The 70,010-nt window shown below is 43.0% G+C and overlaps 5 protein-coding genes across 11 annotated transcripts; 3 read left to right on the forward strand and 2 right to left on the reverse strand.

Moving 5' to 3' along the window:
- Positions 1-2,704: 2,704 nt before the first annotated feature.
- abt1 (activator of basal transcription 1) lies at positions 2,705-4,979 on the forward strand. Of its 4 annotated transcripts, none has more exons than XM_012826183.3 (4): positions 2,705-2,843; positions 3,303-3,677; positions 3,799-3,974; positions 4,210-4,979. In XM_012826183.3, the coding sequence occupies exons 2-4, from the start codon at positions 3,329-3,331 to the stop codon at positions 4,582-4,584; spliced, it is 900 nt and encodes a 299-aa protein (XP_012681637.1). In that variant the 5' UTR covers positions 2,705-2,843; positions 3,303-3,328; the 3' UTR covers positions 4,585-4,979. The 4 variants fall into 4 exon arrangements, with proteins under 4 accessions (XP_012681637.1, XP_031422012.1, XP_031422010.1 ...); XM_031566152.2 differs by lacking the exon at positions 2,705-2,843 and adding an exon at positions 2,933-3,028; XM_031566150.2 differs by lacking the exon at positions 2,705-2,843 and adding an exon at positions 2,949-3,198.
- comta (catechol-O-methyltransferase a) lies at positions 4,919-12,516 on the reverse strand. 2 transcript variants are annotated; one of them, XM_031566154.2, is made up of 6 exons: positions 12,129-12,516; positions 7,867-8,038; positions 7,427-7,544; positions 6,454-6,647; positions 6,036-6,167; positions 4,919-5,911 (listed from the first exon to the last, which is right to left on the reverse strand). In XM_031566154.2, the coding sequence occupies exons 2-6, from the start codon at positions 8,035-8,037 to the stop codon at positions 5,732-5,734; spliced, it is 795 nt and encodes a 264-aa protein (XP_031422014.1). In that variant the 5' UTR covers position 8,038; positions 12,129-12,516; the 3' UTR covers positions 4,919-5,731. The 2 variants fall into 2 exon arrangements, with proteins under 2 accessions (XP_031422014.1, XP_012681638.1); XM_012826184.3 differs by having other exon boundaries at positions 12,122-12,510.
- Positions 12,517-14,789: 2,273 nt separating this feature from the next.
- Positions 14,790-41,041, forward strand: cdk16 (cyclin-dependent kinase 16). 3 transcript variants are annotated; one of them, XM_031566155.2, is made up of 18 exons: positions 14,791-15,209; positions 20,131-20,308; positions 22,757-22,951; positions 24,051-24,184; positions 25,830-25,955; positions 27,113-27,169; positions 27,302-27,416; positions 27,902-27,996; positions 28,368-28,430; positions 28,598-28,721; positions 29,328-29,448; positions 29,776-29,873; positions 30,630-30,735; positions 31,091-31,133; positions 31,428-31,518; positions 32,752-32,829; positions 33,940-33,978; positions 37,645-41,041. In XM_031566155.2, exons 2-18 carry the CDS (start codon positions 20,191-20,193, stop codon positions 37,680-37,682), a joined length of 1,641 nt encoding a protein of 546 aa, XP_031422015.1. In that variant the 5' UTR covers positions 14,791-15,209; positions 20,131-20,190; the 3' UTR covers positions 37,683-41,041. The 3 variants fall into 3 exon arrangements, with proteins under 3 accessions (XP_031422016.1, XP_031422015.1, XP_012681587.1); XM_031566156.2 differs by lacking the exon at positions 22,757-22,951 and having other exon boundaries at positions 14,790-15,209; XM_012826133.3 differs by lacking the exon at positions 33,940-33,978 and having other exon boundaries at positions 14,793-15,209.
- A 10,550-nt stretch (positions 41,042-51,591) lies between these two features.
- tsr2 (TSR2 ribosome maturation factor) lies at positions 51,592-53,760 on the forward strand. The gene is made up of 5 exons (XM_012826135.3): positions 51,592-51,724; positions 52,036-52,126; positions 52,241-52,332; positions 52,506-52,673; positions 53,126-53,760. Exons 1-5 carry the CDS (start codon positions 51,644-51,646, stop codon positions 53,249-53,251), a joined length of 558 nt encoding a protein of 185 aa, XP_012681589.2. The 5' UTR covers positions 51,592-51,643; the 3' UTR covers positions 53,252-53,760.
- A 420-nt stretch (positions 53,761-54,180) lies between these two features.
- srpk3 (SRSF protein kinase 3) lies at positions 54,181-65,777 on the reverse strand. Its single transcript, XM_031566157.2, has 14 exons — positions 65,536-65,777; positions 64,915-65,023; positions 64,473-64,560; positions 64,094-64,181; positions 63,861-63,967; positions 63,309-63,474; positions 62,358-62,383; positions 58,006-58,237; positions 57,450-57,689; positions 57,238-57,335; positions 56,775-56,882; positions 56,363-56,432; positions 56,015-56,107; positions 54,181-55,228 (listed from the first exon to the last, which is right to left on the reverse strand). Exons 1-14 carry the CDS (start codon positions 65,633-65,635, stop codon positions 55,044-55,046), a joined length of 1,710 nt encoding a protein of 569 aa, XP_031422017.1. The 5' UTR covers positions 65,636-65,777; the 3' UTR covers positions 54,181-55,043.
- Between the last annotated feature and the right edge of the window lie 4,233 nt (positions 65,778-70,010).

Genomic DNA, 70,010 nt, shown 5'->3' on the forward strand with positions numbered 1-70,010 from the left:
GTGCCTGACACTGATGCTTGCTCCTTAATCAAGCACTGAGCTTATTTTTACCCAGATGATGTTCCAGATGTATGGGCCGCGCTGTAAAATAATGATTACACATGGGATATATGCTGTTTATTGTGCCAGTGCTCATAGAGTGTTTATTTCATAAATGCTTCAGGGTAGGGTGACCAGGTGTCCTATTGTACTGCTCAGTATTTCAACCATTTCAACCCTTTGTCCAGCACCCCACATAGTGAGATAATGTCCCGCATTTTTATTGGTCATTTGTTTTTTTAATTGTCAGAAATAAGAACACATGGATGCATTCTTTTACCCACCTCGCACATGAGCCACTTGTGCCAATGCGACATCTATTTAAAAGTGTCACATCAAAAGCATCAACCTGGCTCATATAAATGCAACATAGCCAAGCTTTTTTTAAAGCTGGCTTTCCTCCGGTGGCTAAGATGAGAGCAGTGAAGGCGGTCATCAAGTGGCTGTGACAGCCCTCCATCAAACTGTGCAGATGTGGGGGCGGTAAACTCCTCTGCTACATCACAAAAACCTACACAGGTGTTTGCGAGCCGAAATGCAGACTACAAATGTTTCTTATTGTGTTAGATAGATATTATATCAAAGTTTTAGATTACCTCTCAGCATTGGTAACATGTCCCATTGTCCCATATAAACGTTCTACTCGTCCCACATTTGGTCTATTTGCATGTGGTCACCCTACTCCAGGGGTGCATACAATTTCTTTTTTAAATTTTTTTGTAATATCTTAAGTTTCTTCATGGTGTCTTTTCCAAATTAGGAACCCTTACTGGTAATTTTTATGGAGTCCTTCACAGCTACAACTGGCAACAAATCTGGTATAGGGCCATCATACTGATATGGTTTTAAAAAGAACCATCACAGTTTTTTTCTAAGGGAAGATCCCTCATGGGTTATAGATTGCACATTTTCTCTCAGATGGTAGTAGCGCGACCGCCGTGAACTCCTTGAATCACTTTGTGCCACTACCGTTATGGGGGTCATTCATCATCATGATATACTCCACTGCTCAGCAATAAAACAAAGGGTTTCCTGCAATAGTGCTCATCACAAATCAGTGACTCATGCACAACTCTTACAGGCTAGTATACTTTACCAGTAGATAAAAAACGGGTACAAAATCTCTCCAAATTGATTTGGCCATGTGTTTTTATTATTGTACACATCTTAAGGTTTAGGTCACTAATGGCTTTGTGTAACTACTACTCTGTTATTTCTCTGTCTGTAGGCCACTTTTGTCCCTAGTGACTACTCATTGTCATCAGATGTGTTGCAGGGAAATGCGTTTCAGCTGAGTAGATCTACACATGCCTGAGGGGACCACGAGGAGAATCAGCTCCCTGGATTCTCATATCCCCTCCCAGAGAATGCCCCTTAAAAAGGGTTCTTCACTTGTTGCCATCGAAGAACATTTCAAAGTTCTCCCCAAGCCTCATAATTTACCTTAAAGGCTATACCTTTCATGGAGGTGTTTTATGTGGCACTCCTATTGGAGGCTTTAAAATATCTGACTTAAAAACTCCTGATAAGCTGTTTCATGTAGGTATTACATGGTATTACATGAACCATACAAATAATGGTTCTTCTATGGTGAAAAGCTAAAGAACCTTTTAGATGTAAAAGTATATGCATCATGCCATGACAATGACAATGACTAGAGTTTTCCATTTCACATTCATACACAGTATACCCATAAACATTCAACAGTTCTGAACTTGTTAGACCTTTAACTCACATACCTTATGGGACCTAACATTTCAACAAGCTAAAGCCCATTTTTCATCATAAACTAGTTCAGGTGAGGAATTGCAAACCATCTTCTGAATGAAAACTGGCTTATTGGTTACCGTGGCAGCCCATGAGGCCATTCTAAAGGTAGCAGTCAGCAGGGCTCATCTATCAAAGGAAGTGCAGAGCTTCGCTCTCTCAGTCTGGGCGTCTGGGCAAGTCTGATAGGGTGGCACCTAAACAACATAATCCACTGAGTATTCTTCATGGCCCCATCATCATCCTGCAAAGCAAACGCAGGAAAGTATGCCCTCTGACTCTGCGATAAGATCTATTTCCCCTGCTGCTTATGAATAAAGAAATCACCTCTCAACAGGATGACGTACAGTAATTGAGATTCAGGTGTGAAAGAGCGGAGTGTGTGTGTGTGTGTGTGTGTGTGTGTGTGTGTGTGTGTGAGCGAGAGAGAGTGACTGTGTGTGTGTATGTGTGTCTGAGTAAAAGAGAGAGAGAGTGTTTGTGTGATGAGACCTGCTTTTTTCATATGTGCACGTCTTACATTTTCCTCCATTTCTTTTGCCTATAAAGCATGCTGTTACACATGCACACATGCACACACAAAGAGAGGGGGTGGGGGCGCATTTCTGGAGTAAATATGTCTGAACCCTGGTGGTTGGATTCTGAGGTTGTATCGCCACCCTGTGTTAAACCAGGTTAACAGCAAGCGATTTAATAGGGGTAATGCACAAAATGTATCGAGGTTTGTGATTTGAATAATTTCCTCTCGAATTCCCATACGATACACAACCTTTCCCTCAAAAATCTAAAGCCTCATAATCCTGGGCGTTATTTGTCATGCATGAGAGAATACAAAATAGCAATAAACAACAGGTTTATAATGGAACGTTCTGGAGGTCTTGAACGCACCCCCGAATTATCTGCGCATGTGCATTATGGTCAAGCCAACAACACGTGTTCAACCATAGACTGCATAATTTACTTGGAGTGCATAGATTGAGAAAACCACTGCAAAGTACTGCAGTCATCAGATTAAATTTGTTAAATTAACAGTAAAGGTATGTAAAGCGTCTGATATTACCCGAGACACGGGGTTTGACCTGTATAATGAGGAGAGACACTGTCAGCCTAACCTAGTCTTTGCTTGAGCTAGCATCATTAGCTAGTTTGTTGTGTAGTTTGCTGGCTAACGCTATCTACCTATTTGACTAGCTAACAGGAATTTCAAACACATTCCACTCCAGTGGGTTGTCTACTATTCTGCTGCCTAGCCACAGCAGTGTTTGCTTGACATTATTCTCTCTTTGTGGTGGTAATTGGCAGGCACAGTGAAACCGTTTACTACTAGATAATAGTTGTCATCGTACTTGCTAATAGTCAGCATGAGTCCATTTTATGTGGATTGTTGCATGAGTAAGAGCACCATGTCGGTTAAATTAAAGTGTTTTAACAATTAATATGTGAAGTATAGCTGTGTCATGCTTACACTAACTTTAGCCTATCTCTCCACTCTTCAGGTAATCACCGTTCGCGTCTCTCCAAAATGACAACAGAGCATGAGCGTGGTGTCGTAGTGACCCAAGATACGACCTGTGAGGACGACAGAATGGCAGTGCATAATACTGAGCCTTTAGAGGGTGTTGGTCAGAGTGAGAGTGCTGCAGAGGACCACGACGAAGACCAGGATGAGGAGAATGGTTCAGAGGGGAGCCAGGAGCAAGATGCCAGTATAGCCAATTCGGTTGAAGAGGAAGATGGACAAGACCCTAAAAAGAAAACTTTGCCAGGAATAGTATATATAGGTCATATACCTCCTAGGCTAAGACCCAGATATCTTAGGACCATGCTTGGTGCTTACGGTGAAATCGGGAGAGTTTTCCTTAATCCTGAAAGTAAGAACTCACTCACACTAGAACCAAGAACAAACAGAGAGAAGTTAAGTGTGTAAATGCATGTACATCGATCAATAGCGATGTGGTTCTTTCTTTGACCATTTCTAGTTTCTGCCCTCAGGTCGATTGGTCCGCAGGAAGAAAAAGAAAACCGGAAGCAATGCCAGCCATTTTACTGAGGGCTGGGTGGAGTTCAGAGATAAGCGCATAGCCAAAAGGGTGGCCGTCACCCTGAATAACACACCCATTGGAAACCGAAAGAAAAGTCGTTTTGCTGCTGACCTCTGGGCCATAAAGGTACATATTTATTTAATAGACAATCTTGCAAAAATGCCTAAATTAATTTAAAGGACAAGGAGACACCGAATCTTACTTGAGTGTGTGCTCATTTTTTGTTGATATTTTGAATGTACATATATAGGGTTTATAATAATCTGAAATGCATTTCTTTTTCACTTCTCCTTCTCACTTATTAGTGCTATCCTTATTGTGACTATCAAACCTCACCTGCTGTCCTCTTACTGTGCCCCAGTATCTACACAGGTTTAACTGGTGCCACCTGAGCGAGCGGCTGGCTTACGAACAGACTGTGTACCACCAGCGCATGAGGACGGAAATTGCTCAGGCCAAGAAGGAGACCAACTTCTACTTGGCCAGTGTGGAGAAGAGCCAGAACCTGGACAAGATCCGGAAAAAGAAGGAGAAGAAGGGCGAGAAGATGGAGGAGAAGTCGTGGGACTTCAAACAGCGGCGCACCGAGGTAGAGATTCAGATGGGCAAGAACAAGGGCCTGTCAAAGAAGAACCTACAGAAGGCTCAGGAGAAAGCCAAGGTCATCCAGCAGAAGGCCCAGTCCAACACCTCTCTGCTGGCCAAGATCTTCAACAGTGGAAGAGCACAGGACTGATGGACTTCAGGAGTCATACATCAATATTTGGATAAACTGGGTATACATAGACTTTACCAGGATCAGATGTGTGGCACTGGTATTGTGCTTCCTCTGGTCTTTCAGACTAAATGGATCTGCCCAGAAACCTTTGGAATATTTTTTTTCCATAACTCACCTGACAATGAGTGCTATCCAGGTCACTTACAAATGAACTAAAGGTGTGTGTTTGTTTTACTAACAGGACAGGCAATTAAATATCATCCAAAGAGGTGAATTAAATGGTAGAGTTTTATAACTATGCATGCAAAGGAAATCACACACAGGTGCAAACTGTTAAGTACACATTTGAAAATTGACATGAAACTCAAGATTTTTATTTTCCCATTAAAAAATGAAATAATATGGCATACAAATCCTGTGGGCACGTAACACTTTTTAAATTCTCAAGTCAACTCAGTTGGAAATTATTTTTTTATATTATATTTATACTCCCTTTGCCTTGGCAGTCAATAATCACTGTACTTGCTCTCAGAATCACAATGTAACTGTTGTCAGGAGAGGGCAAAATAACGACGAGAACTAGGACTGAGCTAAAATACACAGTGGCAACAGTCATTAAAAAAGTGGTGAGTACGCTTAACATGGAAACATTGTCAGACATTCTGTTCTAGTTGGATGTTTTAAGCACTCAGTATTCTTCACCATTCACTTGCAATGCAACATGATTTAAAGGGAGACTGTCAGTATTAAATTCATCACCAGTTTGCTGTGTGGTAATTATAAGTCCTTCCTTCTTATAACCCTCTTTAAGCAAGTGTTGAGGGCAAAGCATCTACGAATTAGATTCTCCCGTTAAAGGAGAGGGCCACTATTCTGGCAAAGAGTTGTTGACGTTTAAGAAAAACATCCAATCAAATTATGCCCCTCCCTTCCTTTTGATTGGCTGGAACAGTGTATGGCCTGGTCTGAGCTACTTTCTATGTTTAACAGCACTTGGACTGAGTTCAAACACCAGAGTTGTTTTAAACATATATGGTACGGACAGCTAGAGGAATGTGAGGAGCTGTTTGTTAAAGTTGACAAAAACTACCAGAATAGAATCGTACCCTTAAAAGATTTTTCTGATATGCTCTTCCTTTGGCTAACCACAGCTGCCTCCTCGGTTTTAACCCAAGAAAATAGATTTCTCCAGGCCATCCTCCACTTTAGTATACTCAAGGTGGGACTTGAAGTATTTACTGTCATATTTAGGGCTACTTCGAACGTAGGCAAGGTACTCTGGGGTCCCCGGACAGATGACATTGTCTGCGAGCAGGACAGAACCTTTTTGGAGCAGACCGCATTCCTGGTCGAACAAAAAAAAGAGGACAATGTTAGTCTCATTGCGGTAAAATCTGTTGGCATTTTGAAAGGTGGAGGATATCACATCAAAGAGCTGGAGTACTCCTGTAATTCAGAAAGCTTCTTGCCTCAAGTAATTTGGTGTCAGGAAGATACCGGTCTTTCCAGTGGTCCAGGAAAACCAAATCAAATGTTGTTATTCCAAATTGGTCCCTCATTTTGGGGATCAGGTCTCCTGAGGGGCCTTCCACCAACAGCACCTGTTGCATTGGAGTAGAGTTAGTGACCATGGTAACATTAGATACATAGACAAACATGACTACTAATGACATCTTTAAAATGGGTTTGACATTTTAAGGTTTTACATAGATATAGTGCCTTTGTGCTTTGCAATAATTCATAATTAAAAACTGAAATAAATTGAAAAATTATACAACAAACATTTGCAAAATGCAAAACTTGTATGTGCCAGACAACAAACCACCTTTGGACAAATACAAGAACCTTTTTTCTTTCACTTTTCATAAATTCTGCCATCTCCCTTACCTTGTCCTGTAGCCCGGCAAACTCTATGACCTGACGAGCCACCTTTGCGAAATCTGGGTTGAATTCCACAGTGATGAGTTTGGTCCCAGGCGGCAGTAGGCGGGCAATGCGCACTGTGGAGTACCCACAGTAGGTGCCAAGCTCCAGCGCTGAGCCAGGACTGACTTCACACACCACGGAGTCCAAGATGGTCCCTACACACACACAAAGACACACACAGTTGGAGTGTGTAGAGTGCTTCAATGACAACAAAAAGGCTGTGAACATCAACAGGACTAATCTCCATATCAAAACCCCATTAGGCACTTGCCCTTGTCTCCCTTTATCGCTAATGGGCAGCTTTTGCGGCACATGACGACAATGTGCTTTTAATACATTCTCTCCTTGCGTGACTGATGCTGGGTAGTAAATAGGTCCCCGTGTTACTGCATTAATAGTTCCACGTAAACATCAACCTCACATTTTCAAAACAGAAACATGAAGAATATCTGTTTAGCCATGGTAGATGGTGCAGAAAGTCGTGATTAATTTTTTTTAACCAAGGTATGTGTCATTCATTTAAATTACTCTGAAACTTAATTGGCCATTTAAATCTATATTTAAAAGACTTGTCTCACTGTGATGTGTGTTCAACTGGCACTTTGTGCAGCCATGCAGAAGTCCCAGTGACCTATCGTTCAGCTGCAAACCTTCACTTCATATTCAGGGCAATGCTGTTTGATATGACTGAAGGCGGTTCTCTCTGGAGTGAGAAGCCCAGCCCTGATTGTGCCAGGAGAAAGACTGAAACGTCAAATAGGAGAGCAAATAGGAGGAGAGGCTTGCTTAACCTACCTCAACCTAATGTAATGGGGGTGTAACTGAGCCCTGTGTTTCATTTGACTGGTGTAATGTCTAAAACAAACTACGTCTAAACTGTACTTTAATGTGACTGTATTGTATTACGTTTTGGACTTCGAGTCTCCTTTCCTACCTTTCTCATCCCCCACGTTCATAGCCCACTCACTGCTCCGGCAGAAATTATCGATGGTGGAGATGACGCTCTGGGGATCCCCTCTGATAGCCTTCTTCTGCACTGCTTTGAGGAGCCGCTGTGAGATAAACAGGTGGACACGCAATATATTTAAAAGGGTGTGTTTGTGGGTCTGGTGCAATATTTAGATTTAGCCTGTGATGCACACAGGTCACAGCTCCCTGCTTGATTTAATGAGATCAATCAGTTTCTGCATGAATCAAAACTTTTTGAAACCTGAAAAAAGATAAGACAGAGGTTCCTCATTTTGGAAACAATGCACAGCGACTGTACTACACTAATAATCTTCATGCTGCTGAAATCCTAAAAGTAATGGTATTTGGCCTAGTCGTGCAGATTAACCCATTAACAAATAGGTCAAAAACAATCTACAAGGTCACCTGAGGTCGCGTCGAGCTTGTGACGAAGTCCAGGAAACGCTCGACAATGACATCATGCCACAGCAGTGCGGCCCAGGCGTTGTGCTGCACAGCTGCGGGGATGAGCCAGAAGAAGAGAGCGTAGAGGACAGCTGCTCCCACCACACACGCCAACAGGACGCCCAGCAGCATGCTACAGGCAGTGGGGAAAAGGGGAGAGATCACACACTGGTTCATGCATCGATCTCAGATCATGGCCCTGGAAGCACGAGGGCTGGCCAAGCTTTTATGTTTTTTCTATATTAATTGTCAAGAGCGGAAACTCCAGTTCAGAAAGCCAAGGGCCTCCCCAGTTTGCTTAGATTTGTTAATTAGTAATGTCCTGGGGGAAAAGTAATAGGTAACATAAGTTGGTTCATTGCCATGCATGGGTAGGGCAGGAACCTTTGCGACTTGGCACCTCTTCAGTCAGTAAGGTGGAACTAATAATACTTGTATAATATATATAGTAAATAATGTATGATGATATGAGTGAACTCCTCACAACAGAACCAGTGGAAGCACTGTTAAAGAATAAGGTCAACAACTGTGATCTTTTTCAATGGGTTGTACAGTGGAGAAAATAAGTCTTTGAAGTTTGCCCACTTGCAAAGAAATGCATGATCTATAATTGTAATGGTAGGTCTATTTCAACAGTGAGAGACAGAATATCAACAAAAACTTCCAGAAAACTGCTTTTTATAACCGTTATGAATTGATTTGCATTTGATGGTGGGAAATAAGTATTTGATCCCCTACCAAACAGCAATAATTCTGGCTCCCACAGACCAGTTATGTGCCCACGAGGCACACAGATAAGTCCTCATTAGGCCTAACAAGTTACACCTGATCTCAACTGGTGACGTGTATAAAAGAAACCTGTTCAAAGAATCATACTTCACACCTTCAACCTCACCACCATGGGCAAGACCAAAGAGTTATCCAAGAACATCAGAGATAAGATTGTAGACCTGCACAAGGCTGGAATGGGCTACAAAACATCGGCCAGCAGCTTGGTGAGAAGCAGACAACTGTTGGTGCGATTATTCGCAAATGGAAGCAACACCAAACAACTGTCAATCGTCCCTCGGTCTGGGGCTCCACGCAAGATCTTGCCTCGTGCAGTATCAGTGATCATCCGAAAGGTGCGGGATAACCCCAGAACTACAGAGGGGGAGCTTGTGAATGATCTCAAGGCAGCTAGGACCACAGTCACCAAGAAAACCATTGGCAACACACTACGCCGAAATGGTTTGAAGTCCTGCAGCGCTAGCAAGGGCCCCCTGCTCAAGAAGGCACATGAACAGGGCCGTCTGAAGTTTGCCAATGAACACTTCATTGATTGTAAGGAGGATTAGGAGAACGTGATGTGGTCAGATGAGACAAAAATCGAGCTCTCGACTCGCCCATTTAGAGGGGGAGGAATGCTGAATCTGACCCCAAGAACACCATCCCCACAATCAAGCATGGAGGTGGAAACATCATGCTTTAGGGCTGTTTCTCTGCCAAGAGTACAGGACGACTCCACCGCATCGAGGGGACTATGGATGGGGCCAATCACCCTGGAATCTTGGGCGAGAACCTCCTTCCCTCAGCCAGGACATTGAAAATGCAGCCAAGCAACCTTAAGGATTTGGAGAGGATTTGCAAAGAGGAGTGGACCAAAATCCCTTCTGAGATGTCTGTAAACCTGGTGACCAACTACAAGAAACGTCTGACGTCTGTGCTTGCCAACAAGGGTTACTCCACCAAGTACTAAGTCTTGTTTTGCTAGCAAATCATTTGATAACTGTTATAAAATGCAGTTTTCTGGATGTTTTTGTTGATATTCTGTCTCTCACTGTTAAAATAGACCTACCATTACAATTATAGATCACGCATTTCTTTGCAAGTGGGCAAACTTGCGAAATCGGCAAATACTTATTTTCCCCACTGTATGTACTCTTATCTCCATTCTATTCCACCCTATACTAATGCATTACCATACATGGGCAGAAAACTTCAAATTGTGGTGTAAACTATTCACTAGTGTAGATCGGTGTAGATCAACTACTGGCCATATTAATATACAGTCTCTTGTCTTTGTGTGGAGTTTAGGATGGTTCTAGTTTCAGAGACAACTGTTTCACAATTATAAAAAATTTGGAATTGTTTAGTTTTTGTCTTCATAGTAATGAACGATTTATCTGCAAAATGCAGAGTACAAGTGTATGTAATGACTTAAGGTCTTCCCTCTACTCGTTACTCATAGATTTCAGACAGGTATGAATCCAGTCTGTTCCCTTAGTTGGTATGATGAGTAATAACCTGTGCCAAGAAACGGAGCTACCCACTCACAGGTCTGACTCATGATGGCCAGAAAGAGTGGCTGTATCCGGGCCTCAGGTAATGTCAGCCAATTTAACTGGTGTTACAATGGGAATTATAATCCCAACAAAACTTGAGCTGAGACGTTTGCTGTGGCAGGGTAAGGGAAGGACAACAGAATCAAGTAAGTAAGCAGCCTCATTCTATAACACTACTAACCAAGGCATTGACCGAGGAAAACAAATTGAACACAATGTTTGGAGAGGACGCACACCCTGTGCATTTATGCCAGTGTTTCTATTGCAAGCGAATGTCCAAGATAACAAACAAGACAAATAAGCCCAAGACATTTGACCTGACTGTTCTAGAATGAGTCATAGCTACAGGCCGTTAGTGAACACCAGCAACACTTCTGAACCGGTTCTTCTTTCCTCAGTTACCCATAGTAGATTTGGGGTGTTTTGTTCTCATTGTGGGTTGACAAAGTAATCTCTCTTAATATATAGAAAAGGCCCAAGAGTTAGTTAACCTTTGGACCTGGTTAGCTATAAATTGCTCTGTATGTTTGTAAGTTTGTGACTACATGTTGGTTGTAGAATATCACGTTGAACTCTCATTAAAACATTGAATATGCAATCCCTTAATAACATCTGACATGTGAAGGGAATCATAATATATTTAAGTAGGGCGTAGAAAGTCATGCCAAGAATGGCATATCAAGACCATTTTCTATTCAAAAACACATGAACTCATGCATCAGGCAAGTATTTTCCCGAAACCTTGTGATCACAGAAGGTAAGCCTAAGGCAAACTGAAAAGCAGCATGGGAAACATCAAACATTCCTCTCCAGTCAGAGCAGAGGGTCTAAGCTAGCAGGAGTTAACAGAGGCTAAAAACGTACGACTGTCTATCCGTGAGTGGGCAGTGCTGCCAGGGCCCCCGCTGTCCTGTTTTTATCTAAAAGGGTGGATTAAAGAAGTTGTGTACACATCTCACTCAGGCTGGAATGCCGCTTCCGTGCCATTGTGTAAAGAATGGCCGCATGCCAAAGGTGAAGAGCTGTGTCGAAAGGTTTCCCACAGTGGGGTCTTGATCTGCCTCTGACACAAGTGGCAAGGGATCATTGTCCAGCTGGACTATTTCAACTCAAAGCTGTAGCTCTCTCAAAAATCGTCACATGAACCAGATTCCGTCTGAATCTTTTCTCTGCCACAGGTGCACCTTCAATAAAATACTTTTCACCATTTTACACACCTCAGTAAAGTAGGAAACAGAGACTAAAGTGTAGTGTTGTGCAACCAGTGAGATAACATGAGCGGCAGACTAAATAGACAGTGAAGATTTAGCAAACATGCTGTTCCCTGCCCCCTTCTACTCACACCAATAAAGTGGGTCTCATCGATCTTTCTGCCAAGGGGCTTGGATTAAAGAGCGGCTAGATTTTTACAAGTGCTGCCATATAAATATTAATAACAGCTCAGCATGGTGCTCTCAACCCAGAAATGCTTGAGTAGAATTACCCCTGCTACATTTGCAAGCAAACACCACTAAATATTTAATACAGAGTTTGTGCACATCAAATGAAGTGTTGTTGAACTGAATTAATTGAAACACAAGTTGTATCATGTAGTTTAGATTGACAATATCCTGAAAAGAATCTAATCAGACGTAAACAGAAGAGAGTTGTAGCCATTTCTATGCTACAACATGCATTAAACACAGGTCTTCTTTGCTAGTGTTACTTGAGAAAACATGGTGGAGATTAAGAGTTGCCGAATCAGTGGTACAGAAAAGTAAGCACGTGCACGACACATGACATGCACTGACTATTCACAACTGTTACATTTCCTCTAATGAGAGAAGAGAAGGATACAAAAGAGCTGCTGGAAGATCATGCAAAACAAAAGGAATTTCAGCGCCACATCTTACTTCCTACCGCAGCTGTCTCCAAACGTTCACAGATGATTTTTTCCCCCCTTTCTCCTTCGTTGCCTTCCCTCTCAGAGTCTCTCTGCACACGAGAACATTTACTTTTCACCTCCGCCCCCTCCCTCCCTCTTTTTCTCTCTCTCTCTCTCTCTTTCACTCTCTCTTGTTCTCTGTCTTTTTGCCTCAGTGGTTACCACTGAAAGGAATCTGCGCTGCTATAGGTTCACCAGACTCATAGAGACAAACTCACACTATCTCGCACAGCGTGAGTGGACACACACACACTCTCACACTGACCTATAGACTCATGCACCCCTGTATAAGCAACTATGAGCACACTGCAAGGGAGAAGGGCTGAGCTCAGGCCAAATGGGCTGAGTTTTAAATCCCTCTTTAGCCAATCGTGCAGTAATCCCTCTCTTTCTTTCTTCCATTCTCTTCTCATCCCTCTTGCGCCATTTCTCTCTCTCTCTCTTGCTTTCTGTCTTTCCCCGCCCCTCCCCCTTTTCACAGGCACATACACATAAAGCTAACAAAGGAAAACCCAGACATATGCAAGCCTTTCAGGCATACTTGGCTATCTGGTGTGCAGGGCAACATTACTCACATGGACATACAGTATGCAACACATACATATAAAGCGGTGACTATTTACACTAGATAAAAGCTGTAGCAGGTCAATGTATAATTCATGTGTTTGTGTGGGAAAAATATAAATCCCAGTTTGAAGAGAAGACGTTTTATTATTTTTTTATTATTGTTGTTGGCTTCTACTGAGAGGCCCAAAGGTCACAGGCTTTCCCCTTGGTCTTTACAATCTGTCATCTACAATCTCCATCACCCATGCGTACACATGCTCCTGGTCAAACCACTCTCACATAAACAGAAAGCCTCTATTCATCTTTGGCGTGTGGCTAATGTTGTCTATATTTCTCTAAGGGGAATATTTTTATGGCCTCAACCAGCCATTGATTTTCATTTAGCCTTTACCCTCTGGCTATTGTTCTATCCATTCAACAATAACTACTCTGTCACCCTCCATATCTTTGTGCCAGTGTTTGTGTCAGTATTTCCGGTGATATCATCAAGAATAACCGGTCACCCATGCACAGCTGTTTCTGATCAAGTGATTGCTGATGGGAGGAGAGCCAGTACCTAAAGTGTAATATTATCCAGTGGACACTGAAAAAAATTCTTAATTCACTGTTTAAGGTTTTCAAAAGCTTACAAAACAAAGCTTTTCAGTGATACCGCACAACTGGCTTTATTTAATCACACCGTATGCCGCATGCATCAGACACAAACAGTTTTCTTTTGACTAAACAGTGGCTACTTGTGGCTCAGGGGGGGTACTTTGTATTCTTCGTGGGGCCACAATAAATAATTAAGCCAGGGTCAGGCATTCCTTGCCTGGCCACGTCGAGGGGGCTAAGGTTTCATTTAAGTCCAGCTGAGCAAGGTATGTCAGCCAGTGCTCGTTAGTTACCTCTAGTAAAATGTAAACAAGTTCTACATGCTAACTTTTCACTTCGTGTAACACAATACCGTGGACATCAATAATTAAAATGCTTGATTTCTTTGGGTGCACATGTAAAATGAGACACATAATAATGATATTACCATGTCGGGTTGAATATCGTCCACGTGACCATCATCTTAGTACAAGTAGGCCACACACAACATGCTTTTCCTTGCCATGATAGTTTGAAATAGATAAGTTATAGTTTAGATTCCCCTCACAATCTCAAGCCTACAGGTCATTAATTATGCAAACTACAGGGATCATGCAGGTAAGATTGTCATCTGTGGCATCTGAGAAAGTTACTACAAACATGCAGTGATAGGAGCTGCTCTCATCTGCCTCTCGCCTGCTTGAGTGAGGTCTGTATTTTCAGGAGTATTTGCTGCTGGGGGGCTCACGGGCATGCCGCAGTCATGACTCATTCAGGGGCTTCACTGCCGAGGCTGTGATACATGGCCTGAAGTCCTCCAGGGCAGTGGGGCTTTCCAGGTTATGTTCCCCCCTCAGTTCTCTGTGGCATGTTAAAATAGCACAGGCTACTCTGAGTGTACACAGAGCAGTAACATGTGGTCAGCAGTGGGGCTGAGAGAGAACAGAGAGAGAGAGAGAGAGAGAGAGAGAGAGAGACAACTGTGTGGGAACTGCATGCCAATGAAGAACTTTTCAACATGCCAATCATTTCCGATCAGTGGAATACGTTTTTTTTTTTTTTTTTTGCTTACCCTATATATTTGTTTCATCTGAAATGTATCACTACTACCCCTGGCTTATAGCAATTTTGCCAGTAGGTAGGTGATGGATGTTTTAAATGTTATCAGTATTTTTTGGCCAAAGCCAGTGTGAGACATTAAGGAGAATTCCAACGGTAATATGGCTACCACATTTTCTTTCTAATCAGACTGTAAGGTTAAAAGCTGAGTTAGTATTTACATTTGCATAAATGGAGTAACTAAAATGTTACAAACGTAGAAATTAGTTTATTGTGACATATAAGATGCGGAACGGCTGAAAAACGCATCACTTTTGTTCTTATACCTGCTCACTCACTCCCCTGAGCATTAGGGATCATTGGTACAGTCTGAGTTGGTTGAATGGAATTTGGGTCAGTCCACTTTATGCCCGTTTTAGTTTATGAGGGGGGTGTGGGGGTTTAAATGTATTCAAATAACCGCTTACGTGTTGGTTACACGTTTCCATACCCAAGCAACAGGAAAACTAAACAGAAATCTCTGGGCGTGCAGTCTACAACTGCATGCTTTATAACTGTTTGAGCGAACGCGTTATTCACTTATCTCCACCTCTCCAATCAGTTGGAGTGAGTGACTCCTGAGTCTATTCGCAGCTGCTCGACTGCCTCTCCACTCCGGATTTGGCAAAGAAAGGAACAGCTGCTGTAACGTTTTAACAATTTTGGAGAACGCGACCCGGGACATGCTGTCAGACGGAGGGGAATCGGTACACCACCAGCACCAGTAGAATCATGGCCGAGGACTACTGGGAGAGCACAGTGGCTTTGGGATATTATTGTTAAGATTACAAGGGCATACGGGAAAGCCGCGTCCTCGGGTAAGCAATCAGCCAAATCTGTCCAGTAAATTAGCTGGCGGACATTTTCCCATGTCTGTAGTTTTGTTTAACGGACATTTCTGAATAATTGTAATGGTGTCAGATCGAACAAAAACATCTAATTGTGGCTTGCCAGCTAGCCGTGGACTTCAACGTTACTGGCGTGCTAGCTCCATTGATGTCAAAAGATTGCAGCTCGCTAGCTCGCTAACCATCTCCGACTTGGGAATCTCCTCAGATGTCGCCTTGCTCGGTTTGGGATAAGGATTCCGAGGATAACGTTAGATCCTGTGTTTCGCCCTGGGTTTAAGAAATTAGCTCCACGTTGTTTGTGCGTTCACCTGTGAGGCGTAGTATAAGCAATTCCTTTGCATTCCTATGCATATTAGAAACAATTGAAACGCTATCGAGTGCAATGAAAGGGCCATGCCTCGTTAAGACAGCTAACTATAGCCCTGCTGCTAGTTAGTTAGCTAGCTTGCTAGATTAAGTCTTGAGATTAACTTGTGAGCTAATAGCTAACATTACCAAGTGAATTTGCTAACGCTAAAGTGAAGAAAAAAAACATTATACATATAGCGCGAGTGATCGCTGCACTGCCATGCAAACTAATATCATCTTCTTGGTGATCGTTGTGTGTGCTTTGGAATGAAGTATCCTCCAACTGTCACATCAACGGTAGATATTTACAAAGGAGTAGGCAAGTAAACGAATAAGTTAGACTAGCACTGTTGTACAGTAACATTATCTGTTGAATTTGGAAAGTGTACACACACTTCCACTTGAACAGGATAATAACGCGTTGAAGGTTCCACTCAGTCAAACCATTCCTCTGGTAAGATGTCCGGTCAAAAATCAGGATCTCTTACCTCTTGCTTATGTTGATCGTGGACCACAAGCGGCCTGAAGTCCTGATCCTCACGAGTGCTCATGCGAAATATGAAACAGCATGAATCACCTATGCCTCTGTTTTTGGCAATTGACCAGACATCCGTCCACATTATTCGTACTGTCAATACACTGATGGCCGTTAATTGCGGACATAAGGTTCAGATGTTGGGCCCAATAAATGAGTAGAGTTCTTTCGCATTAGACATTTAAGTACACCGGTCGCTGTCACTCAACACGTATTAATCGCATTTGAAATATTTCACATTGATGATAGACCTACATAGAGTTCACTCAAGACATTCAAAAGTGTTTTGTTTACTGTTGATAAAATGTTGTGCTGCCATGTTTGTTTTTTTCTCAGTGTGTTAAGCATACAACTAAGAGGCCTACTCTAAATTCTCAGAAGACACTCAAAACTAGTCTTGTGGACTGCTCTCCACATTCAAACACAACATGGGAATATTTGCCTGGGCCATCTGATGATGTCACTGCAGTGCCATCACAATCCTCTGTGAATATCAGTGCTAACAGATGTTGTGAGCTACCTTCTCTCTGCATCCTCACCCAATCTGTGTGATTGCTTCATGATTTGCCTTTTGTTGATGATTATCAATATGATTTCTCTCACTTAAAATGGATGATATTTGAAGGGATTCCCCCCCCCCCCCCCCACTAACTAGTACTCCCAAACTCTTTCCATGAGAGGCAACTGCAATGGTGCTTAGGGTTGATCATCAACTTGAAAAGTGTCAGTCTGTCTTGCAGATCTCAGAGCTAGACCGTTAAATCCAGGTGGAGCTACACTCTGAATAAATGAGCACATGAGTGCACCTTTCCCCCTTATCCACCTCATCCAATCAAGAAGTTCGTTTGGGGCTAAAAATTCTGCAGCCAGTTTATGTAACACTAAGCTGCTGCTTGGGCTGGAATGGGCTACGTTTTATGGTTTGCCTGATGCGAGAGTCCATCGTGTACCAACGCAACTGGTGAAAGAACGGCATAATCTGCCAATCTTTAACAAGGAGCCATCGGGTACACACCTGAGAAGGGAGACATGCCCACCTTCAAGGGGGAACTGTCCTTACCATACTACAAAAAACACACCAGCTTTTTTGTATATGGTGGAGACGACACATTTGTCGACTTCTATTCGTCATCCACCTCATCTGAAGTGTCTCTCATGGATAGAGACAGTCGATTGGGACAATAGACTGAAAATGAGGAGCTAGTTATGCTGGTGTTTGGTGGCGAGCAGCAGGTCTAAATAGATACAAATCTGTCCGAGTCCGACATTACAGCTATATCAGACAAGGGAAATGCATCTGACGGTGGAAAAATGCAGCTGGTGTTTGCCAATTATCCAAAGCAACCCTATAATCACCGCTTGCCGAACCAAATGCCCGTTTAGCCGTGAGCTTATACTGTAGCACGCTCTTCATCCAAACCCTAGAACCAGTTTGTGAGGCAAATGCACGTGTCGTTATTGAAAAAGGCTGAGCAGACTAATCCAGCTCAAGGCCCTAGTCCAGGCCATGTTGCTGTGTTTTTTTTTTTTTCTCTCCTCTCTCTCTCTCTCTCTCTCTTTCTCTTTCTTTCTTTCTCTCTCTCTGTCTCGTTACAAACACTTGCATGTCCCTTAATTACGCCTGTCATTACCTCTGCCAAGGAAGTTTCGGTTTGTTTGTCTGTCTGTCTGTCAGGATTACTCAAAAACCACAGGCCGATCGTCATGAAACTTGGTGGAGGGGTGGAGCATGGACTAAGGAAGAACCCGTTAAATCTTAGAGCGGATCCTAAATATGGGGCGGACCCACAAATTAGTTTTCACTTTTGCATTTTGGCTGACATGATGTATTTATGTAACATCTTTCATCCACAAACTGTTTGGCCACTCTTTAATCACAAGAGCATCTGTGATGTGTCAACAGGAGTCCGGCTCTCTCTGTTGCACTTGCTCATGAGAATGTGGAGTGGGTAGTTTGCTACTCTAAGGCCCTTAACTAAAACTGTCTCGGGGATCATGTACCTAGATCTTATAGTGTGTGTGTGTGTGTGTGTGTGTGTGTGTGTGTTTTATTTATTTTCCCCCTCCTTTCCCTGGCTTTCCACGGAATGATAGGCCCCTGAAGCCCTGCAGACCGTTAGGAAAAAAAGGCGGCACTTAAAATGGTCGTCCTCTTGGGTTTCAGGGTCTAGGTTTCCCCGCTGCTTGACCGCTCGCTACTTGGCCAGAAGCAGAGCCTGACTCCACTAGCGCCATCTCAGCAATCCAAACTATTTGCAACATTAATCTAGTCTCCCCCTGGATTGTTTGCATTGACAGTAACCCGAAGTGTGTGCCGCCTCTCTTTTTTTATGAGAGTGTGGATATGATGCGCCCCTCCAAAGATGTCCCCTATGCTTGCATTCTGAGATGGCAAGCACACGGTGCAGGAAAGGTGGAAGAGTGAGTGATGCAGAGTGCATACAGCAGCAGAATGGTGAACATGGAGCTCAGTGTTCCCTCTATGCCTGCTTTTTATGATGCTTTTACTTGGATTAATGGCACTTTTTCTTTCCCCCCTCCTCTATATATTGCATTGTATATACAGCAGATGCAAGACATGCACATATACATGCATTGACTCTCCAGCCTGGCTGGTGAGTAAAGATGCTTGCACACTGCAGCATCCAGGCCCAACGGCAACATAGCGTAACACTGAATTCTTCCGTCAGAGAGGAGTGGAGAGCGAATCAGAGAGCCTGAATTCGTACAGTGGTAACAGTGAAGTGGCTCTCCGCCGACGGCATGTGGGCATCTGTTTGTGTGTTACAGATCTCATTTCCCTCTCTAGCATCAGAGCAACAGATTTCATCATCTGTGCTTTCTTTCTCTGTCTGTCTGTCTCTCTCTCATTGAGTGTTTAAAACAAATGCCCTAAGCCCTCACCGGTCCAGTAAAAAGGGATGGGGGGGGGGGTGTCGACTTTTAGTAGGTCAGAGTCCTGAGTGAGGCCTGAGTGAAGATTTGTAGCCGAAGTCTGGGTGGCTTCGGTAGTTTAACTTGTGCCAAAGCAAGTGATTAGTCGCATAGGAGAAAACACACAGCCTTCTGGCCATTTGGCATGTCTGAAGAACTGACCTGAGTTTCTCCCCCGGGCCCTTCCACACCGCCTCTGATGGGTTGTTTGTTGAACCTTTATCTAACCAGTTGTCCTCTTCAGTCCCCGGCTCTTGTCTGTTGGGAGTTTTTTTTTTTTTTTTTTTTTTTTTTTGTGGCAATATTCTGCTGGCCGATTGAGAAATTTGATTGCAGACTTTGGAGTGTCCCATTTGCCAGCGGAGCTGCATTGGAGAGGTTTTGAAGGGGATGAGGAGGAAATCCCTTGATTCTCTAACATAAAAATGAGTCTGTTATTAGTAGGAATGGAGAGTGGCACAAAAAAGAACTGCAAATGACAGAGGGTACAGCCATTAATCCTCTGTTCTGCGTGCTGAGTGTAGGCCTAAGCGCGGTCGGCCGGGTGATGAATTTACTGTGAAAGCTATCACTCACTCACTATGAGATGCCTCTGAGCGCTACATGCTCACTGGATAGCTGTTCTCTCTCTCTCTCTCTCTCTCTCTCTCTCTCTCTCTTTTCCCCTCTCTGTGATGGGGGAGAACAAGTGTGTGTGATTTAAACTGGCATAGCACAACCGTGTGTATGTCAGTAAATGTACATGTGTACAATGTAAATGTGTACATGCAGCACACATACAATGGCCTACTTTTAAAGCCTTTTTTTCTGTAGATTGCTACCACACCCCATTCAAAGCCTTATCAAAGAGCCCTCAATCTGCTGTTTTCCATTTGGGTGTAGGCTAATGTATGTATGTTTGTTTTAGGTTTTTGTCAGTGATGGTGGTTTTTTTTTTTTGAGTGTCTCTGTCCAACCCTCCACCCTCTGGTGTTACATCCCACCTCTCTATGTGTTTGTGTCTGTATATTGGTTCGTGTCTGTATAACAGTGTTCTTGTTTTTCCTGTCTGTGTGTGTGTGCGTCGAGCAGGCTGATTGAACAGTGGCTGCCCCTCCTCCCTCTGCATCTCGCCCCCCCCTGCCGCCGCTGATGGACCGCATGAGGAAGATCAAACGGCAGCTGTCCCTCACGCTGAGGGGGGGCAACAACAGTGACAAGTCCCTGAGCGAGACCATCAGCTCCCAGGACAACGCCCACAGCGACTCCGGTACAGTAACCCAGACCCAGACCCAGAGCCAGGAGCTGGACACAAGCAATGCTGTTCCCTGGTTCTGGAAGAGAAACCAATCGATGTACAGTCTGATGCCTATACCTAACTCTATAAGGCAGAAATGTACTCCAATGTGAAACATTTTAACCATTTTAGTTATGTGAATTGCAGACCCCCCCCACCCCACCCCGGCCAAGTGCATTCTAACTGCTGTTATTCATCCTGTTCCTCAGCACGCTGATCTTGGTGCTGTTTGGTTTATCTAACACATGCTAGTTGTACGCTGAGCCGCCCTTCACACATAGTGCAGGCGTGAGCGTGGTGAACTAACACATGCCGTCTGGAAGCTGTGCGCTAACACCTACAAATAGGCTTGCGGGCTCTGTGAGCTAATATAGTGCATCGACATTCGCCCTGTTGGCTATGCCACCAGCATGCTGCATAGTGCAGGGCTCAAGTCTTGTTTTGGTTATTCAGCAGGCAAAGGCACGGGCGAATCTCTGATTGCTTTTTCACCTTGTTGGACCCCAGCTTGATGGCAGCCGCATTGTCACACATTCACCAGACCTGCATTAACAAACAGATGAGGTTACGCTGCTGGGAGGTGCATGGTTACCGCTCACGAAGCCGCAAAGGATTGAGTCACCGCCGGAATCGGTGATGATTTACGCCAGACACTTACTCTTGAGCGTTGCACCGCTTCACAGACCTTCCCCCACGAGGCACCAGCATCGCCGTCAGAGATCTGAACCAGTGACTGCAAGCTGCAGCTGGGAGGAAGCTCACGGAAAGAGTCTCTGGAGAGCCATTTGAATGTCGACGTTAATAGATTCCTCGCGCTCTCCCGGCATTAACCTTTCATTTTCAACGAGGCGCCGATTGCGAGGTCATAAATTTAGTTGGATCGGGGAAAGTGAGCGGCTTCTCCTTAGCCCCGTTACACAGCACTTTCTACTTAAGGAAGACATCAGGAATCCCATTATGTACTTCTCCCAAGAGGCCTGTCATCCTCGGAGCAAAGCTAGAAAGCTACTTTGTCAAGGAGGCGGGATGCTAATTCAGTGAGGTCTAGAGGTACCGCTGGTTCATGTGGAAGAACCACCAGTTGATGTAGTGCGGTTCACCCTGGGGTTTCTCGGAACTTGTTTGATGCGGGGCATTCAAGACATCAGGCAGGAGTTTTGCACACACACTCGCACTCCTGCTCACACAAACTCTGGATGGATCTTCCGGAGGGTTCTTCCAGCTGGAAACGGGCGTGTGTGTGTGTCGGGGTACGGGGGAGAGACGGCAGAGCTGATCTTTCCTGCTTGCTTATTTATTTGTTTTTTCCTCTGAACCTAAAAGCATGACTCCTTTTACAAGCATGGCTCCTTCCTCCTCTTCCTCCATCTCGATACGGGCTGTGCCCCATTCTGCTATAATCACTTATTTTTCCTGTATTCTTCCTCCTCAACAGATTTTGATAAAACCGCTCCAGTTCAGCATATTCATGTTAGGCTGTTCAGCAGTGAGGGGTTTATGGATTTAGCTCACCTCAGACACACCCAGTCACATACCATAGTCCATGCTCTGAATGGCTTTGATAAGCCTCCACCCATTCCCCCGTGTACATATGCTGGCAGTAGCCCAGTACACTTTGCAAGGCAGCGGACAAGAGTCAATGAAACACCGTCACTGCTGGAGTGGAAAGCCACGCAGGGTCAGAATAATGAACTCAGGAGTGATTTAGTTTATTGATCATTCACACACTGCAGGAGTCCACTCCTTCCCTACGGCCCTCGTATTGGCATTGCTGAGTACTAATTGTGAAGATGTTCCTTGCTAATCGACCTTTCCTCCCTCCCCCCCTCTTTGAACTTCTGTTGGTCTAAGTGTTAATTAATCTATTAGAAAGACTGCATGCTGCTAATAATCTTTTTCCCTGTTTAAATGGGTTGGTTCTTATTCTGCGTGTTTTAATTTTGAACTTGCTTTCTGTGTTTGTTTTTTATTTTTCCTCTCCCCGATAACCTTACCTTCTCCTCCCTCTCTGTCCCCTTCCTTCCTCATCCTCTTCCTCGTTTTTCTATTCTATATCATTCCCATCCTTCTAACTGGTCTAATACCTAACAACAATGTCCCTTAAATCTCCCCCTTGCCTTTGTAAACCTTCTTCTCTTCACACACTTTACCCTATTGGCACTGTTTTTCATTCTGTTCCTTCTCTTTCGTATTCCCATCCTCTCTTTCTCCTCTTCCACTGAATTCTGTCTACTCTTTCCACGTCTCTTTGTCTCTGCTCTCTCTCGTCTACTCTTTCTCTCCTGCTCTCAATGCATCCTCCCCCTTCTTTCTCTGGTCTTGCTCCTGGCTCTCTCCATCCTTCTCCTCATTCCCATCCCCCCTTCCTCGTCTCCTCTCTCTTCCTTTGTGTGCCCTCCTCCTCCTCCCTCTCTCTCCCAGAGGCCATGCCAGTGCGGGGCAGTGGCGGTGGCGGCGTGGGCGGGGGGAGTGTTGGCGGCCTGCGGGGCCCTGGGCGCTCGGCCGGCGGCTCCCTCAGCATGCACTCGCTGCTGCAGTCTTACAGCAGCGCCCTGCGCAGGCCACGCAGCCTTGGCCGCAGCCTCAGCTCCTATCTCAACCACGCCACACGCCTCGGTACAGCAAACACACACACTCACAGGACACACCAAAACAGGCCACACGAAAACAGGCCACACGGCAGCGCTAGGGAAGTGTGTGTGTGTGTGTGTGTGTGTGTGTGTGTGTGTGTGGGTATAGAGCTAGGTAGAAGGAGTGTTTTGAAACCGTGTGTGTGTGTGTGTGGGTGGGTATAGAGCTAGGTAGAAGGAGTGTTTGAAACCATGTGAGTGAATGCATGTGTATCAGTGTGTATGTGCTATAAAGATGGATAGAAGGAGTGTTTGAAACCATGTGCGAGTGTGCGTGCTATAACGATGGATAGAATCAGTGTGTGAAACTGCGTATGCAAGTGAATGTATGTGTCTGAGGAAAGACTGTGTTTGTGTAATAGAGGGAAAACCGGTAAAGAAATGAAAGGCTAATTGATTGTGTCTGTATGTGATGAAGTGGATGAGTAAGTGAGATTTGGATTACTTCTGTGTTAGTATGTGGAATAAAATATGCAGTTTTTGTTAGAGATTGTGTGATGGGATGTGTTAATTATATATCAGAGAGATCCCGACCTCCCGTGATGTGTGTGTGTGTGTGTGTGTGTGTGTGTGTGTGTGTGTGTGTGTGTGCTACTGATTTAAGCAGACATCAGATGGAGGCCCTGTCGTGAAGAATTTTGTGCAGAACAAGGGGAGCTAGCCTCTGTAACACCCCATAACCTCTGGGCAATAGCTTACTGTCTAATGCTTTCCACTGGGAAGCCCTCATCCTGGAATCACTGCCTCAGCCCTGTCTCAGCAGTACTCAAGCCAGTGGCCCACACCATAGACACTAAGTAGGGTAAATGGGGTTAAAAAAAAAGGTATCTCTTTCTGCATTGCCTTCTGTTGGATTGGGGAAGCTTTTAATACTGACAGTTAGGAATAGAGTATGATGTTACTTTAAGGAGAAGGTTCCTTGTGTGTGATTTCCTTGCCTGTGGCACCTGATAGACTTACTGTTTCAGGGCAAGAGGATTAGTGACTCTTCAAGATGGGGCATCACCGTGAGCTATAATTAGACCTTGTGGGTTGAGACTGTGTTTTGTGTGTGTGTGCGTGTGTGTGTGTGTGTGTGTGTGCAGAGATTGTCCATGAAGATGTGAAGATCGGCTCAGACGGCGAGAGCGACCAGGCCTCGGCTACCTCCTCAGAGGAGGTGCACAGTCCAGTGCGCGTCCGGCTCAGGGAGAAACCTGGGCGCCAAATCTCCAACGAGGTGCCCCTTCATTTAATGTTTATTTTTTTTTGCTTTCATTTTTTCTTTTTAAGGTACAGTCCGCGATTGTTATCCAGTACGTCTTTTCTCAAATTCATCCAATTGTTAGCCTTGCTCCCTCTGACTATTGTCCTGTCTGCAAGATAAATCACTCAGCCACTCTGAAGGGCAGACCAGTCAGTGACAGGTTGGAGTGGCTAAGTGCGTTGAAGCGTTTCAAGCAACGCTAGCAAACGAAAAATTTAAGTCTGAGCAAGAAGAATGTGTAAATGTATTCATTAAAGGTAAAGACATTGTTTCCGTAGGAAAAGGCTGTTGTATCAGCTTGCACTGTTCGTGGTGAAGAAGGAAGTATAGCAATGCTATAGTGGTTAATGCCGATTGGTTAAAGTTGAAGCCGAATCCGAAGTCTACACCCATTAGGATGCAACAACTCGAAACAATACCCAGTGAAGCGTGGCCAGACCCATATAGTCACAAAGTGAATTTAGCTCTGGTTTAGGGCTGAACGATTTGGGAAAATAATCTAATTGCGATTTTTTTACCAAAATATTGCGATTGCGATTCGATATGCGATTTTTTTTTTTATTCTCTTTTTTTCCCAACAAAACGTAATGAATGATTTAAATATGACCAACACAATATTAGATACATTTAGTGTAAAATATTCTTTCCCACATTTTACATTTTTATTTAACTGCTCATTACAGAAACAAGAACAACAAATCTGTGGCTTTGCCACTGTGCATTTAAGTAATTTAAAAAAAGTAATTTTAAGTATAAACACTAGGCATGCACTTTTTAAACACTGTGTGCAAAATGTACCATCTTAAAATTAAATTTTTTATTTTTTATTTTTATTTTTTTTGACCACGTTTTTTTAATCGCGAACGTTGCGGTTAGAAAATCGCGTTCTATCATATCGCGATTAAATCGCAAATGCAATTAATCGTTCAGCCCTACTCTGGTTGTACCAGGCTAGCAAATTGCTTCTCTAGCTGACCATTCTGCCTGTGCACTCAAAAAAACCCTCTGATGTTCATACACAGTGCTGGCATTGTAACTGGACTGAGCTGTACACAATTAAAGACAACCAACATGTTGTTTCAGGTGCGTGGATGGGAGGGGTTTCTTTTTTTATTGTCTGTTGAAATTTGATCTCAACAATCTTTTGGCAGAATCTCGGACTGTGCCTTTTAATTTATTACTTCACGCTGTCTTCCTGTGGCTGCTCTTCCTCTACACCCCCCCTCCCCCCATCTCTTCTTTCCCCCGTCTCTGTATATCTCTCTCTCTTCTATCATCATTCAGCCATCCTTCATTAGTCTCCTACTGTTACTCCACCTCTGTCTTTCATAACTCCTCTTCTCTTCAGTACTCTCACACGCACACAGCTGGTTGAGAAGAGATGAAAGCAGACTGTTGGCTTCTCCTTGCTGCTGTGAGGAGTCTTTATATGAAATGAGTTGGACTGCTCTAATCATCATTTCAGCTGCACACTTCCGTTGGCAGTTGGCACTGCTTCGCAGGCTTATGCTGTGCCAAGGCTGGAGGGTCATTATGCGGGGGTGATTTGCAACAAGTCAAGTGATGTTTTAACACTTATTTTGTTGTTTGTTTGTTTTTTGTTGTTGTTGTGTTTAAGGACATAAATAAGCGCCTGTCGTTGCCAGCGGACATCAGGCTTCCTGACGGCTACCTGGAGAAGTTCAGCCTGAACAGCCCGCTGTTTGACAAGCCCCTGAGCCGGCGGCTCCGAAGAGTGTCTCTGGTACAGCAGCACTCCTCTGCTCTCCGTTTACAGGCCGCCTCTAGCGTTTGTCTCTAGTCTGTCTGTCTCTCTCTACCCCTTCTCTCTCTACCCCCCCCGCTCTCTCTCGCTCTCTCTCTCTATCCCCTCTCTCTCTCCCTTTCTCTATCCCCTCTCTCTTCATCTCCCTGTCTTGAAACTCTCCGGATCTGTTTTCTTTTAGTGTTTGTCGTCTTTTCCCTTTGGTTCTGTTCCGTACCTTCTCTGTTCTCTTCCTCCTTTTGGACCCTCTATACTTCTCTCCCTCCATACCTTTTGTGTCTTCATCTTCTACTCCTTCTCCACTGCTCCCCAACATTCTCCTTCTTTTCTTCACACATTCTCTCTCTCACTCTCTCTCTCACTCTCTCTCCCCCCCTCCATCCTCACTCCTCTGTCTTTGTATCCTCATTTACTTGTTTTCTGCTTTGCTCCATTCCATTCCTTTAATCCATTGTGTTTTCCTCCTGTAGTGATATAATCCCCTGTGTGTCTCTCATTGTCTGCCTTTCAAAACTGTGGTGTTCTGGGCTAAAAGATTCTCAGCTTTTTGCACTTACCAACAGCTTGTAGCCATTAGCACTCAGACAAGCAAGAGCTCTGATGAGCCTTCCAATCAGTGCAGCAGATTCAAGACAAATGTACAACAATGTAGGTGGTAGGGGGAAAGGTATGCTGTCTCGAATACAGTACACCTTCTGATGGAGAGGCTATTTTACTATCAGCTTTCTCGCATTTCCAGCTGTTATGGCAACCTCTTTATGGTTTGTGTGAACTGTTCTAGCATTCCCTGAAGGAAACTTGTGTGTGTGAACATGTTGATATATAACTGGGTATTTTGACTCTGTGTTTTGGTCGCTCTTATATGTGAATAGCTACGTTGTATAAGTGTACAGTAAAGACGATACATGGCAACACTGTTCTTCTGGATTCATGCTGGAGATTTTGTAACAACCCTCCTCTGCAAATTATGTAATGTAGCCATGCATGAAAATAGCTCCCCCACAAATTAGGTAAATCATGACGAGTTTGTCCAGATGCGTTTTGAAGTTTGCAGGACTCTAGCCTTTATTTGTGTTTTTGTTTACTTTCTTTACTCGCACTTCTGTAATAATGTTCACATTTCTGTTGTTTTGCAGTCTGAAATTGGCTTTGGGAAGCTTGAGACCTACGTCAAGCTGGACAAACTTGGCGAGGTGAGGAGGTCAATTACAGTAGGACTGTGGCTGCCATTTATACCTTATGCAGTTGAGCCTCGGCTGAAAGTGTGTGTGTAAAAGTGAATACGCATATTTTTCTTACACACATTTGTACTTGTGTTCCTCCAGGGCACGTACGCCACTGTGTATAAGGGCCGCAGTAAGCTGACGGACGCCCTGGTGGCTCTGAAGGAAATCCGACTGGAGCACGAGGAGGGGGCACCCTGCACTGCCATCAGAGAAGGTGACACACACACACACACACACACAAAGTCTTTACATCAACATTCCACTAACCAATTCTAGGTAATACATTGATGCATAATGCAGTAACATGAGGAATCGCTGTAAAGTGGAGGATATGCATCCATATGCAAACTCACTCAGTCAGACTTCCAAACACAATGACGCAACAACACATTCACTGCATTGCCGTTGTGAAGATTGATGGATGCCCTGACCCGAGTGTGTTGTGACTGTATTTTTAGCCACAATTCTGCATTAGTTTACAAACACACACACACACACACACACACACACACCAAAGCCACAGCAGGCACTCTGTCCCAAGAGTTGTGGGCAGTCGTTGAGATAACAACCTTGGAGCTGAGAAAGGTTGTCGTTTTTTTTTTTTTTTTTTTTTTGTACCAGTTGCACCTTTTCTTTTGCTCTTCCCCTTGTGTCTATCCATCTCTCACTCTCTCTGTCCTCTCTATCTGTCCTCTCCAGTGTCTCTGCTGAAGGACCTCAAACATGCCAACATAGTGACTCTCCATGACATCATCCACACTCAAAAGTCCCTGACGCTGGTGTTTGAGTACCTGGTGAGTCACACACACACACACACAGAGGGGACTTGGAACATCAGACACTAATGTGGCCTAACAGGGACGGACACACACACACACTAATGCGCTCGCTCTCTCACACACACACTCATACACCCACTCTCTCATGTTCACAAACCCACACACACACACACACACACTCAAATGCACACTGGCAGCTGCTTGCGTAATTCATCAGGTTGCAGCAGATGATGTCCAGTCCTCCTCCATTTTGACTGATGAACAAGCTGTTGTCCTAGTCTAACTGCATCTCCTCTGTCTTCTTTCTTTCTTTCTTTCTTTCTTTCTTTCTTGCTGTCTTTCTTCTTGTTCTGTTCTTTTTTTCTGTCCGTTGTTCTCGCTCCCAGGATAAAGACCTGAAGCAGTATCTGGATGACTGCGGTAACTGCATACACATGCACAATGTGAAGGTAATGTGGACCAGCTGTTGCTCTCCCATTGGCTTATTTAAATCTGTGTTTTTGAGCAGTCTTTCAGGTCCACTAAACCCTTGATTGACCTTGACCTTGTGAATGATTACTCCTCTCTCTCTCTCGCTCCCTCCCTCCCTTCTGTCCCTCTGTGTCTGTCTCTCCAGCTCTTCCTCTTCCAGCTCCTGCGTGGGCTGAACTACTGCCACAGGCGTAAAGTCCTCCACAGAGACCTCAAACCCCAGAACCTGCTCATCAACGAGCGAGGGGAGCTAAAGCTGGCTGACTTTGGTCAGTACCACCCGCCAACACACACACACAGACAGCTCAGCGACTGCTGTCACCATTGCTCTCTCTTCACGCCTCCGCTCAATGTGTGCATATCCTCATTAGTGCGCTTCAGATGGAACCCTTTCCTGACCGTCCCCTCGTACTGACTGACAGGAGAGGAGTGGTTTAGGGAATGTCTATAGTGACTCCGTATTGCTCCTTGATGTTCCAGATTCATGGAATGCTGTTTTTCTCTTCTGTAGATGTATTGAGCAGTATTCTACTTTGTTCTACATTCAGTGTGTAGTTTTCAGTGCAGTTCTAGAGTGAGTGGATTTGTGTGTGTAAAAAAAAAAAAGACTACACAGACTGGTTGCGTCATGTTAAAAGCTGTCAGCTGTTGCTTGATTGCCCAGTGTGCTGGTCCTTTGCAGACTAGACAGCAACGAGGACTCCTCACAGGAGAAAGTTGCGTTTTTCGGGTCGACTTTTTTTGTGTTGAGGCTGTTTTTAGATGCGTCAGGTTTTAATTTAAGCCTGCTGGGGAGTGTCTGTCTGTCTGTGTCTCTGTCTGTCTGTCTGTCCCTGCTCTGCCTCTAATGTTGGGGTCCCCTCTGACTGTTGCAGGCCTGGCGCGGGCCAAGTCTATTCCCACCAAGACCTACTCCAATGAGGTGGTGACGTTGTGGTACCGCCCTCCAGACATCCTGTTGGGGAGCACCGACTACTCAACCCAGATAGACATGTGGTGAGCCTCCTAGCACACACGCACGCACGCACGCACGCACGCACGCACGCACGCACGCACGCACGCAGCATAGCAGTGCTGTCCTAGAAACTCATTTCATGTGTCACACATCTGCCTGCAAAATTAATTTTTCTTCCCCCCGTGTTTAGGCTGGTGGGTTAGAAAGTATTTATGTGTGTGAAAGGAGATACTTTGTTTGAAAGCAAGGTGTGCTCCCGTGATGGAAGGCTTGGGTTTAAAGGCATTGTATGGAAGAGTCTGTGTGTGTGTGTGTCTGTGTGTGTCTAATGGTGGATACAGACTTTGCGTGTGTTTTGTTCTGTTTAGGGGGGTGGGCTGTATCTTCTATGAGATGTCCACGGGCCGGCCTCTGTTCCCAGGCTCCACGGTGGAGGAGGAGCTGCACTTTATCTTCAAACTGCTAGGTATGGCCCTGTCATCATCCAGCCAGGAGCCAGAACTTTCCCCATGATCTCCTCTCGCCTGTAGCCTTAGTATCCTGTTTTCTCTATGCTGCTCTGTTCTCTCTCTGTTCTCACTCTCTCTCTGTTCTCTCACTGTTCTCTCTCTGTTCTCACTCTCTCTGTTCTCTCTCTGTTCTCACTCTCTCTGTTCTCACTCTCTCTGTTCTCACTCACTCTGTTCTCACTCACTCTGTTCTCTCACTGTTCTCTCACTGTTCTCTCTCTGTTCTCACTCTCTCTGTTCTCACTCTCTCTGTTCTCTCTCTGTTCTCGCTCTCTCTGTTCTCACTCTCTCTGTTCTCACTCTCTGTTCTCTCACTGTTCTCTCTCTGTTCTCTCACTGTTCTCACTCTTTGTTCTCTCTCTGTTCTCACTCTCTCTGTTCTCACTCTGTTCTCACTCTCTGTTCTCACTCTCTGTTCTCTCTCTCTGTTCTCACTCTCTCTGTTCTCTCTCTGTTCTCACTCTCTCTGTTTTCACTCTCTCTGTTTTCATACCTCTTTCGCCGCCCCTGGCATTCCTTTTTATTTACACTTTCCCATTCCTTGGTGTCTCGTCTTGTCTCCAACCTCGTCTGCTCATTCTCCTCTTGCTCTCTTCTGTTTCTCTGTTCTTTCTCTGTCATTTTGCCATTTGGTGTCTCCTTCTTTCTCTTCTCTGCCCCCCCCGACCCTCCTGAGCTCATGACCGAAGCTGCTCCTCTCCTCCCCCCTTAAGGTACACCCACAGAGGAGACTTGGCCTGGAGTCACCTCCAATGAAGAGTTCATCTCGTATAATTACCCACGTTACCGCGCCGACTGTCTGCACAACCACACGCCAAGGTAACCCCACCTCTCTTCTCTTTGCGTGCGTGCGGCCCTGAGCTTACAGATAAAACAGTTGGTTTCTGGGCAGGTCTGAGTGCTACCTGTATTTTACTGATAAGGCAGATGGATAAAAAGCTTGATCTTTTTGTCAGTGGTGTAAAATATGCTACAATGACAGCCAAATGGGATTTCATTTGGCACAGTGGTATGTGCCGTTTGACAAAGATTCATTCTAGCATTGGCTGGCTGGCTGGCTTCAACTCTAAACAATCCAATAATCACTCCCTCGGTTGGCCCTGGCCCAGAGTAATATCTGTCTGACGTGGTAACCCTGCTAACCCTGGGATTGTCTTTATCTTATTCTTTGCAGACTGTGTAATGAAGGAGTGGATCTTGTATCCAAGCTGCTGCAGGTAAGGGTTGATTTACTTCTACCATATACAAGAAAAACTAGAACATCTTATGTATTATAATATACCTTGTTTGTTCATACATAGAAGATTTAATAAGATTACTTATTGTATTAATACAAGCAGCATTATTAAACCATTTGTTTGGACCCTGACCCCAATCCAAGTGCCGTGTTTATTTTTACCATTTAAAAACAGACACACACACTCGACTGCCTATGGATATTTGTGGTGTAAGCAAATTAGTGTGTAGAATTTTGAACTTGAGCGTGACGTGTGTGTTTCTGCTGTCCACAGTTTGAGGGAAGGAAGCGCATCTCTGCTGAGGACGCCATGAGGCAGCCCTACTTCCACAGCATGGGAGACAGAGTGATCACACTGCCTGACTGTAGGTTTAAACACTCCCTCACGCACACATGCACACGCTCATACACACACAAACGAAGGCACACATAGAGTAAATGACTCGCACGTGTACAGACATTCATTCATTGAAGATGCTAACATGCATATTCAGACTGGTGCACTGCGTTATCTCTGCCTCTCAGATGTCCTTAGTAATCTTCTCACAGATCTGTCAGATAAAACGGGTGCATTCAAGATTTCCATATCTGTGTCTAACATGACTTAACATGACCTGAAATTAATCTACTCTGACTTTGACCTCCTAAAACTTCTCACACACACACACACACACACACACACGCACACGCACACGCACGCGCACGCGCACGCTCTCGCTCTCGCTCTCTCTCTTGGTGATTTGGCCTGTCCATAGTTATCCCCACTACATGAGCTTTATGTACAGGGTTGCAACAAGCATGCAACAATCCCAGGCGTGGAAAAGTCATGAAATTCAGTAAATTCATTGAAAGTTTTGAAAAAGTTGACATTTGAAAAATTAGATTTTGTTGTAAGTAAGACTTTATTTATATAGCACATTTCGTACAAGAGTTGCAGTTCAAAGTGCTTTACATAAAATCAATAAAAGCAAGCAGCAAGAGCAATACATGGAGTTAAATAATGATCAACATCGTATCAGAACCTGATGTTCCAATAGGCTTCTTGGATTACTAAAATCATGATAAAAGGAATAAAACCCTTCTGGAATAGTAAAAATAGTGAAAGTTACAGTTAGTATTAACCCCACAGAAAATTAACAAAATGCTTTGGTAAAAAGATGCCCAAAAAGAGGCCCAATCCGCGCTGTAAACTAATCTCAATTTTGAAGTGACATGGTTTAGGCGGTTACCAGTGGGAGTGAAGGATACCGTTGACTGTCAGACCATTAACCATTATACTGGTAACTGTATATTAATTTCTAGCAAAAAGAAATGACATGTGGGTGAAACATTTCCAATTCACAGTTGACCAATGTGAGCACAGACTAGCGATATGTCTATCTCGTATATGCTAATGTCGAGTTAGCCAGACAGCCTACTGCTTGTTACACTCGGAAACTTTTACAACGGGAAATGGAGAGGATGTCTTGGCAACCAGGACTTGGAATGCCCACTAGCGACCAACGGTCAGCTACTGGGCGATGAGCGAATCGCTGTATATGTGTGTGGGGCTTTGGATGGAAGTGCCTTGCTGATATTGTGCCTTTCCCCTTCCACAGCTACATCTATTTTTGCACTTCAAGACATTCAGCTGGAGAAGGAGCCAGGAATGCGAACCAACTCCCTGTCAGACTCAGGTGAGGCCCGTGTGACACAGTGATCTGGAACATCCCTGGCTGTAGATATAGATACGGCTCACTCTGTAGAATCAGACTTCTGTTCTGGGTAGCGCACCAGTTATGTATGTGTGCTCATTTTTGAAGTATGCTTGTTTTTGAACTCTTCATGTCTGTGATTTAAATCTTAAAGGCCTCTGATATGCAGTATATTTACCCAAGCTTAGCAAATTAATTCACTTACTTGTGTAAGCAGTGCTATCATGCTTTTGGAAATGAGTAAATACTAGGCATGTGCTATCAGACCTCCGATCCCATATCAAATAGTACTTTTATCTGCCTTTTTAGGTGACAACTGTAAATGTTTGTTCAATCGTAAAATATTTGTAGACTCAAACATGTGTAATATCAGAAAGATTTCATTACCTAGTACTTAACTGAAATACTGGTTGGGTAGAAAAGTACATGCACTTATGTATAAATCTTATCTGGTCTTATCATACTGATGGAATAAGAGAAGTTTTGTTGAGCTGGTAGAGTATTTAACAGGGTACTCAGAATAGCACATTCATCTCCCCCTCCACCTCCCCTCACCCCCTCTCTCCGCTGCCATCTCATCGCCCTGAGAGGATGTGTGGTGAAATGAGTGGTTGCGCTTGGTGTCATTAATTAACTCGAGAGCATCTCCATGAATTTTTAACGAGGCCCGATCCACAATCATCCGCATGGTCCCTCTGATCAACAGCTTTAATGCCGCCACAGCCCGCCCCACCGCAGCCCGCCCCACCGCTGCCTGCCCCCTGCATTATATTTCACCCCCTCTCCTCTCCTCGCCTCTTGTCTTGCTGCCTAACACTAATTTGGTCTCCTAGCATGTCTCTACTTACGGTTGTGCTTCTGTTCATTCATCCCCCCACCCCCCGCCATCATTATCCATTCGGTTTCCCAAAAGATCACTTGGTGTCAGAAGTGGGATTAAGTGACTTTTCTTTTTTTTATAAACTTTTTTTTTGTGCTTATTTTCTGTGACCTGAATTTGTGATGAGATTAGGCTAATTGTTTATTCTGCTGTTGTGAATGCTTTCTGGTGTTTTAGGAGCACGCCATAACTTCCACGTCACTATGTTTCAGAGCTCTTACAGAGATGCATAAGGTTCCGGCACTCCTTAGGTACATAAAGCGTCGCTGACTTGTTTTGGCAAGGAGGCGACCCATCCCCTCTTCTCCTCTTGGCTGCCCCTTGTCCCCTTCCTATGTCATGACTACTCTTGAAATGTTATGGATTTATATGTATTTACAAGTGGGAATGTTGGCAGTTCCACACTTATAAAGGAAGTGTATGGTGTAAATACAGTATGCCGACCACACGCTGTGCAAAGTGGCCATAACTATTCCTATGATGTCGTCTTGTGAAGTACGATCCATTCCACCCCCTGCAAAGTCCCACAGCACGTTTACTCGTGTAAAGGGTGTTCTGGTGTGTGTGCGCTGTCATCAGTCTTGAGGCATATGCTTTATTTTTTTATTTGTTTATTTTCCCTGTTTCCCCAAACAAGTGAGGCGTGAAGGAGAGGCCTCCTGAGGATTAGCCGTGCGCAAGGCTGAACTGGAAAACAGGAACATGTGGCTTCGCCTCGCGCTAACAAGCACTCGGCCTTGCTCTGCCACGTTGGCTGCAACAGCCTCACCCACGCACACATACACACACATACACACACACACACTCTGTTCTCAGAGGGGATGTGTGTGTATTCAGACATTAAGATGAGCAAACTGTTGCCTTTCTATAATAATTGCCCCATGTGCCAAAGCTTCTGACTGGTGAGCGGTCCAGTCAGCGTGGGAGAGGAATTGGGGTGCGCATCATCCACCTCACACGCTCGGGGCTGAGGAGACCTGGGGAGAATCTTTTGTTGTTAAAAATCGAAATACTTGTCGCAGTGATGGAAAACTGGAAAGGAATGCTGGGAAGATTGTTTTGGATTCTGTATGTGTTGATTGTGTCAGGTGTTTACGCAGTTGTTTACATTTTTGGGCCTGAAAAATGTAAACAAGACCAGTAAAATGCCTGAAACAGACATGCACATTAATATTTGGAAATCCCGTTTGTTTATCATACAGCCTACAGAGCTAAATCAAGTCTAGAATGTACATCGTTCTTTTATTAGGATGCCAAACTTAGCTTCCGTTTGAGGGAGCTATGATCGATTGAAGCACTCTTCACAGTATGTGGAACTGAACCTTGGTTCACCCACACAGTTCCTATCTTGTGCTCACACGCAACTTGGCTCTGTCCGTTTTAGGTACAGACATTCTCATTGTTTTTCAGTTGTGAAGACGCAGGCCAGTGCAAAAATGTTGCAGTATAATTTTGCAACGTGCATGCAAGTACTTACTGCTGTACTGTCATGTCTGCAAGACTGCGATCAAATATAGTGAGTTTGTGTTGCTAAGATGGTTGGTGTTGCCAATCAAAGGAAGACTGATGGATGTTCAGAAATCAGTCACATATTAATTATTTTGCTTCACATCTCTCTGGCACTTTCTGTCATCTTTTTGCTGCCCATTTTCCATAATCCATAATGGTAAACAGTTTAAAGAGTCAAGAGGACTCCAAGCCACAGATGAGAGAGTGTCTGCTGCGGAGGTTCCCTTGAGGCAGGGAACTCTCAAACTTTTTCTCTCTCTCTCGCTTGCACACGCGCACACACGCACGTACACAAACTTCATCCATGCTCCCTGTGTCTTGCTCCTGCTGCTAAAGATATGAAGTCAAACACCCACCGCTGAGCTGACCTCACATCTCAGGCCCACACTGACAATCGATAGCAATAACGCAGACATGCCCAAACAGCTCTTTGTAAGCAGCATTATTCAACAGCGCAGGCAGGAGGCCGAAGCGCTTACGCCTAATGTTAGACACACGGGCGCGCTGCATTTAGATCCCATCACGCCGTAGATGGGGTTATGTGAAGTCAGCGGCAGCAGATTGAGGTTATACGTTGTCCTCGCTAGAACTGTTGAAAGCTAGAGAAGCCACAAGTGCCTTGTGTTCCTGTCAACCTACAGAAAATGTACGTTGTGTTGCCAAGGAGAGTGAGAGTTATACCATTATCAAGTGGTGTCCAGAAAATGAATTATCTGGAAATTGTTCTATTGAATGGAATTCGTCCATTACAGAAGTGCAAGGAAATATCTCCCTGCATATGAGCCCTTGTTGTCTGACTTTAGATCAGACTATTTGGTCACACTAGTGATATGATCTGCTGAGTGTGACACTTTTGTGATGAAACTAAAGCAGTAATGCTAAGAAACAAAACAAAAACAAAACAAAAAAAGCCCAGCCATATGCTGTCCCTGGCTGTGCGGCTCTAAGCTGAGCTTGGTGTCATGTGTTCCCACACGAGGGTTGCGAGGTCTTTGTGACTAAACCCACCCTGTGGGAGGTCACAACGAGGCCAGAAACCCGCAGCCCAGCGCTAATACTGTAGATCCGCCGCTCTGCTGTGGAGGCAGCTTCAGAGGGAACTGTACCACGAGGGTCAGAGAAATGAACAGCGGGACAGATGGCAATTTGGTTAAATACTCATCACAGAAAAGGGCTCTCTCTACTCCTTTCACTCAGTGCACTTAAATGTGTGCAAAATGTAGCGGGGAAATGGCTTATCTTGGCAAGCATCTCCCTGTGTGTGTGTGTGTGTGTGTGTGTGTGGTAATGGAATGCTGTGGTGTGGTGAGTCACCCGGTAACAGAGAACCCATCTCATCTAGACCACTCAGCCTCCTCCTCTTATCTTCCATCACACACACTGACTCTCCCTCTGCTGAGTCAGCCTCTTTACATCACATTGTAGAAGATGAGGGAGAAGTATTTTGTGCACACCACATGCGTGCACACACACACACACACACACACACACACACACACACTGTCCTATACACACGCATGCACTTACTCCGATTAAGTGACATCACTGGCAATGTAGCCATGGCTGTATCACACTGTTCTATGTCTCTCTGTTCACGTGCACCACTCCTGTTAATGTGTAATGCACATAAACATTGAAGCGTGATCCAGACCATGATCTATACGGAGCATACAACACAACACAGCACAGCACTGCTTCGGGTGTATCGAGTGTCCCTTGCACAAATTGGAAAACCACCCCCTACTCCAGCGCTTGAAATAATTTATAATTCGGACATGGCCTGAAAGTTGATCTGCGAAGACAAGTGTTGTAAAGCTCACTGGTTCAGTAATGCCGGTGTACTGATGCCTCTCTAAAGGAAAGAGCACTGCTGTGCCCTCTTCTGGACAAAAACGATAATGCCCTGGTCCTAGGGGGTTAGCGCAGGGCAGAGGTGTACAGCAACTAGGGCTGGTGACGCATGCAACGCCGTGGTTCCAGAACGTTCCGGAACGTTCTGGCCTTGATGACTGAAGCGCGAGCCGCAGCAGCCATCTGCGATCACAGCTCTCAAAGGGCACAATCTGGTCATCACCTCTCTCACTCTCACTTTCTCTCATATATAAATAGAGCTTACTGGTCCTCATGTTTTGTATGTCCCCTCTCCTCTCCTGGTGATGTGATTGGCTGTGGTATCGTAATGCTATTCCCATTTCCCCGTGTTCTTTCCTGTGCTTGTGCTGTATACCAGTGCTGATGACCTGCTATGCAGAGACAACCGTGGTGGTGGTGGTGGTGGTGGTGATGATGCTATGGAATGCAGTGATGGGGGGGATGATGATTCACTGTAAAGTTGTTTGCTGTGCTAATTTTAGAATACTCCCTGTTTTTATCTCTTTTCTCTCTCTCTCTCTCTCTCTCTCCTGCAGTGAACAGCATATCTCGGCGGCAGAGCCTGCTCTTCTGAGTGTGGGGAAGCAAAGACGGGACACCAGTGTAAAGAGGATGAGCCGAGACATTTCCGCGCACGATGAAGGGATTCTAATTTAACTTTGTACTTTTTTGTTTTGTTTTATTTTTGTTGATTTTCTGACTGTAATTATCTGGTCATATGGCATTTTAGTGTGGAGGGGTTCACTAGATGTTTACATTTGAAATGCTGACATTGATTGATTTTTTTTTTTTCTTTAATATGATATGCACTTCTCTTCCTAACCAAGGTTTACCACTCCAGTCATGCGGTCATTGCAGTCCATTTGTTTGGACATTGTTGGACAAGGAGGGGGTTTTCCCCCACTCCTTCGAACATTACAATTCTGTCCTCACAAATCCTAGAGGCCCAGATATGAACACTACAATCTAGAGGACAAAATGTTTAGACTAACCAGAAAGAAGAAATCACAAGTCAATCAAAGTATTTAGCAATATCTCTGACAATAGAGTATGTCTCTTTTTCTTTCCTGTAATCAGTAGTTATTGTTTGAATATGAAGGAACAGAAATGCTGGTGCATCATATGGTTGTTGACGTTCCAGAGCTGTTAAGTGGAAGCTGAGTGCTCTGAAGGTGGGGGGACGCCTCATATCTGTCTTCCACTATCCTTTCGCTGGTCTGATACTCGTTTGTTCCCCTTCCCTCCCTCCCTTCCTTCCGACCTCCTGGCCCAAAGTGCACCTGCAACTTTCACGACACCACCCGACTGCCATTTTGGAACAGCATTTTTCTGTTGGTCATCTATCTGCCAAATTTACAATTTTACATCACTTTGTTTTTAGCTCAACAGAGCCCTGCTGGTCTGTCCCACAGCATGTATCCTGTCTACAATTTTTCTGGACATTGTTTTCATTCTTTCATAACGTTTACCTGTCTTGTTTAGTGTTTTTGTTTTGGAGGAGGTTAAAACTCAATGCTTGGTCTGTCTACACACCCACTCTCTCTCTCTCTCTTTCTCACACACACACACACACACACACACACACACACACCACATGGTCGCACCAAGACTTGCTCTGAAGTTCGCTGTGATCCACTGACTCCCACTGCACTCTGTAACTGTTGTGCTTCCACCAAGCGCCCACAGCAATAGCCTGCGTCCGCTTCGAGGCTTTTAGGGCTGCAGGGAGTCTGCTGAGGACTACTCAGCCAGGGACAGGAATGGGATCAGGGCCTGTTCCCAACGTTCAGGGCCTGTTCCCAACGTTCAAGGCCTGTCGGGATCAGGGCCTGTTCCCAATGTTCAGGGCCTGTCTGTGATGACTGCGGGTGGTGCAACTTGAGGGGGGGAGGGGTGGGGGGGGATGCTCAGTCTCAGGATGTACCATCCCATGTGCATTATGTCTAGAGTCCAGTACGTCCAGTTGACCCAAATTGGTCTAATAACGAGTCAACGGTCAAAAAGAAAACCAAAGTCAAAAAGCTTCAATACTGTTGTCCCTGCGCAGCCCTTTGTTATCGGCGCTCAATACTACTGTCCAAGAACCCCCCTTGATTGCCACATCGGTAGGGATAGGTACTGTGTTTATTTGTAACTTTGTAATGTTTTTAGAAGGCAGGTTTTCTACAGATGGTCATTTTCAGTGTGTGAATCCTAGCATTTTATGGAGCCCCTTGAACCTGCGTTTAGTTTGGTGTGAGTCGTGATCCCATTTGATGGTGTGTGTGTGTGTGTGTGTGTGTGTGTGTGTGTGTGTGTGTGTGTGTGTGTGTGTGTGTGTGTGTGTGTGTCTCAATGAGGGAAATGCGAAAGTGCATGGCAATGTCGTATCGTGGAAGACTGTGGAACGTTGTAAATAGCCTTAGAATGTTTTTTGCTGAACAGAACAGAATACTGTGCAATGAGAGGAACCTCTAAACAAATATGTAATTGAATAAGGATATCATTTTTGTTATACTTATATCATTGATGATGTTGTGTTATTTTTTTAAAGAGGAATCCTTAACGGCTGTAGATATATATATATTTTGTTTTTGCTAGTGTTCTTCCAATGGTGAAAGTCACCGTACTTTTATGTAAGCTTTCATCAGGAGTTCTGCATTGGAATGCGTCATCATGGAAGGGCTCATAAACTGGCCAATAGCAGTTGTGGAGTTAACCTCCCCTCCCGTCCTGTACTGTAACGCAATAACTGTTGAACTACGCAATAACCAGTCATTTGTACCGGAACCTTCCCCAGATTTGCAGTGAACCTAAGGCTTTGATACACTAAAATAACACCATGTCACAGACAACCGGACCCTACACAGACAGAATGAATGCAGCCAGCAACACAAACAAAACCTTCAGTCTTTTTTTTAATATATACATATTGAGTAGTCTGTTTTACATTTGATTTAGAAAGGTTTTGCTTTTTTTTTTTTTTTTTTTTAACTGCAAGGAAATGAAAAGTACTGAGCCAATACAAGGTCAATTCTTGAAGTTTTCAATATGGATAAAATGGGGTTGTTTCTCTTGTAAAGTGAGAGATTCAGGGTTCAGTCTGTATGACACGCAGTCAGTATTATTTGAGGAAATAACATCTTTGTTCAGTTGCCTATCGCTTTCAAGCTGCTTTGTGTAGCTCTGTAATATCCCAATGGCATTGTGTGTGTGTGTGTGTGAGTGGGTGAGACGATGAAAGCAGGGAGGTGTGCATGAATATATTGTGTAAATTTGCAAACTCTGTACATATGTATAGTTTCAAAAATGGTACTCACACACATAGCAAAGCAATATCTGATGTAGATTACAAGCACATTTCACTTTGGGCAGTTCTTCAGTGGCTGACGCCTTTCTCAGTCAGTCACCCAGGCTTCTCCTGTCGTTCATCTAAAGGACTTTTACACACAACGCAGATTCTCTCTTCCTGCCAGATCAATGGCTTTTCACTGAATGAACCTGTGTGGTTATCTTTGGTAACTAAACACTTTTAAACAAAAAGTTCATTTCAGAGAGAATTCTGAATGCAAGAGCTACTCCTACATAGTTTTATACGGCAATAGATCATCATATTCCCCAAAGCAGGTTTTATTTCTTCTGAGTAAGAGCACTGATGTGAATCGTATGATGTGAGCAAAAGAGCTGCGTTTACTGTGAGGGATATTGCGAGTGATGGCTGTCGGGTGGAAAAGAAATGAAGTTACAATAATTATGACTTGACCGACTGTTGTACAAACTAACATGGCTGCGTTGAATCCCACAGAACTGACCATCACTGTCACCACCCAGAAATAAAAGTGACATTCAGAGGCATATTTACACCGACACAGCTGGAACTGCTATGTGTGTGCAGTTGGCATGAATCAGGAGAATTGTGAAACCAATTTCAGGCAATACAATCGTTGGCCAAAACCCTTATGCTTGTGTGTTCTTTTACTCTGCAGTTTGGATTGTGTAGTTTCACTGAGATCTGTTTAGGAATGAAGGCACACTGCACCATTGAAATCCTTTCATAAGGACACTGCATTCCGGTGTGCCACGGTGGAGAAGAGAGCTAAGAGCGCCTCAGACATAAGCCGGCTACATTCTATTGTGAGGTTTTTGGAATTTTATAATTACTTCAGGTGGGATTGGTGTCACAGCCTTTTCTGATGACAGACCCACAGCTGAAATGTAAGCTCAGTTTAAACAAGATATATCTGTCAAAGATACAGATAATGGATACATAGCATTTCTGTCAGAATAGAATAATTTATTTGTCCCTATTTCTATAAAACTGTGACAAACAAAATTCTTTAGAAACATTCCCAGACATGTAAAATCATCTAACATGAAGTTGATTACATATTCTAAAAAGGAAAGTGCCTTCACAAATTGACTTTAAAAAGAAAAAAAATATGTCGCCTTACTTTCAAAGATTGGTAAACCAAACAGCAAGAAGAGCAGTTGTAATTTGCTCAAACAAAAAGTGCAGTTTGAAATGAGTAGAGCATCATGAATGCACTCTACGATTTGTATGGGGAGGAAATACACATGGTGCAGTGTGTTTGCTACATTTCTGGAGTCTATCCCTTAAAAAACACTGTCTTTTTTTTTTACTGGAAATCCACAAATAATTTTAAAACATCATGCAAGAATCTTTCATATGATATTTTTCAACGAGTTGACTGTTTGAAGTACATTTATCAAAAACAGTTCAATATATGATGCTCAAGTTTTGGTCAGTACGACAGCAGCCATATTTTTGCGTCACACACTATTGCAAATGCTCCTTTATGTGTACTGTGAGCAGCTTCTGTTTGTGGACTGCCATTGACTTTTATTATGAGTCAACACCAAAGTTATCTGCAACCTTGCATGGTATAATTCTTCCAGAATATGTACTAAAGCTTATACCGTGCTATGTGATCCTTAGTCAGTTTCTTCCAAGTCACTGCAGAATATAGCTGTTATGGAATCACATACTTTTGATCCAAGTATGTAAGAGACATCTTGAATATGTAATTGTTGTAAATTCATGTTTATTCAGTGTATTCAAGAAGTCTATAGTTCAATAAAGATGTGTAAATTTCTCAAGATATCTGTTCGTTCTTATCAGTCAAACACATGTTGAATGATTTCTACCTGACCAGATTCTCATCTCTGAGCTAGGGGAGATCATTGGAAGGCTTTGTTCTTTTCTACATTGCCTTTGTGTGTTTCTACACTGTGTGGAAATATGGTTTAATGTAGCTTTAAGTGGCCTCCCCCATGTAAGAACACGTTCTGTCTACTGCTGTCTGATGAAGTAAGCCACTCTTATCTCTAATCTCAGTTTACATCTCTTCAATGCTGTGATCTGATGAGATCAGTGATCAGTGTTCCTGAGGTCGTGTACAACACTGCCTGTAGGAATGTATAGAACCTTATTTCTCTTGTCCTTAGCTTCAACTCTTCAAGACGTGATCGAGATGCTAAGAACAAAGCCTGTAGTCAACCCATCAGCACCCGTCTCTAAGCCATATGATAACAGAAGTGAGGTGTTTGTGTAGGCTCTAAGCCAAACAAGTTATCCTTAAATGCTGATGTTGATGTGAGGGATCGGCCATTCTTACTGTTAAAGAAACAAAGTCAAATGCTACATTCTCTTGGACTTTTATACTGTCTCTGCATGTGTAGGCCTACTATGGTGAACTTGCACGTTATCATGCCTGTAGCAGTTCTTATTTATTATATGTTTCGTTATAAAACAGGATAGACTAAATTATTATGTTAAACAATACTCACTGGTTACAGTAAACATAAACAGACACTAACTGAAAGGTGCCACAAGGCAATGTAGTTTTTCGAACAAAATGTTCTGTTTAATTTGTACATTGTAAACACATGTTTAACATTCTATTTATTGACCGTTCTCTCTAGAAATGTAGATGTAGGCCTACAAAAAACACCTCCAACATAGAACTGAAATGCCAGAAGGGGTGAAAACGGGGGTTGACTACAAGCAGCGTTCAGTGAGCAACTATAGGCAAATGAGAGTTCCGTTCTGCTAGCAACGATAACCCACAATAACCCCAGGAAGTAAAACGAAACGAGGAAGTAAAATGAGTTTGTTGTATCAAATGAAAGGTTTTTATAACAAACAACCCTGTTAATCGACTGGGTAATATAAAAACCTTTTATATGCAACGAGTTTTATTGTTCCATTTGTCCTAATGATCGGGAAAATAGTTAAAAGCGTGTTTGAAAGTTATAGTAGCCTATTTGTCATTATAAAGTCCTAATCTGTCTACTCGCTAGATCAGACTTTATAATGGTATTTTGTTAACTGTGCATTATATTAACTTGCTTTAAAACAAGGTAAGATATAGTGAGTTAATTTTAAGCGTACAGGATACTTTGATAATGACTAAGATGTAGCTGAAAATTGACAATTAATATTACTTTCATAGTAACATCAAAATGGGTTAAAAACGATTCACTGATGTTACAAAAGTATGATTTTCTTGTTTAAATATAGGGAACACTGACTAAACAGGCATCATTGTAAATATTGTAGTAAGAAACAGTAAAACACACAACAATCTGCTGATAAAAGGATTATGTCTTCAATAAAGTTGGTTGAACATGTTCAGAACACTGTAAAGAAAGGGTAAAATATGTTTAGCAGTCATTATTTTGGTCATTCACTGTGAAAAAACACTTGACACACAGATCACACAGGCGAAAATGCATTATCTTCAATGGCAGGGTATTGCCATGTGACATGTATCACTCTTTGCTGATGAAACTAAAGATTGTGTCTCAATGAAAGGGGGGTGGAATATGTTTAGGACATTCCAAACATTAAATAAAATGTGTGAAGTAGTTGAGATTTACGTCCCTGAATGCTCCACAATACTTTAAACATAGGTGATCAGACAGGCGAAAATGCATTATCTTCAATGGTAGGGCCATGTGACATGTATCACTCTTTGCTGAAAAAACTAAAGATTGTGTCTCAATGAAAGGGGGGTGGAATATGTTCAGGACACTCCAAACATTAAATAAAATGTGTGAAGTAGTTCAGATTTACGTCCCTGAAGGCTCCACAATACTTTAAACATAGGTGATCAGACAGGCGAAAATGCATTAACTTCAATGGCAGGGCCATGTGACATGTATCGCTCTTTGCTGAAAAAACTAAAGATTGTGTCTCAATGAAAGGGGGGTGGAATATGTTCAGGACACTCCAAACATTAAATAAAATCTGTAAAGTAGTTGAGATTTACGTCCCTGAAGGCTCCACAATACTTTAAACATAGGCCTACACACAGGCAAAAATGCATTAACTTCAATGGCAGGGCCATGTGACATGTATCATTCTTTGCTGAAAAAACTAAAGATTGTGTCTCAATGAAAGGGGGGTGGAATATGTTCAGGACACTCCAAACATTAAATAAAATGTGTGAAGTAGTTGAGATTTACGTCCCTGAATGCTCCACAATACTTTAAACATAGGCCTACACACAGGCAAAAATGCATTGTCTTCAATGGCAGGGCCATGTGACATGTATCACTCTTTGCTGAAAAAACTAAAGATTGTGTCTCAATGAAAGGGGGGTGGAATATGTTCAGGACACTCCAAACATTAAATAAAATGTGTGAAGTAGTTCAGATTTACGTCCCTGAAGGCTCCACAATACTTTAAACATAGGTGATCAGACAGGCGAAAATGCATTATCTTCAATGGCAGGGCCATGTGACATGTATCACTCTTTGCTGAAAAAACTAAAGATTGTGTCTCAATGAAAGGGGGGTGGAATATGTTCAGGACACTCCAAACATTAAATAAAATGTGTGAAGTAGTTGAGATTTACGTCCCTGAATGCTCCACAATACTTTAAACATAGGCCTACACACAGGCGAAAATGCATTGTCTTCAATGGCAGGGCCATGTGACATGTATCACTCTTTGCTGAAAAAACTAAAGATTGTGTCTCAATGAAAGGGGGGTGGAATATGTTCAGGACACTCCAAACATTAAATAAAATGTGTGAAGTAGTTGAGATTTACGTCCCTGAATGCTCCACAATACTTTAAACATAGGTGATCAGACAGGCGAAAATGCATTATCTTCAATGGCAGGGCCATGTGACATGTATCATTCTTTGCTGAAAAAACTAAAGATTGTGTCTCAATGAAAGGGGGGTGGAATATGTTCAGGACACTCCAAACATTAAATAAAATGTGTGAAGTAGTTGAGATTTACGTCCCTGAAGGCTCCACAATACTTTAAACATAGGTGATCAGACAGGCGAAAATGCATTAACTTCAATGGCAGGGCCATGTGACACGTACGTTTAAAGTATTGTGGAGCACTCAGGGACGTAAATCTCAACTACTTCACACATTTTATTTAATGTTTGGAGTGTCCTGAACATATTCCACCCCCCTTTCATTGAGACACAATCTTTAGTTTTTTCAGCAAAGTGTCATACGTATCACATGGCCCTGCCATTGAAAATAATGCATTTTCGCCTGTCTGATCACCTATGTTTAAAGTATTGTGGAGCATTCAGGGACGCAAATCTGAACTACTTCACACATTTTATTTAATGTTTGGAGTGTCCTGAACATATTCCACCCCCCTTTCATTGAGACACAATCTTTAGTTTTTTCAGCAAAGAGCGATACATGTCACATGGCCCTGCCATTGAAAATAATGCATTTTCGCCTGTCTGATCACCTATGTTTAAAGTAGCAGCGTTCAGTGAGCAACTATAGGCAAATGAGCTCGAGCGACTTCCGGTTACGATTTTTCAAAATAAAAGTCCCTTATTAGCCCCGTGTTTTCTTAAACTATCAGAGATATTAATTTCATAGTAACATCAAAATGGGTTAAAAACGATTCACTGATGTTACAAAAGTATGGTTTTCTTGTTTTAATATAATGAACAATGACTAAACAGACAATATTGTATTAAGAAAAAGTAAAACACACCCCATTATGCTGATAAAAGGATTATGCCTTCATTAAAGTTGGTTGAACTTGTTCAGAACTGTAAAGAAAGGGTAAAATATGTTTAGCAGTCATTATTCTGGTCATTCACTGTGAAAAAACACTTGACACACAGATCACACAGGTGAAAAGGGATTATCTCCAATGCCAGGGTATTGCCATGTGACACGTATCACTCTTTGCTGAAAAAACTAAAGATTGTGTCTCAATGAAAGGGGGGTGGAATATGTTCAGGACACTCCAAACATTAAATAAAATGTGTGAAGTAGTTCAGATTTGCGTCCCTGAAGGCTCCACAATACTTTAAACATAGGTGATCAGACAGGCGAAAATGCATTATCTTCAATGGCAGGGCCATGTGACATGTATCACTCTTTGCTGAAAAAACTAAAGATTGTGTCTCAATGAAAGGGGGGTGGAATATGTTCAGGACACTCCAAACATTAAATAAAATGTGTGAAGTAGTTCAGATTTGCGTCCCTGAAGGCTCCACAATACTTTAAACATAGGTGATCAGACAGGCGAAAATGCATTATCTTCAATGGCAGGGCCATGTGACATGTATCACTCTTTGCTGAAAAAACTAAAGATTGTGTCTCAATGAAAGGGGGGTGGAATATGTTCAGGACACTCCAAACATTAAATAAAATGTGTGAAGTAGTTCAGATTTGCGTCCCTGAAGGCTCCACAATACTTTAAACATAGGTGATCAGACAGGCGAAAATGCATTATCTTCAATGGCAGGGCCATGTGACATGTATCACTCTTTGCTGAAAAAACTAAAGATTGTGTCTCAATGAAAGGGGGGTGGAATATGTTCAGGACACTCCAAACATTAAATAAAATGTGTGAAGTAGTTCAGATTTGCGTCCCTGAAGGCTCCACAATACTTTAAACAGTTCCGTTCTGCTAGCAACGATAACCCACAATAACCCCAGGAAGTAAAACCAAACGAGGAAGTAAAATGAGTTTGTTGTATCAAATGAAAGGTTTTTATAACAAACAACCCTGTTAATCGACTGGGTAATATAAAAACCTTTTATATGCAACGAGTTTTATTGTTCCATTTGTCCTAATGATCGGGAAAATAGTTAAAAGCGTGTTTGAAAGTTATAGTAGCCTATTTGTCATTATAAAGTCCTAATCTGTCTACTCGCTAGATCAGACTTTATAATGGTATTTTGTTAACTGTGCATTATATTAACTTGCTTTAAAACAAGGTAAGATATAGTGAGTTAATTTTAAGCGTACAGGATACTTTGATAATGACTAAGATGTAGCTGAAAATTGACAATTAATATTACTTTCATAGTAACATCAAAATGGGTTAAAAACGATTCACTGATGTTACAAAAGTATGATTTTCTTGTTTAAATATAGGGAACACTGACTAAACAGGCATCATTGTAAATATTGTAGTAAGAAACAGTAAAACACACAACAATCTGCTGATAAAAGGATTATGTCTTCAATAAAGTTGGTTGAACATGTTCAGAACACTGTAAAGAAAGGGTAAAATATGTTTAGCAGTCATTATTCTGGTCATTCACTGTGAAAAAACACTTGACACACAGATCACACAGGCGAAAATGCATTATCTTCAATGGCAGGGTATTGCCATGTGACATGTATCACTCTTTGCTGATGAAACTAAAGATTGTGTCTCAATGAAAGGGGGGTGGAATATGTTTAGGACATTCCAAACATTAAATAAAATGTGTGAAGTAGTTGAGATTTACGTCCCTGAATGCTCCACAATACTTTAAACATAGGTGATCAGACAGGCGAAAATGCATTATCTTCAATGGTAGGGCCATGTGACATGTATCACTCTTTGCTGAAAAAACTAAAGATTGTGTCTCAATGAAAGGGGGGTGGAATATGTTCAGGACACTCCAAACATTAAATAAAATGTGTGAAGTAGTTCAGATTTACGTCCCTGAAGGCTCCACAATACTTTAAACATAGGTGATCAGACAGGCGAAAATGCATTAACTTCAATGGCAGGGCCATGTGACATGTATCGCTCTTTGCTGAAAAAACTAAAGATTGTGTCTCAATGAAAGGGGGGTGGAATATGTTCAGGACACTCCAAACATTAAATAAAATCTGTAAAGTAGTTGAGATTTACGTCCCTGAAGGCTCCACAATACTTTAAACATAGGCCTACACACAGGCAAAAATGCATTAACTTCAATGGCAGGGCCATGTGACATGTATCATTCTTTGCTGAAAAAACTAAAGATTGTGTCTCAATGAAAGGGGGGTGGAATATGTTCAGGACACTCCAAACATTAAATAAAATGTGTGAAGTAGTTGAGATTTACGTCCCTGAATGCTCCACAATACTTTAAACATAGGCCTACACACAGGCGAAAATGCATTGTCTTCAATGGCAGGGCCATGTGACATGTATCACTCTTTGCTGAAAAAACTAAAGATTGTGTCTCAATGAAAGGGGGGTGGAATATGTTCAGGACACTCCAAACATTAAATAAAATGTGTGAAGTAGTTCAGATTTACGTCCCTGAAGGCTCCACAATACTTTAAACATAGGTGATCAGACAGGCGAAAATGCATTATCTTCAATGGCAGGGCCATGTGACATGTATCACTCTTTGCTGAAAAAACTAAAGATTGTGTCTCAATGAAAGGGGGGTGGAATATGTTCAGGACACTCCAAACATTAAATAAAATGTGTGAAGTAGTTGAGATTTACGTCCCTGAATGCTCCACAATACTTTAAACATAGGCCTACACACAGGCGAAAATGCATTGTCTTCAATGGCAGGGCCATGTGACATGTATCACTCTTTGCTGAAAAAACTAAAGATTGTGTCTCAATGAAAGGGGGGTGGAATATGTTCAGGACACTCCAAACATTAAATAAAATGTGTGAAGTAGTTGAGATTTACGTCCCTGAATGCTCCACAATACTTTAAACATAGGTGATCAGACAGGCGAAAATGCATTATCTTCAATGGCAGGGCCATGTGACATGTATCACTCTTTGCTGAAAAAACTAAAGATTGTGTCTCAATGAAAGGGGGGTGGAATATGTTCAGGACACTCCAAACATTAAATAAAATGTGTGAAGTAGTTGAGATTTACGTCCCTGAAGGCTCCACAATACTTTAAACATAGGTGATCAGACAGGCGAAAATGCATTAACTTCAATGGCAGGGCCATGTGACACGTACGTTTAAAGTATTGTGGAGCACTCAGGGACGTAAATCTCAACTACTTCACACATTTTATTTAATGTTTGGAGTGTCCTGAACATATTCCACCCCCCTTTCATTGAGACACAATCTTTAGTTTTTTCAGCAAAGTGTCATACGTATCACATGGCCCTGCCATTGAAAATAATGCATTTTCGCCTGTCTGATCACCTATGTTTAAAGTATTGTGGAGCATTCAGGGACGCAAATCTGAACTACTTCACACATTTTATTTAATGTTTGGAGTGTCCTGAACATATTCCACCCCCCTTTCATTGAGACACAATCTTTAGTTTTTTCAGCAAAGAGCGATACATGTCACATGGCCCTGCCATTGAAAATAATGCATTTTCGCCTGTCTGATCACCTATGTTTAAAGTATTGTGGAGCCTTCAGGGACGCAAATCTGAACTACTTCACACATTTTATTTAATGTTTGGAGTGTCCTGAACATATTCCACCCCCCTTTCATTGAGACACAATCTTTAGTTTTTTCAGCAAAGAGTGATACATGTCACATGGCCCTGCCATTGAAGATAATGCATTTTCGCCTGTCTGATCACCTATGTTTAAAGTATTGTGGAGCCTTCAGGGACGTAAATCTGAACTACTTCACACATTTTATTTAATGTTTGGAGTGTCCTGAACATATTCCACCCCCCTTTCATTGAGACACAATCTTTAGTTTTTTCAGCAAAGAGTGATACATGTCACATGGCCCTGCCATTGAAGACAATGCATTTTCGCCTGTGTGTAGGCCTATGTTTAAAGTATTGTGGAGCATTCAGGGACGTAAATCTCAACTACTTCACACATTTTATTTAATGTTTGGAGTGTCCTGAACATATTCCACCCCCCTTTCATTGAGACACAATCTTTAGTTTTTTCAGCAAAGAATGATACATGTCACATGGCCCTGCCATTGAAGTTAATGCATTTTTGCCTGTGTGTAGGCCTATGTTTAAAGTATTGTGGAGCCTTCAGGGACGTAAATCTCAACTACTTTACAGATTTTATTTAATGTTTGGAGTGTCCTGAACATATTCCACCCCCCTTTCATTGAGACACAATCTTTAGTTTTTTCAGCAAAGAGCGATACATGTCACATGGCCCTGCCATTGAAGTTAATGCATTTTCGCCTGTCTGATCACCTATGTTTAAAGTATTGTGGAGCCTTCAGGGACGTAAATCTGAACTACTTCACACATTTTATTTAATGTTTGGAGTGTCCTGAACATATTCCACCCCCCTTTCATTGAGACACAATCTTTAGTTTTTTCAGCAAAGAGTGATACATGTCACATGGCCCTACCATTGAAGATAATGCATTTTCGCCTGTCTGATCACCTATGTTTAAAGTATTGTGGAGCATTCAGGGACGTAAATCTCAACTACTTCACACATTTTATTTAATGTTTGGAATGTCCTAAACATATTCCACCCCCCTTTCATTGAGACACAATCTTTAGTTTCATCAGCAAAGAGTGATACATGTCACATGGCAATACCCTGCCATTGAAGATAATGCATTTTCGCCTGTGTGATCTGTGTGTCAAGTGTTTTTTCACAGTGAATGACCAGAATAATGACTGCTAAACATATTTTACCCTTTCTTTACAGTGTTCTGAACATGTTCAACCAACTTTATTGAAGACATAATCCTTTTATCAGCAGATTGTTGTGTGTTTTACTGTTTCTTACTACAATATTTACAATGATGCCTGTTTAGTCAGTGTTCCCTATATTTAAACAAGAAAATCATACTTTTGTAACATCAGTGAATCGTTTTTAACCCATTTTGATGTTACTATGAAAGTAATATTAATTGTCAATTTTCAGCTACATCTTAGTCATTATCAAAGTATCCTGTACGCTTAAAATTAACTCACTATATCTTACCTTGTTTTAAAGCAAGTTAATATAATGCACAGTTAACAAAATACCATTATAAAGTCTGATCTAGCGAGTAGACAGATTAGGACTTTATAATGACAAATAGGCTACTATAACTTTCAAACACGCTTTTAACTATTTTCCCGATCATTAGGACAAATGGAACAATAAAACTCGTTGCATATAAAAGGTTTTTATATTACCCAGTCGATTAACAGGGTTGTTTGTTATAAAAACCTTTCATTTGATACAACAAACTCATTTTACTTCCTCGTTTGGTTTTACTTCCTGGGGTTATTGTGGGTTATCGTTGCTAGCAGAACGGAACTGGAACTTTGACTACATCTTGCATTGATTCTTCGCCCCTTCCTAGACAGAAATACTTCCGTTGATTGGTAATGTCTTCCAGGTCATTCCAAAATGGCAGCGCTCCTGAAATCTACACGTGAACTGTTTACCGAAGGAGTAAGAGCTGTTTTGGAAACCTGGCCTGTACTTCAAGTAAGTCATTGTCAGACACTGTTGGGGATATGATGCCAGCATCGCAGATATTTATTTAAAACGCACAGTTTTGCCATTCCTTTTGATATCCTGACGAGACGAGAGGCATTCGGCTAATGTGTTAGCATCCCTGCAATAGCCGACCATGAGCAACGCAAAGTAGCGTTGATATATCAGCAACAGCCTGATTTTTGTGGTCATTTAATGTAAATTAATTTGGTCCGTACATTTTCTTCAAGTTACCTTACATCCGAAGAATAAAAATTCTGTGTGCAACGTTGACGTTTGTCCGTGTTGTGGTCCTGCATCAGATCGCTGTTGACAACGGCTTTGGAGGTGTGTACGGCCAGCAGAAAGCAGACTGGATGGTGGATGCTGTGCAGCAGTATTTCCATGACAACAGTAAGTTATGCATTGAAATTCATTGCTCCGAAAATGAATATATTGTATTATTCAGGGAAATTCTCAGCTAGAGTTTTCTTGCGCTTACAGTTACTGTGTTCTCTATATTGATAGGTGATCTACAGCAGTATGAAGTGGAGGACTTCATATCAATGTTGCTGAATAATGAGTTTGATACCATGGTGGATGATGGCAGTTTACCTCAGGTATGCTGATCAAAACAGATTTGTCTGACCTAAATTACAATAGTAGTTGTTCGCTGTTTTTGTATCAAATTAACATGTATCTGTTTCAAGCACTCAGTACAATAAAGATGTATTGATGGTATTCCCTGCACTTCTTCTCCCAGTACTGTAAATATGTGTTGTCTGCTACACAGGTGGCACAGCAGGTGTGTCAGATGTTCAAGCAGTGTCAGCAGGGTAAACTGGAGGAGGTGAAGGGTCAAATAAACCAGCTGGCCCAGAAGAAGAGTGCAGGCAGGGTGAAGGCCACTGCTGTGAAGAGCCCAGAAGAGGAAGACATAAGTGACGAGGATGACCCAGAGGTGTGTTTTATCTGCATTCAAATATGACCAGGGGTTTGTCCATGTTAAGAGAATGCCATACAGAAAAGAGTCTGTCTCTCTGTTCAAATTAAGCTTTTGGAAAGATTGTGACTGATTTTAGGGTAATTTAAGGATCTCAAGCTTGACATAAGTTACTAAATCATTATGAACTGTCTTGTGATGCTTGCCTGTGTACTAGCCCTCTGAAATACTGCTATCTCAGTGGTTATGTCTGATTATCAGTGATTCCTTTTAAGCTTTCATAGACAAAGCTATCCTGATATTGATCTTGTTTGCAGTGACTTGAGTGCAGTTTATAATGCAAATCGATTTTGCTATGCCTTTAGGTTATGTCATGATGACATTCGACTTATTGTCCAGTGACTTGCACCTCCCCTAACTGCTTCATGCTTGAAATTCCTAATTGTTCTTTCCTTCCTGTTGACCCAAAGACGATGGAGTGTGATGGAGCAGCTGAGACGAGCTCTAAGCACACTTCTCCCCGAGAAGCCAAACCCCCCACCCCTCCCCCAGACGCGGTTGAGGACGGCTGGACGGTGGTGCGCAAGAAGAAGTGATGCAGAGTTGCGGGGCTCAGATGTAGCCCTTAAGGGGTCAACAACCAGGGCATGTGTGTCTGCCGTCATGTTAATTTCGCCATTACAGGCTGCTTGACCCCCTTCAGTGGGGTCATCAGGCCAGCTGAACTGACTCGCACACATGATGGGTCGAGCTCAGTGACTTTATATGCTTCCTGTTATTTTCCATTACCCCCAGCAGTGAGACAAGGCCAGATGCTCATCAGTGGAACTAGGTGAAGGCTCAGGAAGACTTGCAGATTGAGTGCAGTTCTCAACTTCACCTTTACATGTTTCTATATCATGTCTGTTCAGAGTGTCGGTCAGAAGGATGTTCCACGTTGCTGTCTGGTCTGGCTTTATATGGTGTTAGGTGATGGCAGGGATGCTTGAAAAACTGGACTGCCGGCTCCGTCCCTATTCTGTGTGGATGAGAACTCCTTTGGGGTGGATTACAGAGGGGAACCCTGTAGGAAAACGCTCTTTTTAAATTAAAACTTTCAACAGTTTTCTGTCTACTGTTCTGAATGTGCCTAGCCGACAAACGTGTCAGAGTTGGATGGTAAAAGTAAACAACATTCAGATGTATGGTTTTATTCCTTGCTTTGATCCTCTAACAAGATTTTTGCAGTTACATCATGAAAGTTAACAGAATGCTAAATACACATTGCAGATGAGAACTTGTATGTAGGGCCAGTAGAAACCTTAATGCTGTGCTAATATGGCCAAACAATAATTTCAGTGATGTAATGGCAATTTCACACTTCAACAAAGACAACCAACTGAAGAACTAAAGAGAATAATACTAGTCTTGATTCACTGCTCTGATACAAATATTGTCATAATAGCATAATAGAAAAAAGTTAACTCTTCAAGTCGATTTTGTATAAATAGCACCATTTATCACAGAAAGGACTCTGAAGAAGTTGATCATCTCAGTTCAGGTTTATTTTAATTTTATTCTCTGGTCTCCAGTCACGGTCATACACAGTATTGTATGTTCACGAACAACAAGCATTCCACACACCAACTGGCGAACATATATAAAAAAGTGAAGGCATGTTCCCCCCCCTATTTATCATTTTTACACATGGCATATCAAGGCACTATTTTAACATATAAATACGTGACCAGCCGACATAAGACGACCATACATCTTGAAATCGATCAACAGACTGCAGACATTTTATTCCAAACATTTACAGAAATCAAAGCTCCTTAATAATAATAGTAATAATAATAATAGTACTTAAAAAGAAACATAGACTGAGGTTACACTGTGGCTAGCTGTGTGCTCAGAGTCAGGTAATCTGAAGTTTGTCTTACCATAATACTCCTAATACATTCGGACATGTGTGTACCTGGGAGTATAGGAACTGACTGACTGCTGAGAGGGTGGTTGGGATAGTGCTGGGAAAGGATTAGCATTGTGTGTGTGTGTGTGTGTGTGCGTGCAATTATAAGCAAGGAGGTGATCCAGTGACAGAGAAATAGCGTGTGTGTGTGTGTGTGTGGAGACAGTACATGAACTCTGGGAGTTGCTCCTGTGCATGTGTGCCTGAAGAGTGTGCATGTGCATAAGGAGTTGCTCCAATGCCTGTGTGTGTGTGTGTGTGTGTACGTGTGTGTGTGTGCGTGCATATGTGCAAGGACGAGTTGCTCAATCCTGTGATTGTGTGTATACAGTGTGGGTGTATAAGTTATCCCAGTGTGTATTCTGAGTATTTCCAGTGCATGAATTATGTCTGGGTTTGTCAGGAGTAGCTCTAGTGAGACAGTGTCAGCGTGTGTGTTAGGAGTTGATCCAGGGGTGATGCAGACACTCTGCTGCTGTGGCCCTTTTCTCTGGTAGGAACTCCAACATGGTGAGCAGGAAGTCACTGAACTGGGCTGCCTGTTCCAGGGGCCACTCGTACTTCTCCAGCAGGACCTCAAACAGACCCCACGGCTTCAGGTTGGCGATGTGCCGCAGCTCTCCTGTTGAGTACACACAACACACACACAAGATCAAGATTTATACATGTTACAGTCACAAAAGACTCACACACACATGGATATATATATATATATGTATGTATGTATGTATATGTACATGCGCACACAGAAACACACACATGGAGTAACATCATTATCCCAAGATGCATTTTTAGCCTCGTTCCATTCCACAACATTTCATTCAATGGGTATGTGGATGTATTTGGTGCCCCCTGGTGCTCAAAGAGTAAAATGCTCTAAGGCACAACATTAAAAAAAAAAAGCAACACATTATAGTGATTTTTTTGCCTTTGAAGATAGTTAGAACACACATTTGAGATAAAAAGGCTATACAACGCATGTGAGATGTGAAAACTGTATACAGAAAGAGTATTAGTGTGTGAGGGACACAGACGAGGGCAGGTGGTTGGTGGTGTGGTGTGACGTACATCTGCCTCCAGTGATTTAGTGCGTTGTGTTGGCAGACGTGGGCGGATTTAGAAAACAGGTGACAACTTGAGTTACAGAAACAGGAGCTGTTTCTGATGCCGAACCTCTGAGTGTGTTTTTGTAACTGAAGATCTTGGTCCAGCACGTTTCTCAAAGGTTTGGTAACACTGTTGCATTTAATGGCCCTGACAATCTTCCCCAATGCCTATTTTTAGACTTGTTACACATACACACACACCCTGAGACCACAGAAAGGCCATGTAAATAGCACTAAATATGCCCCAATTCTTTCGGAAACACACCTGAAGTAAAACCAGAACGTTCGGTCCCATGTCTTACCTCTGCGGTTGAAGTATTCGCGGGAATAGCGTCCTGAGAGGGCGTGGTGAGGTGGAATAGTTCCCAGCAGCTCGATGATGTGAGCTATGTGATCTGCACAAAGACAGCCAGCGGGCAGAGAGATCAGACAAACTCAAACAACCTCTGCGCACCCAAATAGACACTCCTGGCTATTCACATTGATCAGAGTTGACTCTCTTGTTTCGAGTTTGTTTTGGTTCTCCGCTGGCGCTGCTGAACTCCAAAGAGTGTACACAAAGCAGCAGGTAGGAGCGGCCATCATGCCTGACAGCAGAGAGAGAGAGACAGACACACACACACAAACACAGACTGAGTGTGTGATCAAACCTTCATCTCTGGTGTAGTCCTCTCCTGAGTGAGGCTCGAACAGATAGTCTCCGGTGGCCAGCTCAAATGCCTGTGTGAGCATTGAACACAACAACAGAAACACACACATGAACCTCTCAAGAGGAAGCTCAACAACACTGCTGTACACATAACACAACACAGACCCATTGAAGTAACAATGGATAAACAGCCACAGTCCACACACTGCTACAAAAACACAAGCCATGTACACTCCCTTTCGCCTAGTTGGTGGGAAATGGTGTTAAAAACAGCCACAACTTCTATTCTTAAAGTGCATGAACACGTTCTATAGGCCGTTGTAGTTAAGGTAAAAGAAAAGACATGCTATGTGACTCCATTTAACAGTGAGGGGTGATGTGTGAAGGGTCTGTGGTGGAGGGGCAGTCCTCACCATGCAGGCTGTGCTCCACATGTCTGCGGGGGTGCCGTACTCGGCCCCTATGAGCACCTCCAGGGCACGGTACTGACGCGTCTGAATGTCCTCTGTGAAGTGCTTGTGCTGATGGAGCAAGAATAGGAGAGGCATCTTATTATGGACGCTACACGCTGCTAATGACACACTAGTTGCATAAAAGGCCAGTAAACCAGAATTTGAATTTTTATTTAAATTTACAACGACAATCATTTTGAAAGATCAATGCCAAGGCTAACACAGAGGGTATGCTCATGTGTTGGGTGACTACTTTCTTAACTAAATATGATTACAAAACTGCCATATATGGGGAGCAATAAGTAACTCCATCTATCTATGTATAACATTTTTGTCATCCATTAGGAGTAATGTTCCCAAACATGCTCTAGACCTTGGCCTCTAGATTGGCATAGGTTCTGGCTGCATCCCTAAGGACACTCACCACCCAACAGGCGTTGCCCAGGTCTGCGATCTTGATGTGGATTTTGTCGGCATTCTGCGGTTCCATTGGGTTCACCAGGAAATCTGCAGCAGAGTACGCTAATGACACAAACACATAACAGTCTGGTTAAACAACAGTGGCCATTCAGGGCCAGCAGTCTCAATCAAGGTCTTCCACCACCTGAAATCCCCCCAAGATAATAAGGCCCTCACAGCTGGAGGACAAGAGGGAGTCTCCGCCGGTGGAGTAGCCTGACTGCGTGGAGATGGCCGACTCGGAGGTGGCCGACAGCACCGACCCGGACATGCCCGACAGGCCCGAGCCCGGGCTGGAGAAGCGCATGGGTCCGCCGTAGCCGTTACAGCCCTCCTCTAGCCGCGAGGAGCACGACCCTGGGCTCTCCTTACTGCGATGCTTCCTCTGGTTCTTGTTACCGTTCGACACAGAACAACCTGCACAGGACAGGAGGAGGAATCAATCAGGACCCTATATATCAAACCTCATCTTTTTTTGGTTGTTTTTTTGTATGTTTTATGCGAGAGCTTTTCAACTCAGTTTCATTTTTGGCATGGATGCGCTACAATCGTCTCTGATGTTGTTAACTTCCCTGAAGCTCAGTGAATGAGCCTGATTTCATTTGTATTAATTTGCATTTGTATAGGCCCAAGGATCTCAACCATATAGTATATCTATGCATCTTCTAACCCACCTAGTGCAAAAATACACAGGACATTCCTCAGGCGTATGTGTCTGATCTCTGGGTCTCACCTGGTGGGTAGCCGTCACCCTCCTCCTCTTCCTCGTCCTCGTCCTCGTCCTCCTGCAGCCTCCACAGGGCCCTGGCCTTGCTGCCGGCTGCGGTGCTGCTGGGGTCGGTGGGGGCAACGCCGTCCAGGTCCTCCATGCGCTGCAGGTCCTGGACCCGCTCCTCCAGCAGACGCTGCTGCCGCTTGGCCTTCCGCTTCAGCTTCTTCTTCTTGTTCTTGGAGATCTTCCCCATCTACATGCCAGCAACAGGGGGTAAGAGGATGCGTCAGAGTCAGAGAACACTCAAGAAGGTAGAAAATGGTCACTTCATTCAATCTGTTTATTATTATTATTAAGAATGTTGGATTATTAATAAGTGAATACTGAACAACTTTTGAGATGATTTCAAATAATTTAACAAGCTTAATTTAAATGAGTAGATGCCGCGTTATTGATTGTAGGATTTAATGCTGTAAATTCAAATTCCCACCCACCCATAAAATAGCTCCCAAAAAACGAGAAGGTGTTTGCTCAAGGTGTGTGAGAATGCAATTTGTGTGTGTGAACCCTACAACAAGACCAAAAATTGCAACCATGCTTTGAGAAGCCCCCCCATCTCTGAAAATAACGTTGCGCACTGTGGCCCAAAAAAATCTACGGTTGTCCTATTTTGATGAGTAGCGCACTGACGCAGCACTCTCCAGCCATGCGGCCTCAGTACTGTACCGGGGACTGGACAGCTGACATCCGACACCGTCTCACCATTTCCTGCCGGGGGGAGGCTATTTCAGGCTGCTGGTCAGCTTCTCAATCGGGGTGGGTGGGGGTATGCGGCCACTGAGACGGCTGTTCCTCTGAGGGCCAGTGTTGCTGAGGGCGACCGGTTTGAGTCACACAAGGCGACATGTGTGAGGCTGAACGCATGCGGGGCTCTGATGACGAAGGGAGTAGTGTACAGGGAGACAGGGGAGGAATGCAGGAGGGGGTTGGAAGGGTTAAAGCCGCAAAGCCCTCAACTGTGAAGGGCTACGACTTCACGTCTGCACATCACTACGACGCCGTGAGATTACATCTGTGTCTGACATTCTGAGAGAACCTACTGCAAAAGGTCTACACTTTGCGCCACAAGATTGCCTGTAAAAATGGCAAAACTGCATCAATACAGGCGTTATAACCAGTAAAGCTCTTTACATCATGTCTCCAGTAATGATGTCAGCGCCCCAGCCTCTGGGGCACTGACACAGTAAACTGCACAGTGCAGTTAGAATGACCCAAAAATGCCTCCCATGGCACCACACAGGTTGAGAATGGGCCAAGCCACACCAAAGTCCTGGATTCGATTCCTACAGAGTACAAATAATGAGTGCACAATGTGTGCCCTCACTGTCCTCTTGACTGCTTTGAATAAAGCTAAACAATATTACCCCCGTGTCACTGAAATGCCACGAGCTGTCAGTCTGCATCTGCATGCCTCTGCAGATGGCCCAGCAGCAGGACTGCCATCGATCAGCGGCTGCTGTGGGTTTACATCTCTGGGTTACCGCTGTCAGCGGATAACACTGCTGAGATTACAGCAGGGGGAATGCCCAAACACTCCAGACCATAGGGATGCTGGGCCAGGTGGCCTTTAGGTATGTTAAAAATGCAAAGAAGCCCTGGGCCCTGACATTTCACCACACACCTACTGAAAGGAACCAGTCAGGCATAACTATTTTGAGGTGCTGATGCCAGATCTGTGCAGAAAAAGATGACCCCGCGCACTCGCTGGGCTAGACTGACAATGCTTGTATTGGCATTCTTTACACTCACAGGGAAACAAAAAAACCGTGAAGTGGAGAAATAAATATGAAACAGAGACACAGACTGGGACAGCAATAGGCATAACAGCTGTTCTCAGGCTAACAACTCAAAAACCTGCTGTTCACATCCAATGCAACCAACTTCTCTCCACCACAAAAAACTGAAGTTGGCAGACAGACCCTGATGAGAGCTGTCTGCGCTGTTCTTCGCATCTCTCTCACACACACACACACACACACACACACACTCCCATGCTGAGCAGTGTTAAGTTGGCGGAGTGAGAGTGTGCGTGTTGAAGACACTCGCGGATGTGTTTCAGTTGCACGTCTTTGCGCTAATTGGGAAATATTAATACCCCAGTCAACGACAGAAGCAAACTGAAGTGAAGTGGGGAATGTTTATGAAAAGCACTGCAGGAAATGGTGCAAATGAAAATTTCAACAGCCTCCAAGGGTGATGTGGGGGCCATGTCTTAGCAGAGTATGTGTTTGATTACAATGGCAGTTTGTAAACTTGAGTCAGGCAGATAAATTACTTTGGGTATGACACTAAATTGCAGAGCGATTAGGGGAGACAAATTACATGGTGCAGATCAAACAGGTACAAGAGTAATAGCTTTCCTCAATTTGAACTTCAACAGTATGCAAGACACTCTGAAATCCAATGCATGAAGAACTGAAAACTTCAGAATTATGTATGTAATCAACCTTCAACATTTTCTTTGATAAAGGATAAAAAAAACAAGAGCTTGAGTTACATAGTATAAATCTGTTCACATCTTTTTTTTCTGGTGAATGGAATTTGACAGGTTAAAGGTGACTTTTGTACATACAAGTAACAAAATCTTAGTTTCTCTCATAATAGCCACAGATGAAAGATTTTCTTCTGAAACAAAGTCACCATATATTCCTCTTGCTATTCAATCCATACATAACATCACATGCATAAAGTGCACTGGTGACTTTAAGTGCAGTAAACCCACCACACCACCACAGCAGAGGCTACCATACCCGGGTATTATTAATGACAGTGCAGTCAGCATACCAGACGTAACCTCCTGAGAAAGCATCAATACATCCACCGATTAAGGAAAACAAAAAGTCCCTCCATTTTGAGATCTGTCTGAACATATCTACGCTGCATCTACACACAACACTGTTATGTCGAAGCCATTTTTCACTCTGGACTCCAAAAGAAACACAAAGAAAGGTTTTGATTGATACGGTTCAAATGTATATAAGGATCTCAAGGTTAAGACAATCAATACAAGAGTCTTCTCATTTGTTCTCTAATATATGGATTACAATGACCTACTTTGCCAAGTTGGACTCTCTCCAATAACTTTAGGTGGCTGAATGTTCTTGTTTTTCATACAGGCAAAGTTTTGATAGCAAAAGGAAGACCCTGGGGGTCCATTAAAGCAGCAGTAAGGAGCTAACTACATTAAAGGCATGTACAAATCTTGTAAACATCAACAATAGCATGTCTAGCACTGATAAAAGCTTTCTAGCAAGCTAAAATTTTGGCAATATGGTTGGCAATGTCATACTCAGATGGCTTTTCCTACATTACAAACTACATAGTGCTTAGCCTGGGCACCAGGTATGTTAATCTGCCCTCGCATGACCATATTCCTGAAATGAATTTGAATATGATGCCAAAACTGCCCATAAAAACATACTGCAAGACGTGGCAAACTGTGGCACACTGTTACTTACACGGCTTGTGTGACAGAAATAGACCCCCCAGAAGATGGATCCTCTATATGACAAATATGACATTTGGTTTGGAGTTGTTTTTCAGATTGGGCACAATAACTTTTTCACTTACCAATGCGGTTACATAGCCAAATAAGAGCTAATAGCCAAATAAGTGATAAGTCAATTACACCTGTATGACAGGCACAGGTCACATATGTGTGTGGTGTCTCATGGGGAGTGTGCAGATATTCCTTTAAATGAGGAATGATGGCTGGATAAAGCAGAAGCGTGTGAATCAATAATGCAACCGAGTGTGGAAGCTTTTCTATTTGACCCACCATCTTAATGCCTTGTCAATATATGCCTGAAACATGAACCATGGTGACCATCAAAACAACAAAAACGTTACTCAAACTAATTTCTTTGTGTTTCTTTCAGAGATAAACATGTACGCTCATTCATATACACAAAATATGACACATATAGGGAACATAAAAAAAATAAACAAGTGGGTATCTATGATACTGGTATTGGATTAAACATGTTAACAGCAGAGACACCAGAGGCCAATGTTAGAGTGAAAGCAGCATTAGTAAAGAGCTGATCTTGTAATTCATGAAGTAGTCATCCATCTATCTAAACAATGAACACTAAATCACAAAGAGGGATAATGGGTTTGTTTTCCTCTATCAGTGTGCATCACAGAGTCACATCATGCATCATGCTGACTGGACCAACATGTTATGAGGCCCAAGATGACAAATGTGGCTTACTGTTCACACCATGACACTACACCCTCCCCCGTGTTCTCTTGGTTTTTTTTTGTCTTTTTTTTTTTTTTGGGAAGAAAAACAGGCACGGCTCTGGACATACCTGATTTTCCCTTGGGGCGGAGCTAACTGCCATCAGAAACAGAAGTGGGGAAAGGAGGGGATAGATAAACCACAATGATCACAAAGAGAAAGAAAGGGGAAAAAAAAGAAACAAAAAAAAAAAGAAACAAAAAAACAGGACAAAGTTAGAAACCAAATAGAGACCGAGAGGAAAAGAGGATGACCAGAATTTACACCAATGAGAGAGAACCATGACAATGAGAGTGAGAGAGAGAGAGAGACATAAGGAGATAGAGAGAGATAGAGATAGACAGAGAGGGGGGAAAGACAGAGAGAAGGAGAGAGCAAGAGATGCACAGCATGCAGATAAACATCCAGACACATTCCATTTACTAGCTTTAAGATGGAATTCAATTAAGGCCTTTAAGCCGCTAAAATCCACTCTACCTCAGTTAGTCATCCAAAAAATACTTTGGCTGAACTCCCTTTTGGGATTAGATCTGGCTATGGCAGGTCACTGATCAAGATATCATCACTAAAGAGTTCACTTCAGTCAGAAGTTTTTTCTGATTGACAATAGAAGAGTCAAACATTTTATTTAGCTTGTTTGTGTCAGATGTAATAAGGTAGTGTTACAAACCTGACATATCTTAGGGGAGCATTTTCAAATACCATTGCAGTGTCCACATCCTACTCATCTGGAGATTTACTGATTGTAAATACAAATTTTGACATTGTGACTAATTCCATGAATTGTTCAGACTCTTTTGCCAAAGTACTCAAACTAAAGACACAAGGACATACAAGAACGTTCACAATGAATACACCATTCATTCCAGTACAAAAATGTCACACATTCAGCTAACGCTACACTCCCTAAGCAGCATCTTTCTGGTATGTCATTGATGCTAACTAACTAGAGGGTGTGTCCTGGGCCTGAGAAGCAGCAAAGCACTAAAGTGCAAACATGTCACAGATGGGCGGGGCTTACCAGAGGAGCCTGAAGGGGGCGGGGCTCCAGACTGCTGCCATATTGTGGCCTCGGCTGCCAGGCGACGTATGTACACCTCGTTGACATCCAGCAGGATGTTCTCGGGCTTGATGTCTGTGTGGATGATCTTGCATTTGCTGTGCAAGTAGTCCAGGCCTTGCAGGACCTGAGAGAGAAATGGTGAATGAGATCTGAGGATCAGTTACATTGCGATGACAGGGAGTGAGGATTCGCACATCTAACATGAGACTTTGGCAACTTCAGCCCTCACATAACTCACGTTGACATAACTGAGACATTTTACAAGCATAACTGAACAGATATTCAACAGTCAGAACAGTGTACTTGACTGCATAATTACCACATGTCTGTAGTCTGGAAATAACTGGAATTAACATAGGATTGGGTAAACAGGACTAGCCCCATATTCAAAAACGTAAAAGATTTCTTACAAATGTTTGAAGACCCCTCCACTATACTGGACTGGCATGAACATAACGAGTATAGTGAGTATGAGTGAAAAGGACTGTGGGTTGAGAGGCCGTGGCCTACCTGCTTGAGGATGCTCTTGACACAGACCAGAGGCAGGCCCATGTAGTTGGACTTAATGATGTACTTCAGCAGCTGGTGGCCAAGCACCTCGAGCACCATGCAAACATCTTAAAAGGGGTCAGGGTTCAGGAAATGCCTCCACAATCGGTCTTCCATTCAAACTCACATTTTCAAATTTCATTCAGTTAACCTTTCTATGGTCACCAGCAGTTTAAGTACTTTGGCAAGGATACGAATTCCGTTGATGCCGGATATTTTGAAGTCATCGATGAGTTGTACAATAGTCTGTCGCTTTGGGTCTGTAGGGTCACTGTCACGAACCTGATGTAAGCATGACAGTTGGTTGAAACCCAAATATTTAAAATACAAATAGAGTGTATTACATTATTATTATTATTATTATTATTATTATTAATAATAATAATAATAATAATAATAAGACAACCAGAAAACAATGCAATGCTACAGGGTGCTCTGTGTAGCAAACACAACTATTACTAGACATTATAGTCATTTTGTTATTTTTGTTTCAAGTTGCATATAATAAATGTTGCCTCATCATAATAAATGTTGCTTAATACGTGTAATGATGGTGTTGAAGGCTGCACTCACGCATTTCAGCAGCTTTATTTCATCCAGGGCTGTCTCTGTGTAGTGCTGGGCACTCTTCACCACCTTGAGCGCCACAAAACGCTTTCTCCTGAGAGAGGAGAGAGAGAAAGAGGAAATCAGAGTGTATGTGTGTGTGTGTGAGTGAGAGAGCGAGAAAGAGAGAAACAGTGTGACAGTGGCTGTTTGCCATGAGTGGGTGTGGGAAAACAACCTCAATAGACTTTTAGGTGCCCTCTTGACTTAAAACAATATGGCTGGTGAAATCAGTAGGCAGCTTTTAAAATTAATCTCACACACACACACAAGTCTTGGACTGAACCGTATTGGTCAGTCGTAGTTAACTGTGCTAACTTACCCAGGCCTAGCCAAGGCCTACATAAACATGTGATCATATAACCGTGCATCGCATTGCTCTCACACACACACATTCTTCACTACTCACTGAAGGTCCCAGCAAAGCCACACTGTAGAGAAGTGCCCCCATCCTAGTTTCCTCACTACATGGTATCTGCCATTAAACAAGTCTCCAATCTTCACTGGGTAGTATCCTCCTATAACATAAAAATGTACCCAGTGTAAGAGACTCTACAAAACACAAAATGTATTACAGCAGCCAGTTTGGCACTGCTATTCATTAAAGTCCCATTCATTTCTTAAGATGTCAACACAGGGATAGTAGCACAGGTCAATAGATGGACAGAAGCCAACATTCAGCTGGCAAACATTACATGTTAAAATGAGTCAGTACGAAAAGAGAGAAAAGAATCATCCAAGACCGAACTAACACCCAGGTTGACTAACAGCCCTTGAAACGGAGTACCTGCTGTTGTGATGAGGCATAAATTCTGCCAAACTATACACGAGGCTAAAGTGGTTTACAGCGATCAAAGGCATATGACAATACTGCTTGAAATTGAACTAACATGTTTTAAAATATATACAACAAATACATATAACGCTCACAAGACGTTTCTTCTGCTGTGATGGTTTTCTGTGTGTTGTTTTATTTTTATCACTTGGCATCATATCACTTTCGTAAGCACTAAGATCTTAGGTGACGCACCCTTGCAGTAATCTGTTGGGTTTTCCTGCTCCTCATCATCTGATCCCAGCAGCTCAGTGGGAGGGGGGGGTGAAGTCTGGCGGCGGGGGGCTGAGGGCATGTGGAGGGGGGGTCTCGCTCCGACCGGAGAGGGTCTGTGAGGTCGGTGGGGTGGCGGAAAGCACCGGTGGCAGGCCAAGAAAAGAGGTGACGGGGACGGCCGAGGCGGCTGGAGGCGAGGCTAGGCTGGTGGGGGAGGGTGGCGCGGGATCGGCGGCTGGTGGGGAGGATGAAACGGGGCTGGGGATGGAGATGGGTAGGGATTGCAGCAGTGGGGAGGATGAGACTGGGCTGGGGATAGAGATGGGTAGGGACTGCAGCAGTGGGGAGGATGAGACTGGGCTGGGGATGGAGATGGGTAGGGACTGCGGCAGAGGGGCAGCGGGCTGCAGGTCAGGGGGGCTCTGGGAAAGGTTGAGCGGAGGGGTGGGAGGATATTGTGGGGGGGTGGAGGGCGTGTGGATCGTTAGGATGTGACAGAGTTCATCTGCAGTGGGCAGTGGGGGCCTGTAATAAGAAAAAATGGCATTTATTAACACTGAATACTGTACTGATGTATCATTTTCATACAGTTTGTTGTTGTTGTTTTGTTGAACAAATTATTTCAAAAAACACTGCAGAACTCAGAAGGCAGAGGTTTAGAACTGATATTTTACCTAACAAATAATGGCAAGTAACACTATGACAACTATTAATGGTGAGCTTTATACATCCTGAACTTAAGCCTTCCCACAGGGCACAGACAACAAAGTAAGCCTTCATTCTGCACAATAGCTGTATTATGAGCCAAGCCTACCAAATGCAAGCCACAGAAGAGGGAAGAGAGTGAAAGAGCAATGGGCCTGAAGGAAATGTTCATACACACGCATCATGAGGCATGACATTTCAATAGTAGCACTAGGATACCAATCATACAATTTGTGTAACATACATACAACAACATGCCTACTTCAATGCACTGAGGAGACAGCTGAATAAAAACACAGCAAGAATGATCCAAATAACACTGCCGAAAATTTGGGTGATCAGCGCTACTGTCAATCAAGGTGAATCTATCCCGCATGTTATGAATTTTAAAACTATAACACCATTATGTAACTGCGGTGCTTAAACTCCCTTGACTGGCAATGTTTTGTGACGTGCGCAATGTGCATTGTTCAGTTTACCAGGGTTACGTTAAAATAGGCACCAGGGGGGGTGGGGAGACATGAGTCAATGTGCTTATCTGGAGAAGTGAGTCCCTCGGCCAGCCTTATGTATTTTTAGCACACATTCAGACAGAATCCCATCCGCAAAATCTGGAACACGCTCTGTTGGACGCACTGGTGGTGGCTGTAGAAATGGGAACACTCACCCAAGATCGAGTGGGGGAATGTTCTCACCAGATCCTTTGCGATGCTTCTTGGTTTTCTTTTTGTGCTTCTTGCCTTGGGTGCTATGCGGAATGTTGTTACCGCTGGAGACTGTCATGAATCAGAGAATATGTTAACGATGGTAGCTGCGGCGACCCCCTTACTGCTAGCCACCTAGCTAGCCCACCAGGCTTACTGCTGTTATGAGCACAGCATTACTAACGTTAGCTACAATAACACGCATGGACAGTTGCTGAAGGTTGCTCTAAGCAGTCGAAATAAGAAATGTCATGACATGAAATTCTATTTATATACACAAAACTAAATGACAGTGGAAACACGATTGCTTCCATAAAAAAACAATTTATGCCCCCTGGGTAACGAGGAGTGCCGAGGTTAACGGTAGCTAGCCAGCTATCCCTAGCATGCATACATCAGAATCCCGGGCTAGCGAGGAGAATTGATACAAGTTACACATGTGAAGCTATCTTTTCATATCACAACATTATTTCTTAGCCTTAACAAGTACACACATTCACATTTACAATTTGAAACACGAAAACAATTCTGGAGTATTTTTAAAAACTCTCACCGTTCATCGATATCATCAGTGCAGCTGTCACCTCGCACCGTAGCTGTTTTACTGCTTGCGCATGCGCTCTACTGATGCGCACAGGACCATCCCGGTTGCAGTGCTGTAGCGCTGAGGTGGTGGATTATAGTTATAGTTCGGGTATTTAGGAGAAGCTTTTTTCCAAAGCGACTTACAAAACATCGGGCAACAGTACAACAGTAAAAACAACAATGAAAAAATTAAGTGATAAGCATAATGAAATTCATTAAACAATATTAAGTATAATTTAAAAGTAAAACCATCAATTGTTACCATAATAATAACAACAATACTGATACCAAAACAAAGATTATATTTATAAAGCATGCCTCAAACAAAGAATTGATGATTTTCTTTATATTATAGAGTGTGAACCGACAAGACCTCAAGACATAAGCTACATGCTCAGGGCAATTAAGCTGGTCATCAATCCTAACACCCAAGTTATGTTGGGGTCAATGGCGATGAACCAAGTTGGATATTCATATTTTGTGGCTGGGGATACCAGGAGCTCAGTCTTTGGAAGTGAATCTGACAGTGACGGTCTCTTATCCAAACAAAATTATCACTCAGGCATGCAGAAATTCAAGTTGATATTATGCAGTCATCCAGAATTGTAAATGAAAAATAGAAGGGGTCCAAGAACCAATCCCTTAGGCACACCAGTGGAGAGGTAATGAGATTTTGACACTTGTCCCTGCCAAGACACACTTAATTAATGTCCATTGAGGTTCGATTCAAACCAACTGTGTGCTTTCCCCGATATTGTCAGTTTGGACAGCACAGAGAGGAGGATGTCATGGTTCACTGGGTGTTTCCGAATCCTTCCGAGCCGGGTTCTTCAGAGGCTAGGCAAGACTACTTCCTTCGGAATAATGGAACAGTGAGCGTACAGGTCTGCATCACTGAAAAGGCCCTGCGTTCAAATTCTGTGCTACTTTTTAGAAGAAAAAAAATTCTGGTACGTGCTCTTTGGAATGTGGGTGCTTTAAGAACACAGAGGATACATCAACTGCATCCTTGAAAAAATCTCTGAACAGAGGACTCTGTTCATGGTAGAATTCAAAGGATCCTAGACATTGGAATCCTTCAGCCGGATTCGATGACGTAGAGTCCTTGAAACCTAGCCATCAAGGATCCCTCTTGACTTTAAGAAACACCCACTGTGTCAAAGGCTGCTGACAAGACTTGTCAAATTAAAACTGATGACTGAGCCGAGACTTAAGCTACTCTCAATGCTTCAGTGACAGATTAAAGAGCAGTTTCAGTAGAATTACCACTCTTAAAACCAGACTGCTTAGGTTCTAACAAATTATTCTGAGAACGGAAATCAGGAACTTGCTTGAAGACAACCTTTTCAAGAATCTTTGACAAAAAGAGAAAAAGGAAGATAGGTCTATAATCCTTCACATCAGATGGGTTCAGTGAAATGTTATCAAGCAAAGGAGGAACCCGAGCCTGTTTGAATGATGTAGAAAAGTTTACAGAACTGAGTAAAACATTGACTACATGCATGACGGCAGGTAAGATTTTAGGCAAGAGAGACAGGAGAAGAGTGATTGGAATGGGGTCCAGTGGACATGACGTAGGACAACTATGTCGAAGCAGCAATGGAATGCAACATTCAGTCAGTGAGGGAATTCTGTGAAGACCCAGTGAAGATTGAAGTGTCACTGTTGTTAGGACACTGGACGGATCAGTGGGCTCCGCTTTTGTGAATTACTAGATGTTACATAATATGATTAGGACATGAACAATAAATGGGACAAATGAACGAACGAAACAACATAAATGAAACAAAGAAAGCACTGTTAAAATTATATCTTTATTTTCCCCATACAAATTTCCATTTCATTTGCTCATTTTGGCTCCCAAATGTCTCTTAAACTGAGAGTAAATCTATCTGAGAAGGAAAAAAAAAAAACAGTTTCTCTGGACAATATTTACAGGCACATATACATAATTGTTAGCAAACTATACACAATGAAAATACAAAAGAGTAAAACAAGACTATGGTCTCACTTTTCCTTTAGTTCTGCTTACTTTATGAAATCCCCTTATATTTCAGACTTTTCCCTTGTCAAATATGGAGATTTGGCAAGAATATTTAGGTTACTTCATTTGTAAATGTTACAGAATAAAAACTTGGCCATTAGGGCAGATATAATGAATATTAAACTTCAAAGACTTGCGCAGGTTGCAGAATAAAGATCAAGGAAACAAGATGCCTTAAAAGAAGGTATTCATTTCTGAGCACATAGTATTATTCAGACATAATTGTCAGTAAACAGGTTTGCCAAAAGCTTCACCATCATGCACTAGAGGTTTTTACATACATACACACGTGCACACCCATACACACACACACACACACACACACTCAGCAAAACTTGTGAAACACAAGCATCATGCGCTCAGAAACAGCAGCTATTGAAGCTAATGAGTCAATCAAATCACAGGCATGCATTATC

The sequence above is a fragment of the Clupea harengus genome, chromosome 4 (genome assembly GCF_900700415.2).
Source record: "Clupea harengus chromosome 4, Ch_v2.0.2, whole genome shotgun sequence".
Lineage (NCBI taxonomy): Eukaryota > Metazoa > Chordata > Actinopteri > Clupeiformes > Clupeidae > Clupea > Clupea harengus.

Excerpts from the sequence above, each read along its gene's own strand:
- abt1 (XM_031566150.2), top strand. The coding sequence starts at position 3,168 with ATGAGTCCATTTTATGTGGATTGTTGCATGA. Across the intron at positions 3,199-3,302 it reads TTATGTGGATTGTTGCATGA|GTAATCACCGTTCGCGTCTC; the intron begins GTAAGAGCACCA and ends TCCACTCTTCAG. Across the intron at positions 3,975-4,209 it reads CTGACCTCTGGGCCATAAAG|TATCTACACAGGTTTAACTG; the intron begins GTACATATTTAT and ends ACTGTGCCCCAG.
- comta (XM_031566154.2), bottom strand. The coding sequence starts at position 8,037 with ATGCTGCTGGGCGTCCTGTTGGCGTGTGTGGTGGGAGCAGCTGTCCTC. Across the intron at positions 7,545-7,866 it reads CAAGCTCGACGCGACCTCAG|CGGCTCCTCAAAGCAGTGCA; the intron begins GTGACCTTGTAG and ends TTTATCTCACAG. Across the intron at positions 5,912-6,035 it reads CTGACACCAAATTACTTGAG|GAATGCGGTCTGCTCCAAAA; the intron begins GCAAGAAGCTTT and ends TTGTTCGACCAG.
- cdk16 (XM_031566155.2), top strand. The coding sequence starts at position 20,191 with ATGGACCGCATGAGGAAGATCAAACGGCAGCTGTCCCTCACGCTGAGG. Across the intron at positions 24,185-25,829 it reads GGCGCCAAATCTCCAACGAG|GACATAAATAAGCGCCTGTC; the intron begins GTGCCCCTTCAT and ends GTTGTGTTTAAG. Across the intron at positions 27,170-27,301 it reads AGCTGGACAAACTTGGCGAG|GGCACGTACGCCACTGTGTA; the intron begins GTGAGGAGGTCA and ends GTGTTCCTCCAG.
- tsr2 (XM_012826135.3), top strand. The coding sequence starts at position 51,644 with ATGGCAGCGCTCCTGAAATCTACACGTGAACTGTTTACCGAAGGAGTA. Across the intron at positions 51,725-52,035 it reads AAACCTGGCCTGTACTTCAA|ATCGCTGTTGACAACGGCTT; the intron begins GTAAGTCATTGT and ends GTCCTGCATCAG. Across the intron at positions 52,333-52,505 it reads ATGATGGCAGTTTACCTCAG|GTGGCACAGCAGGTGTGTCA; the intron begins GTATGCTGATCA and ends TCTGCTACACAG.
- srpk3 (XM_031566157.2), bottom strand. The coding sequence starts at position 65,635 with ATGCCCTCAGCCCCCCGCCGCCAGACTTCACCCCCCCCTCCCACTGAG. Across the intron at positions 58,238-62,357 it reads CCGCCCCAAGGGAAAATCAG|ATGGGGAAGATCTCCAAGAA; the intron begins GTATGTCCAGAG and ends GCTGGCATGTAG. Across the intron at positions 56,108-56,362 it reads GGACTACACCAGAGATGAAG|ATCACATAGCTCACATCATC; the intron begins GTTTGATCACAC and ends GTCTTTGTGCAG.